This window comes from Nymphalis io, chromosome 23 (assembly GCF_905147045.1).
Source record: "Nymphalis io chromosome 23, ilAglIoxx1.1, whole genome shotgun sequence".
Taxonomy (NCBI): domain Eukaryota; kingdom Metazoa; phylum Arthropoda; class Insecta; order Lepidoptera; family Nymphalidae; genus Nymphalis; species Nymphalis io.
The window spans coordinates 10,027,975-10,098,393 of record NC_065910.1 but is presented as its reverse complement, the minus strand read 5'-3'; the positions used below and the strand labels follow the sequence as shown (position 1 = coordinate 10,098,393).

Here is a 70,419-nt window from a genome sequence, read left to right as displayed (position 1 = left end):
ATATATTATATACTATATTAATATACGTCGTAGTTCTCTTTCGCTTATATTAGAATTTAGGTCTGCTATGTGTGTGTACTTAAAAAAATATTTTTTTAAATAAAAAATAAAACACGTTTTATCTGTGTTATATGTCTCGGTCGATCTATATCTCAGTCAACCTCTTCAGTTGGCTTCGTTTCTAAAACGACTTAACAGCAGACGCGATCCTCGATATTTCTTATTATATAACGATTTATAATATGGTTTGCCACATGAGGGAATCACATAGAAAATTCAGCTCCGTAGCCATGTCGGTTCATTTGCACACTTCGTTAAATACATACGAACAGTGACGTAGCTATTGTGCAGGTGCCAGGGCCAGGTGGTGCAGTGCACCAGGGGCCCGGAGCTCAGGGGGTCCTTTAACCTCAGCTTTTAAAAGAGAGAGCATAAAAAATTTTTTTTTCAGAAAGAGGTTCTATCCCTCGTAGGGACGACGTGTGGATTGAGCCTACTAGGGATAAGTTGAAATCACTGTTTCCTAATCTTGTTCCTATCTATAATTTTGAAGGTCAATATAAGTTCAAGCTACGCGGAAAAAGGGGATGAGGGCCCGATTTTTACCTTATGCACCGGGGCCCTTGTCCACCTAGCTACGCCACTGCATACGAATAGTATGTATTTAATTTGTATTTCGGTCGACACAGCGTGTTCGCCTCCGAAAGTAAATAATAAACACGTCGTCCTGAACACGACAACACCAATGATAGTTTATCTCACTATAAAGTTTTGTTATTGATACGATAATATGAACGTCCTTTGATCACACTCACCGACGCTTAAGAGAACACCTGTAAACTAATGCCCGTCTTTGTTTTAATGCAGTCGTGACATCGGTTCCCGGTATTTTTGATGTCGGGGGACATTTACCTCGTACATTTTGATCCAGAATATTTACGAAAGCTTTAAAACCCGGGTTGCCTACATTTTCCAATTTAAGGATGCAATGATAAAATGAGATTATACGCAAAAAAAAAAACAATTACTAGAAGCAATGACGGAGTGACTCGTGAAAATTTGTGGCTCGACCTCTCCTTGAGTTTTGCTTTTATTTAAGTATATAATTAGTATAATATATAAGCCGGGATGGCCCAGTGGTAAGAATGCGTGAATCTTAACCGATGATCGTGGGTTCAAACCCAGGCAAGCATCACTGAATTTTCATGTGCTTAAATTGTGATTATAATTCATCTCGTGCTCTCTGCCGCACTGGAGCAGCGTAGCTAATAAGCTCTTCCTCAAAAAAACGGGAGAGGAGGCTTTAGCCCAGCAGTGGGACATTCACAGGCTGTTATGGATATCATTAGTAATGTATTATACTATAGCGATGTCGTGTCGCGTGTTGCAGCGATGCCGCCGACGTACGACCAGGCCGTGTGCGCGCGGCGCGCGGCGCAGTAGGCGGCGGCGCCCGGGCGGGTTGCTTTCTGCTTAACAGGGGAGTAGTTCACGTTTTAGTGCGATTATATTTCACTGTCTTCAAATAATATTGATTTTGATTGAAATATTGACGTAACCCAATAAAGAAAGGTTTATAACTGGCAATGGTATCTCACGCGTACACTATTCGCAATTTTTTTTTGCCCCCCTTTCAGTTTTGAATAATATTCACAATAAACACCATTTTGAATTGTAACTACTTCACGTTAATCGGGTATCGTGATGGTTAAAATATAAAGGGCGTAATTGACTTGCGACTCGTTAAGCGACCTCACATAAAACGTGACGAAACAATACCAGTTCAATGATACGACTACTTTGAAGATTAGACAAAAAGTTGTCGGTGGCAAGGCGCGTCCGCCCCGTGCATACACTATTTTATAACTGTGATGTCGTTCAGTTGTATCGTTGAAAACGCCTGTATTGGTATATGACACTGTGCTTCTATTATCGTATTGTTTTGTTATTAATCTTGTATATATGCCGATGGTGTTTCTCATATAAATAAATAAATAAAATAATAATGAAGTCGTAAACGTAATTACTGTCCATACTGCCATAAGAAGTTTCCTCCATTTATAAATCTTTCCTATTGAGACGTGATATACCATTATTGTAAGATATATGAATATGTCTCAAGTTTTATTTGTATGTACTTCGAAGCCGTTGTATTTCTTGTTATTCAATTACCGAAGAATTATTAGACTAAATTGTCTTTTAATTGTATGTATAATATTATATTATTGATATTATTGTAAAAAACATGAGTTTTTATGATTTTGTCTCTTTCGTATAACTGTATAAAATAAATAATTCCTAGAAAGAGACAAATGCATAGATCATAAGTACTAAAAATATTGAATAATAACATAAGGTTAAGTACACTTTATTATTTAATAAGTTCACTTAGCGACGACGCTATTTTTACAGCCTCGAAATTATAATTTATATTTTTTTTTCTAAAGCGAATGGAAAAAGCAGGGTTATTTTGATTTTGCTTTATTTTTTGACTATTTTTCTGTAAAGCTCGAAGCGGTTTTGTGCTCATTTTATAAATGTTTGATTCCTTGAACAATTGTTTATAATGATAGTTCGTAAGACTGAAATGTTTTTTATATCTTAATAATATTGTAGATAATGATTAAAACGTCGCAGTTCAATATCCGAGTCGACGTTCATGGTGCGCTTTATTTCCTAATATACTAAGAAAATGTAATATATTGAGCGCTCACAACATTGCTCTTGTCCCATAGATAGAATTATATAAAATAGTTTAGTTAGGAGCAACCGCATCTTCCTCAGCTTCTCATGAAGAGACACACACAAACACAAACACACACACACACGCACGTACCGCTACAAGCGAACATCATAACTGAGTGTGACGTCACTGTCAGTGTGTCTTGTCGTGACGAAGACGATGAAGTGTTACCTGGTCAGCTGTTTGCTACCCTCGCGGTCACTCTCGCTAAATATGTACCATCCTTATTTACTATAAATAATGCGTTATTTGTTATTCATTTAAAGATATGTTATCAGAATAAATGTTTGATATATTGTATTTTATATCATTTAATGCGAGTCGACATGTGTTTTTCTTACATTCAAAAATCTATAAAATTTATATTTTGTTACGCATCTAAGTACAATAAAACATTTATATTTCTTAGACATTTTAAATAATATAAGTAAAACAGATACATTATTATGAAATAGACGTTGATATTTACGTAATTATTCTACAAGTCCACATTTGCCAAAATATATAAAATTTAAAATAAAACATAAATATGTCAGGCCGAGAACGACGGCGCTCAAAGTATTGGCAAACCGTAGCATAACAACGGTGCGCTACAAATCGGCTCTCGGCTTGTCTGAATCATATCATAGTTCGTTATCAACGCTTCTCATTTCTTGGGATTGTTTACCAACTTAATACTTTTGTATTTTTAACTAATATCACTGAACGTTCTCTACATTTAACGGTCACCTTGCACCAGCGGTGACGTAATAACAGGACCGCATTGCCAGTGCGTGGAGTGTGTCCCTTGGTGCCGGTGTGTCGGTGACCGGCGTCTACGGCCGCTGGTGAGCACTTACCACATAGATGACCTGATTGCTCGTCTGTCATCCTAAAAATAATACAATTTACCGAAACTGGAAATTGCAATATATGATAAATATTATTTATTTATGTAGTATAAGGAAAACATTTAGCAAAATGAAAACCACAAGTAACGAATATTTTTTCCTTACCTGTTATTATTATTTAATGTTACCAGTTGCCGACATCAAAGTCGTTGGATTGTTATATGATTAATGTTGGTGTAACAGGCAGTACCGTATTCACCGTCATTTTAACCTGACAAGTCGCTCCACGTCTCCGTGTCTACACACTTGTTGGGCGACTTTGGTGCGTATCACGTGTATCATACAACGTGTAGTAGATTGGTGCATTTCTGTAATTCACTTCAACGACTGAGAGTTTATTTTGTATGTAAATTAAACCAATTTCTCTTAAGCGTAAGACTTTTATTTCGCAGCCATTGTACAACACCCTTCAACTTGGAGTTGAAGGGTGTTGGTTGGAAACCTACCTCCCTCCCTATGTTTTTAGTTCCTTCCTAGTGCTGTGTAACGCGCTCCTCACATTTCTTTAAATATACCACGCCTCCAGCCTTCAATACAGATTGGGAGACTCAATATTTTTCATAATCGGCAAGTTGCATCCTTTTTTTAATAATAATTTCATCTAGTGGCACTTAACTTTCTGTATGCGATAATTACGGGTTCAAATTCGGGTAAGCACACTAAATTTTGATGTGCTTAATTTGAGCTTAATTTGAGTTTAATTCATTCATGCTCGGCGGTAAACGTAAACATCGTGAGGATATTTGTATGAGTCGGATAAAGATCAATTACATGTTTGTCCATCAACCCGGAAAGGAGCAGCGTGGTGGAATATGCACAAAACCTCGAGGAGGGGATGACTACCATTTCGTACCATTGAGTAGATACAATATATAGAAACGGAGAGGTAATAATGATAACAATATTTCAATAATCGAAAGTATATTTATATCTTGATAATTTTCCAATTCACACAGTTATTTTCCGTTGTCATGGCCACATCATCTCATCCGTTATTTTGGTTGCCATAGCAACATTTTTGTACAAAAACGAATGACTGTCCGAGTACACTCCGCGATTACAAATTTCGTGAATGCGTCAGTTATAGCCAACATATATTGTAATAATAAATTTATTAAACAATTCCGTTCGTTTTCATTTAACCTTTCTTTACTGATTTCGGCTACAGCTACCCGCCTATACTATTATTAGTTGTCATTCGTGACTTAAAATGTAGGCAGACGGAATTAGGAAGATGTAAATTAAAATAAATATTATTTTTTTGTACTAAAATAATCTTTACACGATTATAATAACATCTGAAAAAATTATGATTATATCATGTAAACTTTTTTTTTCCGAGTTTTGACTGTGACGTCACATCGCCGGTTCGTTATTGCGGGCGACTCTTGCGATACGCGCGTTGATAATTTTGTATTTACTTTATCCTTCTTTGTGATTTGACGCCCCACATATGTTCTTTTACTTTATTATTATAATAATAACGATTATTAATATATTGTTTTATGCTAAAATAAGAGCAGCATTTTCACGGAGACTAACAAATAATCTATCGAAAGTCGATCTTATGATTGCGGATTCTTCCACAAATCACTCGAAATATATTAGTGAGCTTATTATTATTGTTTATTTTAATATTTTGTTAATGCAGTTGATCATAACTGTGATCGGCAATAAGTCCGCACGTACTCTTCTTGTAGAGATACGAGTGCTTTCCGCTTTCGATAGAAGATAATATCGATATAGAATATAATATACATTTCTTACGTTTTAATTTTACGTACACAGTTCGGGGCGCGATAGTTACGATATAGAGCCACGGCATATTATTGTAAATTTTCCTCTAATAAAAAGTGCAAATAAAATTAACAATCTCGAATGTGAAGGATGCAAACTTACTATGTCATTGGTCACAACAGGCAGGAGGCTTTCCTGATGGAAAGTGATTACCACTGTCCAAGGACAGCAACACCGGAGTGCTTGCAGGTGCGTTGTAGGCCTTAAAGGAATGAGGAAGCTTAGGCTTTTCTTGAAGGTTTCTATGTCATAACGGTTCGGAAAAGTCGCCGGGTAATATGGTTCCGCAGAAATGGCAGGAAATGCTTTAAAAATTGAGCTGTAATAGTGGATTTTCAGACATCGAGATGGTATGGATGGAATTTAGAATATAGACGCGATGTCCGGTGGTAAAATTCAGCGCATGGGATCAATCTAAACAGTTCCTCAGAGCATTCTCCGTAAAAGATGCGATAGAAGACGCAGAGTGATATCATCTCTCCCGCCCAGAGATGAGAGCAGTATTCCATTTGGGGCTGAGTTTTCGCCTTGTAGAATTTTAGGCGAGGAGCTGACGTGAAGTACTGACTTATCTTGTTGAGCACACAAAGCTTTTAGGCTAATTTGGCTTCACCTTCCAATAGACGGCGGAACCTAACGTCCTGATACTGGATTTGGTAGCGAGGCGGTATTCTCGAAATGGGGATATGACAAAAGGTGTCATTCTAGAAGTCATAGCTCAAACTTGTATCGTATTGGGGTTGAGTTGTACCAAGTTTGGTTGGCCCCAATCTCAAGCTTTGGTTAATAAAAAATTGTTATTTCAGACACATTTTATACTCATCGACGTGTTCCCGACTAATATTAGTGGTATATAAGGCGGTATTTAAGGCGTCTACAGTGCTGTCGTCTGCCAACATTGAATGATGCTAATTTGCACATGTCATTAAAATACAGAAGAAGAAGAGTAGATGGCAGCTTTACGTTTAATTATATAGTGTAACATGGCGATTCAAAAGTCCCCTTATAAGTCTATTTAAATGACACTTGTATCATATGAACTATAGTAGACTACGTATTTGACTTTCAAAGAAACATAATTTGGTAAAAATCAATTTCAATGGGTCACAGTCATTAATGATTTTTCCAAAATATATCATTGCCGATACGGCGTTGTTCACAAATCATCTTCAAGATTAACAATAAACCTAAGATTAACATTGAAATGCAATTTTCATCGATACAAACTCTTATGACAATATTGTGGGTAATCAACGTAACAAGGCCGTATTAAGAACATTCTGAATTATGTTTATATTAAACGAATACTTATAACTAGCCTGTAAAAATTAAATGTTTGATCCTCAAACTAAAAACTTGTAAATACGACAAATTTCACTACTAAGGTACTCGTATTAAAATGCTCATCACGAAAATATCTACTTGTTTTTGTTGATAATATATGTAGAAAAAGTATTTTTCCTGAGTTCTATTTGTTAAATTAGTATGCTATGGTACTGTATAATAAATATATGAAAGATTTTTTATACTAACCGAAATAGAAATAAAATCAAGAATAACGCGAAAATTTAGGCGAAATTGTATGGGCGAGCAACGTTCGGCGATGTGACGTCACGCGTCGATCGTTCGCTCCAGAAAAGAATTTAAGAACTCGTAACTTTAAAAATTTGTAATAAATTCATTTTTTTGAAGATTTTTTGAGATCATAAAAAAATAAGAATTATAAGACCACATAAATTTGAAACTCTAGTCACTAAAGAGTTTGGTTTGGTTTACGTTTCTGCAAGATTTTAGACAAGAATGGCTTGGCTGGATTCACCTGACTTGGCTGGTTGGCTGATTCGTCACAGCTGTCTGCTCACCGGCTTTCCAATTGACATCTTTGCTTCCAGTATTAATAACCTTCATGTAGCCTTCACCACCTCGAATCAATGTAGCTGGTAACGAGTAGGAAACTCCTTGCGATTCATAATGATGTGGCGCTGTGCAGACATTGTTTCCATCGCCATTGGCCACCACTTGTACTCCGATGATTGAAGCGCCAGGTAAGGTAAGGATTAGGTTATTTTTCGTTGTCATGGCACATCATCTCATTCGTTATTTTGTTTACCATAGCAACATTTTTGTACAAAAACGAATGCCGTTCCGAAATGAGCCGATCGGGTATTATTTTCTGTTGTCACTCCAATGTGACGCCAGTAATGGTTACAGGCGGGCTTGGTGGACAGTACCGGCTTTAACTGTCGTGGCATGGCATGGCTGGGCTTGGCTTGGGCTTGGGTTGGTTTGTCTGGTCTCGTGTGGCGTGGCGATATATAGCGTATCATTATATAGCGTGGCGTTATGTGCCATGACGATATAAAAAATAAGTACGTTTTTAGCTAATATGGACAAACTATGGTGATAAATTCTAAACTCGGTGTTAACGTTATTTATTCAGTATCGAACGTCGTTATTTATTCAGTATCATATGGCCCGTATCTTGTAAGCTGGGTATTTATTACTTTAGCTCGACAACTCTCAGACCATTATTGTTGACCCAATTTATAACTATAGCCTACAAACAAGACATGACTACTGTTTTACTTATACAGCCAGATCGTGTGAGTCATCCGTTAAATCTGCGAAATATGCCAAACTTTGCATTCATATTTATTTATATTGGCCTTAAGAGCTACAATTGTAGATTAATTCTATGTCATCTATTTTTATGAGATTCGCTGGAATTTATATTTCAATGTTACATCAACACAGGTCGTTACTATAAACTTGTGTCATAATGGGACACCTCGTCCAGTCAATTCAAATCACCACCACCTGCACCACCGGTGCAGAAAGACGCATATTTTTTTATGTTATATTATATTTTTGACCCGTTTTTGTTAGATTATTTAGTTCATACTTTACTATTTTGACCTCAATAAAGTTTTTGTCTTTCCTTTCTTTCTATCATTACCTCAGAATAATCAGCTATAGAAAACATCTGTATTATTATCACAAAAGTTTTTAGTCTTGTTTATCGCTAACTGCACGTTATACGTACTAATCGCAGACATAAACCCAACACATGCATAGCCGTCTAGCTTACCAAAGTAATCAAGTAAGCGACTTGAGACCTCTCTTTGTTTTGTTGCAGAAGAGCTAAAAATATTCTAGGGATTAATAGTATATCAGTGTCTTAAATAATTCAGGAAACAATTACATAATTACATGTAGACGTCGCTGATTCAATTTTTGAGTTCTTTGTCCCCTGTTAGTGCTTTCAGCGACGTTTTCCTCAGCTGGCTGATGATCCATGGTGCGCGCTGCGCATGCGTCCGTCGCCGGCGACTTCTTGACGCCGTATCCTCTTAACCACATGTAGGGGTTGGGGTACAACTACATATTACAATGTTAAAAATAAAAAATATATATAATACTCGCTATTTGCGCAGTTCCATATACCATCCACGGGGATCCTCATTTTCGCTGCACGGTTCAACGCGTGCCAAATGTTCGCAGGGTTAGTGATTTGCAATTTGAGCATGTAGTCGTGTATGTATATTGTATGTATTACGTTTGATCTCGCTAAACGCATCCCAATGGTGGCGAATGTGAATTCAAATGTTCGTACAAAAAAACCAAAAAGACAATTTTATTAACGCCGTCGAGTTTATTCATAATTGTACCGACAAAATGTTAAAGTCTGTGTTGAGTGTTTCGAATTTAAGGGAGAATATAACTACATGCACATGTATATTTATGTACATCTCACATTCCATTGTAGAGAGCGCAAAGAAAGTGTACATGGGCGAATGTACCATGAACCACCACTTACCAGGAGCTACTTTCACTTCCGTTTGCTCGATTCCTAAAAGTAATAAGAAAAAAACAGTGAAAATTTATATTCAAATTCGAAATTTCTGTTTTGTAATTTTTCAATATAAATTAAATTCGGAAATATTCTGATTTATGCTAATCTGCCAACCCTGATCGCAAGGCGTCGCGGCGCCGGAGCGTCGCTGACAATTGTTGCGCGTCTCGCCGAACCCACACGCACTGCCCCCATCACTTGACACTAAGTCACTCAGCTCTATAGGAGAACACAAATATCTAGCGAGACGTGTAGCTTGCCTCACAGTACATTCGATATTTTAATAAATTATGTATATTTTTGATGATTTGGCATACATTTGCTGACTTAGTTTTGTATTTTAAGATTAAAAATAATCTTAAATAAAAAAATGAATTTTCGAAGTGCCTATATCTGTGAATAGCTTGATGAGATGTGAGACAAGGTATGAGAACGAAATAGTTATGAAAAAACGGAGACAAATGTGCTAGCCGACACGAGGAGCGCACTCGCGGCACTTGTAAGTTGCTATTGAAGTAAACAGTTTAATAAACTAGAAAATAAATTACAACCACCTAAAAACAAGACGGACCAGATTATTAAATCATTGATCAGTTTGTTCAAAAACATTTGCGTTTTAAAAGATAACAAGTATGAGTAACTACTTACACTAAAACAAGTGTCAACAACCCAATATATATATTTTTTATAAATAGAATAGGAAGGCGGACGAGCATATGGGCCACCTGATAGTAAGTGGTCACCAACGCCCATAGACATTGGCATTGTAAGAAATGTTAACCATCGCTTACATCACCAATGCGCCACCAACCTTGGGAACTAAGATGTTATGTCCCTTGTGCCTGTAATTACACTGGCTCACTCACCCTTCAAACCGAAACACAACAATACCAAGTACTGCTGTTTTGCGGTAGAATATCTGATGAGTGGGTGGTACCTACCCAGACGAGCTTGCACAAAGCTCTATCACCAGTAAAATATAATAAAATAACGACATATTGCTGTTTAGCGGTAAAATATCTAGCTAGTCGCTAGGTACCTATAATTGTACTTACAGTAGTTCAACTCGAAGTACCGCCCAGCGGAGTGATGGGGTCGGTGCGCGGCGCGCGTCCGCCCTCCCACACCGCCTACTACGTGGCGCTGGCCGGCGTGCTCACCTTACTGCTGTTGCTGTGCTGCTACTTTATATATTTCTGCATTCGTAGAGTTAAAGGTAAGGAAACTTAAACTAATAAATAAATTTAACTAAAACTTACAATAATTGGATTTGTTTTTACTCAGTACATATTTCGTTCCACAGAGTTGGCGCAGCAGCCGCTCCCGGAGCCGGTAAAATCGGTGCGACCACCGCCACCCCTGCCGAAGCCTGTCGCTTATCCAGTGCAGCCAGGTCGGTAACGTACAGAGGTAGACTGCTGAACATCTTTCATTTTGTAAGTTAAGTCTGTCTGTAAAAGTGTGTTCGGTTCGAACACACTGGTAACGCGTGAGAGGCTTTGCCTACGAATTTGTTTTAACGAATTATGCTCGCGCATCAAAATAAAGAGAACTGTACTTTGAAACTTTCACAACAAAAGTATGGTATAGAATTAAAATGCCTCAGTCAAAACGAGTTTGGGCCTAGGTGTTCGAGAGAGCGCCACGGCGATGGCGCGCTTGTGCCAGCTGCCGCCCGCGCACACGGACACCGTGTTCCCGCGCGCCGGCTCGCTGCCCGCGCCGCGCCTCGTGCCGCGGGGCGCCCAGTGAGCGCGACCCGCGCGCCGGACGCCGTCAGTGTTGTAATTTAGATAGAACTTAATGTCATTTTTATAAAAAGAAGAATTATTTAAAGCGAAGACTTTAAGTTTTGAAATAATTGTTTGTTGTGGATAAAAATATTTATATTGTGAAGTTATATTCACCTTTACTTTCGAACGGATTTTATATTATTTTATATGATAGGAATATTACAAATATTATATATTTAGCACATACTTTATCCGCGGTATATCCCCAGAAGTATTTATGTCTATATGCCTCAGAAGAGGGACCATGGTATAATGGACGGTGTTACGAAAACTATTTATTAATGTTAAAGAATATTTGAAATGACAAAGCTTAGTGCTTCGCATTGCTCCGGCAGATGATTTGTTAAATACAAAAGTATTGAAATTTATTTCGTGTTCTTTTGTTAATGAAAAATTTGAATGCGTTTTGGAGTATCCAACTATTTTAAACCTCCCGCTGTAGCATCAGAACACATTCCCAGGTGTGTTAACGATTCAAATATCGAAAATGCATTGAAAACCATCCACCACCAATATGTTGAAATCTTTGAATAATCTTGTTTATTTTTGTAAATTAAACTGAGAATGAATTGACAGACTGTATGTAGGATAGTGGTAGCTTTTGCAGGAATATTTTTAATGTCGGTGATAGTACATTTAGCTTTCTTAATAAATGTTAGTCATACGTACGCGTGAAGATGATTAAATGAACGAAAGAAGAGGAATTATACAAACGGCGACGTCCATTAAATTCTGTCCAAGAATTTGCTTTATTTGTCGTAAAATTGCTACCAAAGAACTATATAAGCTGAACATTACTGTTATGTTTCAAATATTAATTACATATTAGATATTATTATACTATATTTGACATAACGCATTACATATAACTGTTTTAAATTATATGGAAATGCAGTAGACTCTCCGTCTAGCGTCTTAAGGATCGCTTTTGTGTGGGGCTTTCACATAGCTTCGTCTTTGTCTAGTGACCTGTGATAAACTATGTATTCACTATGTACTAAGCGTTGTTTTTGTAGAAGTCTATATGAAATATTTACCGCTACGATACCTCTATATATACCGTCTAGATCGTAAATACTTTGCTATGAATCAATGTATTAGTAAAATGTCTCATGTGCCAAAATATTTACTCTAATTTATTTATTTTTAAATAAAATCTTTTCAAATATACGTTTTTTCTTCGATCTTTTTAATTCTTTCATGCAAAATTATAATACGTCTCATTGTGTCTTCATATCAATACTGCAGTCACAAGTGACATACATAAAACAATGTTATACACCCGTTGACCCCATTTAACAGAAATAGTTATGGACCAACTGATGAATAAATTATTTTCCAACAGATTTTAATAACATTAAACTTTACTAACGCTAAAAAAACGAGATGATCTAGTGGTTAGAAGGCGTGAATCTTAAGCGATGATCGTGGGTTTAAATGGTGCTTGCCCTGGAAGCACCACTGAATTTTCATGTGCTAAATTTGTGTTTATAATTCATCTCGTGCTTAACGGTGAAGGAAAACGTCGTGAGCAAACCTGCATGTGTCTAATTTCATTGAAATGAAACCAAAAACCCGCATTGGAGCAGCGTGGTGGAATAAGCTCCAAAATCTTCTCCTCAAAAAAAAAAGGGAGAGGGCGCCTTAGCCCAGCAGTGGGACATTAACAGGCTGTTATTGTTGTTGTTGTTATTAACACAAACTTTCTATTACATCAAAGAGTATTAATTTCCTACTTTTTTTTAAATCCATAATACAAAATTTCATCCACTTAAAAGTTAGGATGCTCTAAATGAAAACACAGAAATCACGTTGTGAACATTCAACTTTATTACATCATAATACAACGTCGACAAAGCAATAATCGTAATACAATCACAAGAAAAAGAACGACAAAATTCTCTGATACAAACAAATATTGTCTAATGTAAAAAAAAAAAACATCAATCAATGTATCTTATAGTTTTATCAAAAAAGTAAAAGCATTCACTATATATTTAAAAAAAATACATGCATTCAGTACGATAGTAAATAAAGTCGAACAATTGTATACGCCTAAACAATTTGCGAAATACGTACTTCCATCCAATAATTTAAATAAGTATAAAAAGTTTAATTAAAACCGAAAGCAATGGTAATGTTCCTCATATATTTATATTTGGTAATTGACTAGAATCAGAGGTGCATTAAGCTCACAAGAAACCACAGCTTTAGAAATTAACAGAAAGTAATCTCTGGTACTCGGAGACGAACGAGCGTGATATCATTAATAGACTATTAATAGCACCCGGTAAATTATAAAAATAATCTTATTTCAAAAATACTCTCATTTCTCATTAATATTATTCGCATACATTTATTATAATAATAGTGACTGTACTTAAAGTACTTAGTACCAAACTATCTTTTATCAGTTACAAATCCGTTAGTTATAAGCTTTTTATGTTACGTTTTCTGTTTATTTAAAACTATTCGAGATATTGAACATTTAACGAACTTTTATATATATCCTTAACAACAAGTGAACGTGTACTCCATCTTTTAAATGACTAGAGTTTAGATATTACACAATTATCATACGTTGGGCATATTATATTTCAATACTGTTTTTTAAAAGCTAAATAAAATTCACGATATTAGGCTTACAGTCTTCTAATTGATGTCCGAGATGAAAAATAGTAAATAAATACTTATTTTGGAAATTTATTCCTTATGTGAAAAAAAGTTAAATTAATTAAAAAACTAGTAAAAGAAACTTAACTGAAAACAATTCAAAGTACCGAATTTAGTGAAACTTTAAATTAATTCATTTACTACAATTGGTTCCAATTTTTACAATTTAATCAAACCAGGGACACCCGATGACTACTAAAGACATGTACAAGCCAAGTATGAGACGTCTATATAGCCGTCTCCTTCCTATCCAAGGAAGCCAACAGTTCGACCTCGTCGTAGGCGGGTGGGGGATCGTCACAGCCTTCCAGCTCGAAGTCTAGATCACTCTCTAGAACATTGAATTAAATTAGGAAAAATATTTCTTAAGGTTGACTAAGCATACAAATTATACTATTTAACGGTTCCGGCGGAATGGAATCCAGCATTAAATACACCTGGATGTAGTAAAAGCCACTTGTGGACTTTGTTAAGTGCATATGTGTGCATTTTACTAGTGGTAGAGCTTTGTGCAAGCTCGTCTGGGTAGATACCATCCACTCATCAGATATTCTACCGCAAAACAGCAGTACTTTGGTATTGTTGTGTTCCGGTTTGAAGGGTGAGTGAGCCAGTACATTTACAGGCACAAGGGACATAACATCTTAGTTCCGAAGGTTGGTGGCGCATTGGTGATGTAAACGATAGTAAACATTTCTTACATTGCCAATGTCTATGGGCGTTGGTGACCACTTACCATCAGGTGGCTCATACGCTCGTCCGCCTTCCTATTCTATAGAAAAATATATATGTTATATCAATCGAGTATGCAAGCGTCTTAACTATCCTCAGGAACCAACGCACCAGCAAAATAACTCTTAGAGAAGGTTGATATTAGGCGGCTACCAACAACAGCTTGTCACCGACTCCAAAATATTTGGGATATAAGTACAAGTAAGTAATTATGTAATTATTTTTAAAATATCTTCTTCATAATGCTTAATAGCCACAACATTGGATTGCGACTACTTTGGGCACGACTTCTTGCTTTCGTCTTATTAACTGAGCAAACTTTTTTATAATTTTTTAGGAAGGCTCATCACTGGCACTGCAAAAAATAGAAACCGTTCCAACGCCGCCGTTCACGGGATACAAGATGTTATACTAATTATATCTGTAATTACACTGATCACTCACACTACAAGCCGGAACACATCAATCAATACGAGTATTGAATTTTTTTTAATATTAGGTATTTCAAGGATGTGGCACGTCCGCTCACCGGAGAGCGCGCCGGACTGCGGGCGGCGCGCGGGCGCGAGCACGTCGCCGGCGCTGGCGTGCCGCGCGCGCGCCCAGCCCGCGCCCGGCGCGCGCCACACGCCCGCCGCGCCGCTCTCCTCCATGTACGACGCCTCCCACTCGTACCCCACCGCCTCTGTGCCGATAGATCGATAGATCGATAGCTGATTATTAACACCATCAAATAAATAATTAAAAACTGGATAATATTTAACTTTATTTAAAGATAGAATAAGATATTTTAAATTTTGATACGAATTATACCTTCGACGCTAGGCATTAATTTAAATTTAATTTTTAATTCAATTTAATTAGGTCAATTTTATTTAATACGATTTTATGTTATTAGCTTTAATTTAGTTTTAATTTTATTTAATTTCAATTCATTTTATCTGTATCTACTTACATAATGTAAGAAATTTGTAACTAACAAGTGTATTGATTTTTAATCTGAAATAAATGATTATTATTATTAAGGCGACCTTATTTAATTTCGTTATATTTTCCAGCGAGTAAGTATTTTATATAAACTTACCTACGGAAGGCGGTGGCGCCGGTATGGTATGAGTGTTGTATGAACTGGAACGAGATTCAACAGTGTGATGCATTGCGCCAGATCGGTCCAGCTCCACATCATCGATGTCATGTAGTTCAAAGCCAGCCACTTGGAACTCCGTCAAAGGCACCAGTGGCTGTCTGTTCCGGCCTATATCTTTGCTCCTAATAGATTCGTTCAGACATTGTTTAGCTTCCTTTGCTTTATACGGTTTCTTAACTTTATCGTCCGCTTTTATTTCGTTAGTGTTCTCGTTTGGGCTCGTGGTGTCCGTCGCATCACCGATATAAAAGTTAGTCACACTCTCAGTGGCGTCCTGGTCTTTGATGTCATCGTTCAGTGATTCTTTGTTGAGATCTTTTTTACGGGAAGATTTAATGTTCTTGTAATGTTTCTTGCAGGTTCTAACGACTACTTTATCCGTGGTCTCTTCCAGGGATTCCTCTTTATCTGATATATCGGAGACGTCGCTCGCGTTGGAGAATTCATTGTCCGACTTTAGGGGTATGTAGAGATCTTTGGTAGATCGTTCCCAGTCTCTTCTGTGTATGACTTCGTCAATGACGCTGGGCGCGGAATGGTAGCGGGCGTCTGGATCAGCTGGCTCCAAATGCGATTTTCGTCTGCACCGAATCTCCTCGTGACTCCTGTGAGAAGACAGTGGCTGTTTCGTGTGACCTAGAAATAAAAATTAGTTTTTTAATTTATGTGATAAATAGAAACGAATGTAGTTGTTAGGTGAATTTAAAAAAAGTTTTAAATTCCTGAAATTTGCTTAAAATTAGGTATCTTAAATAGAATACCTCACAGTCATACAAAAGAGTGTATATAGTAAAATATAAGGATTTGATGAGTAACCGAACAGGAGTACTTAGTATTGTTATGTTCCGGTTTGAATGGTAAGCCAGTGTTACTACACGCGCAATTGATATAACATTTTAGTTCGCAATGTTGATGGCTCATTGGTGATGTTGGGAATGGTTAATATTTCTATCAGCGCCGAAATCTATGGGTGGTCGTGATCACTCACCACTAAGTGACCCATCTGCCCGCTTACCTTCATTATAAAGCTAGCGGTCCCGATGGAATACCAGCCATAGTGCTGAAGAAGTGCGCAGCGGAGCTATCTCCTGTGTTAACGCGCCTGTTCCAACTTTCTCTCTCTTCGGGATGTGTGCCGGAGGCTTGGAGAAGAGCTAATGTGCAAGCGGTTTCCAAAGAAAGAGGATCGGTCTGACCCGGCAAATTATCGGCCAATAGCTATCACCTCAGTACTTTGTAAGGTGATGGAACGGATTTTAAACAACCAACTGATCCATTACCTAGAAGATCACTGTCTAATTAATGATCGTCAGTACGGGTTTCGACCAAAACGGTCCACAGGTGATCTTCTAGCGTACGTAACACACCTCTGGGGTGAAGCTATCGACAAGCACGGAGAATCGTTGGCTGTCAGCCTCGATATGTCCAAGGCTTTCGACAGGGTCTGGCACAGAAGTCTTCTCTCCAAGCTGCCGGCATATGGTCTGCCTGCTCAGCTATGCACCTGGATTGCCAGCTTCCTACACAAGCGTAGCCTTCGTGTTTTAGTTGATGGTTGCGCTTCGCAATTCTATGTAGTGAATGCTGGGGTCCCCCAGGGATCTGTGCTATCTCCCACACTCTTTCTTTTGCATATCAATGACATGCTCTCTCTTGGGAACATACATTGCTATGCAGACGATAGTACAGTGCATGGTGGATACCACGGACGCGCAGTGGCTAGGCGAGCGGAAATTGAGGAGAGGCGGGAGAATCTTGTCATTGAACTCGATAGGTCGTTAGAGCTCATCGCCAAATGGGGTTCTGATAATTTTGTTGAGCCAAGAAAACACAGGGATGCGCTCTCACAGCGAAAAAGTCAGCATTTTTCCCTCTTCCCTCCCTCTGTGGTACTCCGCTGGTGATACAAAGCAAAATCACCATGCTGGGGATTGATGTTCGCTGCGACCTTAGTCCAAGGGATTATAACAAGGCTGTTATAAAAATAGCTTCACGGAAACTCGGAGTTCTGAACAAGGTGCGGCGTTTTTTCACGCCACAACAACTGTGCCTGCTGTACAAAACACAGGTACGGTCTTGCGTGGAATATTGCTCGCACCTTTGGGATGGCTCCGCTAAGTACCTACTGGAGGCCTTGGACCGGTTGCAGCGACGTGCCGTACGCATTATTGGAGACATAAAAGTCACAAACACCCTTGAACCTCTCCTATCCGCTGCTATCTCGCGACGCAATTGTAAAAATTGCGTCGCGAGATAGCAGCACTGAGCGCTTTCTATCGAATGTATCACGGCGAGTGCTCTGAGGAATTATTCTCTCTAATTCCTGCTTTCCCCATCCTTCTTAAGTCCACGCGAGCTGGTTCTCGATGTTACCGCCTAACTGTGACATCAATTCCATCGCGAACAAAGAAATTTGGCAACTCCTTTCTTTGTCGCACTTCCAAAAAATGGAATTCCTTACCAGCTCACGTGTTCCCCTCCTCTTACAACCCGGGTTCCTTCAAACGAGGCGTGAAGAGGCATCTTGCGGGCCGGCAAGGCGAAGGCGGCTAGTGCAGAACGGTATTCCCGTCTGTACTGGCCGTCGTCGCGTTTGGACTCGACTACCACTTACCATCAGGTGGAGTAGAGCCATTTGCCCTCCCGGCGAATATAAAAAAAAATTTAAAAAAGTAGCACTAAACTGAAGGTAATAAATAGTAAAGTGGTAATGATTTAGTTACCAGAGGTGCTGGGCGTGTGTAAGGACACCGCGCTACTTCCAAAGCGTCTCGCGAACAATTCGTTCGAGCGTTGTCGTGAATTTGACTCTGCAATGTACAAAAGATTCTATGAATGAAAAAATTAAAAAAGTCAATTGTGTAAATTTCCTTTCTTTAAGTCAAAGCTTAGAGTTTATTCCACCACGCTGCTCCACTATGTTGAAACTTGGACACACATGTGGCTGATAAATACAGCTTACATATGTATAACTAATCTTTCGATGTGATGTTTTTCTTTACCGCGAATATAAATTTTATTTTACATAAAAATTAATACCATATATTTTTTATTAAAAATATTTAAAATCTGTTACCGCGACACGTTTGCCATGTCGTCCATTAAAATTCACCCAGTCGTTATTAACTAACAAAAAAAGACACAAATCGCATTACTAGAAAGACACCCATATAGATAAACTCAAAAATCAAAACCTTATCTAAATACAAAAGTGGAGCCAAACCGTTAGGCCGTTTCAAATAAACACGAAATAAATTTATTAGACAGATGAAAAATAAAAATCTAAAAATAAAAGCGGAAAAATATTGACAGTTCGACAGATTAAATGCACTCTTTATTCATTCTTAGACGATGACACGAACTCCAAAATTAATAATTATTAAATAGATTGTTTTACGCAGTAATTATTTTATGAGTTATCAAAAACTTAAAGTTTAATAGACAATAATATAAAATAATATCATTTTACAAACTCATACACCTCTACTATATAAGCAATTAACTATATTATTTACCGTTAGATATAACAGGCTTTTGAGGATACTTTTCAGAGCTAGAATCTGTAAAAAATAATATATTTTCTGGTATATTTGCATAAATACAATATTACATATATACATATAAAACATGCATTATACATATTTAAATATTAGTTACCATGACAAAGAATACGTATTCTATAATATCATAAAATAATCAGCAAAGCAATACTAGTAGCTTACTTGATAAACAGATTTAAAAAAGATAGATAAGATAATAAGTGTAGAATTTTATTTTATTGGTACAGTGAAAGTTACGCATTCAGTTTGTGCGGGTTAACAAGCAGGACGCAGAGCATGTTCATGTTACCAGAACGGTCGTCGTCGGGCCAGCAACATAACCAGCACAGCAGCAGCAGCGGTGCGCACACCTCCGCCGCGAGCACGCCACCCGCGCCGCCCAGCGCGCCCACCCCGATGCCGCCCATGCTGCCCTGAAACATGTACATGTTCTCCTATTTTAACGATTTTTAAACAGGACGTATTCGTAATTATTCGTATTCATTCGTTTATTTGGTGACAGCACTAATAATAGACTCGTTGTTCGCTATCAATAACTATTATTTTTATATAATTTTGATGTAAATTTTATTGAAGTTATTCGATTTATTTGAAAAAAAAAATACTTACCTCAAATTTCAAAAAAATGAACTTCGAAATATAATTATTTATTAATAATTATTTTTACTAACTCAAACATAACATTCAACTGTAGCACGAGGATATATTAGTTAAACGAAATACTGTCACTTTTGCGCGCACTATCGATTGCAAAGTTGTGAATTTTTTTCAAATAATTAAGATTACGCTGTGAGTGCTGATTGCGCGCTATAGTGTGAAGTGTGGTGTGCGTGAGACTGGCGGAGGTTGTGCCATCGGTCCAGCTCGTCTGAGATTCAAGACGGTGAGGCCAGTGACACACACAGCACTAACTATTTAGAAAAACCAATTCCTAGTATGGTATAATAATAATGTTTATAGCTATAGCTAAACGAATGTTTTCAAGTACTTTTCAGCTTCTGTTTTTGTTACTTGTAACAAGTTTCATGAACAACATGGAATATTTCCGAAAGTACCAAATTGGGTACCATACCAATTAGGTATTGCAGTGTAGAAAGATCTACACTGCAATACCTAAGTACATAAACGTTATTTTTTATTTGCAGAAACGTGTAAAATTAATAGATATTAATTTTGGTAATTATATTGTGCGTCAAATAATACGAACTAAAGTTAACTTGGAGGGTTGAAACGTCTAAAGGCGATTTACTGATATAAATAAGAAAGTACCGAACAGAAATCGATAGAAAAACTACTTGATTTGTCTATTTTAATAAATCTAATGCAATTTTAATAATTGAAATCGCATGTTATGTTATTGAAAAATAAAACAAAATTTCGGACATATAAGCTCCACCATTTTTGAACCTCGATAAAAAAAAATGTATAAAAATAGACTTAAGTATATACTTATTGTTATACTTATTTTATTCAAGGTTGTAAATTCGTTTTAAAAATAAAGCTATCACCACCACTATAACAAGAATCTCATTGGTTTGGACCGTGTATTGTACTTGTATTGTACAGTAATTAATAGGCTACTATTTACTATGTAAAATAAATTAAAACTTTGTAGGTTCTCATTTTCAATATTAGTGGTTTCGCTCGGTGTACCGCCGGCGGAGGCTGTAGGCGCCGGAGTGTCGCACTCACATCGATCCTCGTCCCGACATCTGCCATCTCTGTCCCTCGTCACATCACATTTTCTTCTTGTTCCACTATCTCCATCTCTCTCGCCAGCATCTCAATGTCTCGTCATCGTCGTACTCTTATGTAATTAGACTCATAATATTACTATTCCTACTCGTAAAACTTCTGACTAATGACATATTTATAACAGTATATTATATGGCATATAATATTCAATATAAAAAAATTAAAATTAACGTTTTTTTTCAATTATTCGTCAATAAATATATTAAAGATTTTAATGACTTATTTTAATACGATTCTATTGAAATCTAAAAAAAATATATTTAACCAATTTCACAATCTTTTAGACGGCGTGTTATTTCTATAAATTTGTAATGCATATTTTGTTTTTTTTATTTTTATTTTATATATTATAAAAATGACTGCACAATGTATGATATTAAGCAATTGAAAATGTGGAAAAGAAATGCCTAGGTTTTCGACTAAGAAAGATGATTGAACCTAGAGTGAAAGCATAATATCTACTTATAAAAAAATATAGAAAAATATGTTATTTGACCACGATCTAAATTAATAAAACATACACGCTATAGTATTGCCACCCCCACTTAAAAGTGTGTGCAAATTTGAGCCCGTAAAGGTCCCATTGCTGTTCCACGCCACTTCATTCGAGTGGATGGATACGGATGTGGCTGAATTTCATCCGACACATGTAGAAAACCTCACGACGTTTTCCTTCACCGCCGAGCACGTGATGAAGTATAAATACAAATTAAGAACTGAACTGTGCTTTGCCCGGCTTGAACACATTGTAATGTCATTATTTTGACTTGTTTATTGTGTTACATTACTATATATTGTGTTACCTACTTTACCTAACGAAAAAGAAACGTAAATTTGCATAGCATATACAAATTATGTATTTATTTAGTTGACTGATAAATATATTAAAAACTATTTCGATGTGGCCGGTGAGTGTGAAATTAATGACCTGCAGTTGAAATTCGCTCGCTAAACCTTTAATGGATATGGATTTCCTGCGAGGCTATAGAGTTAGATGCGACGTAAGACATGAGGCCAATGTCGGGATCGAAACTTAAGCTGACCTACAATGTGCAACCGACTGATGACCGGTTATAACACTCAAAAAATGTTTGAATAAGACTTTAACGGTTCGTAACTCTAAAACAATCCGTTAAATATAATTCGGGTATATAATACTGACTGGTAATTTATAATAATAATAATGACTGATGGAATGTAGAGCCTCAAAATGTGATTGTGGACTAAAACTGCTAAATTATTATTTGACTACTGATATAGTCGTAAATGTATAAATGCGATTGACCTCGAACATAGCATTAGGGTTTGTTTGCAGGACGTGTCGTCAGTGCGCTTACTTCAGCGAGTTTAACACGAGCGAAGTTAACAACGCTGTTGTGTAAGGATCTGGTTCGGCCGTCGGCGTGAACCGCCACTGCGCCTGCGCGGAACACCTTCCCAACAGTTACTTGAAACCCCGCTTTGCGTTGCACGTATTTTATGCAAAACCTCAACAAAATACACAATAAATATCGTTTTTAACTAATCAGTGTAGTTAACATGTGTCATTAGTGATGTTCTAGTCGCCCGTTGTTAAGTGTTCGCTCGGTGTCGAGTCGCTCTCGGTGAGTTTTGAGAAATCGTTAATTTGTGCAATCAATGTTACGTGCAATGGTTAAATGAATATCGTTATTCAATAGTCAATTTGTAAGTGAATTGTTCTCGATTCTTCTATTATATGTATGTGTGTTTTATCCAGATTTGTTTACAATGCTTAGTGCACTAGCGGCTAGTCACACCACCGTATACCTCTCGTCTTATATGTTAGTATACCTGTGCGACATAATATGGTGATATTATTTTGTATATTTACATATTTATATGCGAAAATGGAAAATTTAATATATTTTGAAATAAATTATCAAAATATTAAAGGAGGAATTAAACATAACTTAACAATATTAGTCAAAATACCTACAAAAAAATGGGTGAATTTCTAACATACGCTATTATTATCAATTCTTGTATATAAAGTATAAATTTTAGCTACGTTACGTCTATATAAATAGTCTTGTTCTGTGGTCAGGTTGTCGTTAATTAGTAGTAATTGTTAGTAACCACTATCCCTGCATTGCAGGGATAGTGTTAAGTTATTCTGTAAGAACAAAGTCTAAACTCAACGCAAACACAATCGTCAAACGTCTGTAAGTGATAACTTATAACATTTAAACAACACACTCGTGAAAATAGCGTATCGTCATAAGCCGTGAGTTTTTACAGAAGAGCACTGCTGAACTCTCCCTATGTAGGGTTGCGTGTGTTTTGTATATAAGTGTTTCCTTTCTGTCCGGTTGTAAATCGCAGGTAAACAGCTAGATTAATTTAATTTAGGGACATACTCGTATTTTTTTCAATTCGGTATACTTTTTTTTTCGGCATACATGTTTTCAGTGCAATCTGATGAAATCCCATTCGATTAAGTTGATTCGGTAATTTGATACTGCTATTCGAACGTGTCGGTTGGAATAAGTCTAGGATTAAGATGTAAAGCCCAACTTAACTCAAAAACAAAATTTCGCACAAACAAGTGACGTTGAGCGCGCTCTTTATCTATATCATAATATATATCGTAATGTAAGAAAGAGGAATGATTTGATTGTTTGTAATCGATAAACTCTAAAATTACTGAGTCGATTTTAATAATTTATTCTAATATTATAAAAAGGTAAAGTTTGTGAGTTTGTAGGGGGTAATCTTTTACCAATAGAAAGTCACATTATTTGTGAGTGTCATATGCTATATATTAACCCGAAAAGTGAAAAGACTTTTTCGTGGTAGTCGGATTTGTCAAAGTAACGAAAACGTTTCTTAAGAACGTTGCCTTAACGATGAGAGATATATGATTGAGTTCTCGAGAAAAGTTGTAGAGCTTGATAATGTCTACAAAAAAGTCAGCGACAGCATATATCTAAGTTTTATGTTTAAGTCATAAAATTAGTTCTTTATATAAAAAAAAAATAATTTAAATCGTTAGGTCATGTTTATTGGTCATATTATCAACAATTATGAATTCTTATTAAAAATAACTACACTTATCGTCTCAAATGTTTAAAATAAAAGACTCTTCCCTTTTACTGCATATAATTTGGACAAATGGTTAAAGAGATAATATATAGTTATGGAACCGCGACCGTGTCGTAATCTATTGAGTGATATTTCTATTAGACGGGTTTTTTCATATGCAACACGTCAATCTATTTAGAAATAAATTGCTTTATCACCAAGTAAATTTTTATTAGATGCAATTATTTTTTACAGTTTGTTTTTTGGTTGCATAGTTTAAGAGATAATTTAAAATATCAAATACGCGAGACAATTTTGTGGTAGGGCTTTGTGCAAGCTCGTCTGGGTAGGTACCACCCACTCATTAGATATTCTACCGCAAAACAGCAGTACTCTGGTATTCCGGTTTGAAGGGTGAGTGAGCCATTGTAATTACAGGCACAAGGGACATAACATCTTAGTTCCCACGGTGGCACATTGACGATGTAAGCGATGGTTAACATTTCTTACAGCGCCAATGTCTAATGTAAAATATGTACTATAAAAAAAAGTTAAACAAAGATACAATGTTAGTACATAATGTCGTGTTGTGATGTATGAGCGGTCAAAACGTCAATACGAAGAGTATACAGCTAAGGGACGTCAACAGTGCGGTCATATCGTACGCGTTGCGGCTAATAACATCAGTTGGTTCGAGAAATGGTATTGAAATTGATATTGTTTTTAACGTATAATAGCATAAAGGACGACAGATTTTGATTTGAAAAAAGCTTACGTTAAAAAAAAAAATAAACATACTAGATTACATTTTTTTTAAATACGTGGAGTAAGCCGTGCCGTGCATACACGGCATATAAACGTTATTGTATATTTGTCGTTTGAGAAAAATAGTAAGTCAGTTTACACGTTACACATATCATATAAGAAACAGCCATAAAGAATACATAAGACACGTCACTGTGACATAACGTCCTTCCTTAAGGTCGGATCAAAATTACAGATAGCTACACTAATTTTTTGTGTTTCTGCCGGATTAATATTACAACGAATAATCTGATTAACACGACACGTATAAACTGAATAAAATTATATTTCCTTTGTGCAAATCGAACAATAATAACTACGGATTTTTATCATCGAAATAAACTTTAAGCTTATAATATGCACCAGGTTGCTACGCGGCTAATGAATAATTGTCTGTATATTTAAATCGAATTGCTCCAAGAAGAGCGTTGAACTTTAAATTTCCGGAAAATAACGATAATATCGGAACACCGAACAAGCTTACAAGACTAAACTATAAAATATAAATGCAGCAGTCATTTTGTCTATAAAGAAAAAATATATACATGAAGGTGAAAAGTATAAATATGTTAATTTTAATTTTAGTTAATTCGTTTAAATTCTAAATTATATTAGTTTGTCAAGGATAGAAACAATACGACAAATATTTCGCTTGTGGTATAGTTAGTTTATCCGATTATTCAGGCGAGATGGCCGGGGATTGATGTTCGGGAAAAAAAAGTGGAGAGAACACATAGATCTTAACGAAACATTCCCGGATTAAGTTCGGATAAGCACCGCTGAGTTTTTAATGTGCTTTTCGGTAAAGGAAACATCGCGAGGTATCTTGCATGTATCCACCGACACAAAGTAGCGTGGTGCAATAAACTCCAAATATTCTTCTTAAAAGGGGAGGAGACCCTAAGAAATTATAAAGTTGAAATACATAATAGAATTTCAAATAAAACCACAGAAAAAAATACCACAGAATCTAAAAAAAAGATTCGCTCTGACTTCAGAAACAAAATAAATTAATTTGACTCATAAACTTACATAAAAAAGCGACGAATTAAAAATGTAAAACTTCGTTTTCACTTTTGATGCACTTTCTATTTCATTAAGAATAATATATTATTTAATATTCTTATACACACAAACCGAAGTTATTTGCAAAACGTCATCATCAGCGGTCCACACAGAAACCAGACGTAGCCCGTTAGTGCAGGTTAGTCATTTCAAAACTATCTTGAGACATAATATTACTCTTACCTTCCGTAGGAGGTACCGGTAGTTTTAATTCCATATTTTAATCAGATCCCGTAATAGTGGAACCGCTTTATAAAATTTAATTTTCATTTGTAATTACTGAGTTATTTTGAAGTTTTCCAATCAAACGTAAAAAGCCAAGCCCTAATATCGAATCACATATTTGTTAAGCTAAATGAAGGAACAAGTATCTTTTACTGGTGGTAGGGCTTTGTGCAAGCTCGTCTGGGTAGGTACCACCCACTAGATTATCTGATTAATCTACCGCAAAACAGCAGTACTTGGTATTGTTGTGGTCCGGTTTGCAGGGTGAATGAGCCAGTGTAACTACAGGCACAAGGGACATAACATCTTAGTTGCCAAGGTTGTAATCCTATCCCAATCCCAGGCGATGTAAGCGATGGTTAACATTTCTTACATTGCCAATGTCTATGGGCGTTGGTGACCACTTACCATCAGGTGGCCCATTTGCTCGTGCACCTACCTATAATATAAAAAAATATAAAAAAATTGAATTTCTGGAGTTAATTTTGGTAATACTTTGTCTGATCATTGTATCCGTAGTTGCAGGTCCAGTATAAAAAAAACAACGTATAAATCAGCTTTCATAAGTTTTGACCTTTGAAAATCAAATCTGTGGGCACTGTATTGATCAGCACTCAAAAAACATGAGACTATAATCGGATGTATGGGCTTGTCGGAACTCTGACCGAAAAAATGCTTGCGTCGTTAAAACCTTTATGTATTTATTTATTCGTATAATGTATATTTAGGATAGCAGCAAAAATAAAATAAATATTAAGGTGAGGTAATTTTAAATGGGTGCTTACGAAAAAGGCCGCGGCTTTGATCAGGCTTTTTATTTAAATTCAATTAAATATATAGCATATGAACCAGCAATCCCAGAGTATTTAATTTACAATCAGATGGTGGTGGTAATGAACACTTACAATACGGCTCTCATTGGCCGTCTGTCTCATCGGTTTACTAATTCGTTAAATAAATGTAAATAACTTCAATAATTTGAATGTACAAGTAACAGTAAAAAAAGTCTCAGCGTGCGTATTTAGTAATATGACATAATTGAGCATTAGGGCATTAAGCGGCGCTACGGGGCTGCGAGGCTGCCCGCGCTACTGCTCGACGCAAACGGTAATTTAACCAACACGCTACTTTAACATAAATAACGTTGATGTAAATCTTAGAAGTAATGTTGTTTCTATTATTAATAATACTGTGCGTTTTGTATGTAATATTTTTATAACACATTGTTTTAAAGTGCGAAAAGGGCGAAATTAAATATTCCTGTAAGCACATTGCGTTCTATAATAAAAATTATTTACCCTTCCTTGCGACCTTTGTAATATGATGTTGATGTTTTGTAATGTGATGATTGTAATGACATGTTTATGATTTAAAGGGAAAAGCTAATAGCATTCCTTCCATCAATCCGTAAGGTCATGATTAGTGTTGTCGATTATATTTAAGTAATATTTACCTTTGATCTGTATATATGCTATGCTACAAATCAGTATTTATTTGTCGAAACAGTCCGTTGCCAGTCAGAGGATGCAGGCGACCGTGCCGCCGGTATGGTCGGAAATCGAGCGCTACCGGCGCAGGCGCGGACGCGTGACGCTGGCGGAGCTCAGCGAGATCACTGCGCGGGCGCACCAGATGCACATGCAGGTAAACAAGGTTGTACCTCTGAAGTAATATTAGATTGTATATAAAATATTATAATATATATAAGTATATGTAGACCATACTTTTGATAAGTTCAATCAATCGTATAACATTGCCGTGTGATAATAAAGTTAGCTTGATTTTTTTAATGTATACTACGAAGGCAACGTTACGTTACGTCACGTTATTGCAGGAGCTGCGTCGGCTCCGCGAGCTGCATGCGCGGCTCGACTGGCCGCACGTGCATCACCCCGAGATCTTGCTCTACACGCCGAACCAGCTTAGACAACTGATTAGGTTATATTGCATTCTTTCATTTGAATAAATTACATGCATTGTTAGGATTTTTACAATATAATAACCAATTTTAAACGAGGTTTCTATCGACTGTATCACGGCGAGTGCTCTGAGGAATTATTCTCTCTAACTCCTGCTTCCCCCTTCCTTCTTAAGTCCACACGAGCTGGTTCTCGATGTCACCGCCTAACTGTGACATCAATTCCATCGCGCACAAAGAAATTTGGCAACTCCTTTCTTTGTCGCACTTCCAAAATATGGAATTCCTTACCAGCTCACGTGTTCCCCTCCTCTTACAACCCGGGTTCCTTCAAACGAGGCGTGAAGAGGCATCTTGCGGGCCGGCAAGGCGGGGACGGCTAGTACAGAACATTCTTCCCGACTGTACTGGCCGTCTTCGCGTTTGGACTCTATAACATACCATCAGGTGGGTGGTGGATCAAATGACTCTATCATTTGCCATCCCGGCGCATATAAAAAAAAAGTTATGTGTCTGCTGGCCTCCTGTACCCTTAACTTCACTACTGGTTATGGCGCGTACCAAAACTGAAACGATTACATTCAGAAAAATGGTAAACAAATGTTGTTCTGTACTGCAATGGTGTACAATTAAGATTATTTGTATTTTCTTGCAGACTTGGTAACTCAGCTGATCCGGCGGCGCAACCCACGTCGGGCAGCTCGTGGCGCCCGGGCCCGCTGGGCGCGCCCTGGCACTTGCCGGACCACGAGGCCTCGGTATTATCACTCCTCTAATAATCAATTATTCAGATTATTTAGAAGAATGTAATTGTAAGCATTTAATATATAGTAAAATTTAATAATGATATTACAGTAAGAATGAAACATTTTTATTAATAAAAAACAAAAAAATGCTGGGTTCCTTTTACTTTAAGGAGAAGGAAGAGGAGAGGAAGTTTTCAACAGATAAATTATGTTAAATCTTGATTAAACAATCGAATTACAGGAAATTTCTAAAGAATTGTATAAAATATATAATTAATTTATAAATCAAAATTCATTTTAATTTATATATAGGAATAAAAGTGGAAACAAAAAGGGTGCTCTACGATACGTAGAGTCCTCACCCAAGAACTAACAAATGAAACTAACGAAACCAAGCTAAGCTCGAGATAGTAATGGTGTGGCGCCGTGTCCCACGCAGACGGCTGGCGGTGGCGGGCCGGAGCACACGAGCGAGTGGTGGTCGTGGCGCGGCTGGGGCGCCGGCGCGCTGCTGCTCATGGCGGCGCTGCTGCTCGTGCGCGCCACCGACCGCTGCTTCACGCGCAGCTACACGCGCTGTACGAGCTGTACGGGTCGCTCGCCTCTCGCTATACTTACATTTTAGTTTGACCGCCTCCTTGGTATAATGGCCATATGACTGCAAATCATCAGGTCCCGGGTTCGAATCCCAGATCATACCAATAAAAGTTATTGGGCTTTTCTGTCAAGATGTTGTTAAAAAAGATGCCGAGCGGTTTGTTAAGTTAGCACAACAATCGTGCACTGAAACGTCCCCTACGCAGTTGGCCAGTCTTCATTGAGAACGACTTTCGTGATCGAAAATCTGTCAAGAGGATAGAATATCTTTATCTAACTATATCGGCTAGAGCTGATGACTGTTTATCGTCGGTAACTACAAAAATATAATTTGATAGCATCAATATAAATGCAACGAAAAGCTTGGAAGGTAATAAATACAGGCGTATCTATAATAAACATATCTCTGAAATGAATACTCTCCTGTCTCGCAGCTCGCAGAAGACGCTCCGAAGAGTGGCCGACGCCCAACGTGCTCGCTACGAGTAGTAAGTATCTTCGTGTTTGAGATTCGGGACGTGTTGTTACTATGTATGGTACTGAAAACTCTTAATTTTCCGTAGTACTCACACACATGCTTTCAGACCGTCACCCTCTCAGTGTAGACGCGGAGACGTCTCCGAATGAATTCGATGCTTATCCTTCCGAATCAAGCGACTCCGGCAACGACGTCATATTCAATGCTGATCTCCCTCCGCCATACTCCGAATGCGCAACCGACGGCAGCAAACTCATCACCAGAGAGGAGCCGCCTCCTCCGTACTCTGCCTGCTATGTCGCGTTCTCAAACCCCAAGGACGGGACGCCGTCCGTTAGGTTCTTCAACGGCCAACGGCAGAGCATGTTCGAGAGCGATGACTCGCCGACCTCGACGCGTTTCATAAACGTTCAGACATCGACCGAAGAACTGACTGAAATAGCGCATTCCAGCAATGGATTCAACCACTTCGATACCGGCCAGCTTCCGAACAATCCGATCGGTAATCGAATATACAAGTTACCGTACTTCGATAATACGAGTACAAATATCGAAACAGACGACTCCGACGAATGCAACGGTGAGTGCATCGCCAACTCAGTCGAATGTATCAACATCGGACCAGCCCCACTGGCGACTCAGGACATGACCATCGACATTTCAGAAGCCAGCGTCACCATAAACATCGAAGATCGTAACGAGGCGACTGAATCCTGTTAATTCAAGAATGTATGTAGATGGCTGATCGAGTGCTGTGAATTTTATTAAAACGCTTATACTCTTTAAGATTGATATTCTTATGAAAGTAACATTCTAATTAATTGTGTTTCATTAGAAGCAGTCGAGTAGATAAAATAAATTGTAATAGTATTATTTTACTAATCCTCAAATGTCTACCTGTCAGGACAACAGAATAATATTTAAATGAAAAATAATATATCAATACGTCAATGGAATATTCAGGTTGTGTAGAGATAAAGTTTCATAAAATATATTATACTTTTGTAGACTCTCGTTCGTCGCTGTACACATACTCGTAGTAGATCACGATGTTATACCCCCAGGTAGCTAACTTTGGATATAAATTATGAACAAATAAATAATTTCTTAAAATATCCTAATGTATATATTTTAACAACCATTGTTTCCATTCCTTTGTATTTTATTTTGTATTACTAAAAGTAGTTAGGTAAATGTTATATATAATAAAATCATTATTATTTACAAAATGAAAGAATCAATTCGTTAAGTGCTTTATTTAATAAGTACATTTAAATACTAAAATACATTTTAATTGAACTATCTTAAATATAATTATTTATAAATACAATAAATGCACATTGAGCTGAGTAATTTATTACAAAATTGTTATGAAAAATACGTAAGCAACATAGAGCTTTATTTAAAAAAGAAATTATTTATGATCTTAAAATATTGTTCTTATACCATTTTGAGAAAATTTAATGTAATGAAATAAATAAAACTTATGTTTAAAAGCAATGGTATCGACTGATATTAAATTAATAATATAATTACGGAGATCTCACCGCGCCTTTATACTTTTATCTAAAGCTTTATTTACACTATCAACACGAAAATGCATGTTTTCGTAAATATATTATTATTTTAAACCTATTTTAGAGAACTTCGGCGTATGAATACATGCGTCTAATACGCTTTAAAACCTTATATAAAATACTTTTCATATGAATTAACACAGTCTTAACGTCACAAAGTCTTAGCACCAAACAGTTAGTTCATTTATTTAATTTAAAAAAGGTTTAATTAATATTATTAGAGTATTATTGGAATCAAAGGCGGTAAAATACGTAAATTATTATGAGCAATAAACTAAAACCGACACTAGTTCCAGTAAATAATTACTTCTATTATTTATGAACCTTTTTGTCAGAAAAGATAACGAATTTTTGAATTTCGAAGATATAACGAGGAACAGCCTTATTATAATTAATTTGATTTTCATAATTTCTTAAAAAAAATTGTATCCCGACACTACAATTCATCTTTAAATCTGTAATCATTATTTCAAAAAATATTTTTATAAATAATAATTGTTTATTAGTAACTTCGTAATGCTGTATAATGATGACTCGTCGTCTACATTAGAATGCGGTTCTGTGTGTGTGTGTTTGTCGCTCACAGCTCGTGGTGGTTGCGTCGCACGTAACGCGCGAAGTAGTCTGGCCGCCAACACTTGCACGAGCCTGGCACGAGGAACCAGTCGTAGTACAGACGGACCTGTTAAGAAATTATAATAGTTCATCATAATCAGCCCACATTAATCCACTGCTGGACATAGGCCTCCTCACAGGCGCGCCAATTCTCCCGGTCCTGTGCTAGCCGCATCCATTGAGCACCATTTTCCAAAAATCGTCTGACCATCGGGCGGGTGGCCTGCCCACTAGCCTGGCTTCTCTATGCCACCATTCCGTGACGACTTTAGTCCACCTTTCGTCTTCCCGTCTAGCCAAGTGTCCAGCCCATCTCCACTTTAACCTCGTGATACGTTTCCCAATATCTTCGACTTTCGTCTTTCGTCTGATTTCCGCGTTTGGTACACGATCAACGACGGAGATGCCTAGCATAGCACGCCCCATCGCCCTTTGTGCCACTTTTATTTTATGCGTGCTATGCTTAGTAGATGTCCATGTTTCGGCACCGTAGGTGAGTATAGGCAAGACACATTGGTTAAACACCTTGGTCTTGTGGCATTGTGTTAACAAATCAAATATTTTGATAATTTAATTAAAAATTTAATTTTAATAACAATTAATTGAAAATTAGACTGTCTTTTACCTTAAAATCGTAAAAAATCACATGAAAATAATCAAAATCGCCGACTTAAAAGAACATATCAGATTTAATAAATTCCGTCATTGATGTAAGTTGATATAATATTCATACAAAGTGAAAGTTAAATGATGCTTGTTTGCCAATCACTTGTAGAACGATAATATCATGTGTAGATTCTTAGCAATGAAAGTGTTATGCTCGTTTTCGTCATCACTCAATACCTGATAGCAGCCGAGTTCATCGTGTCCGTCACAGTGCGGCGGCTTCTCCGTGCTGCTGTCCGTTTCACCCAGACGCTTCTGCGCGAACTGTTGGTAATCCTGTTTTAAAAAAGTATGTATTACATAAATCATAGTCTGTATACTGAAACAATAGAATCAAATAAGAAAAAGCCAACTCTAAATTATACACAGATATATGTGTGTTACGGGTGTGAACGTACAGAGTGCGCGGGCGCGGCGGGCGGCGGCGGGTAGTGCAGCTCGGCCACGAGCAACGACAGCCAACGCGGCGAGCTCAGGCAGCCGCCCTCTAGGTAGTGGCAGCGGGATTGCATACATCTGGAGGCATCAGATCAATACACAGTTTTATACAAACGGTCCTTTAATTTAACTTATATTTAAATTATGTAGGGACTTTTGGTATTCTTTAAACGATTAATTTTATATACTTATTAACCATCCGTTATTGATCCGATTTATCAAAGAAGGAAATACCTTGTGACTTCGACGGTCTGTGTGAAGTATCCTTCGTAGGGTATCTGTACGACATAGCGCCATACTCCTTGGTAGTTGCGAGCGAACACGGGAGTCGCATACTCTACGCGGGCAGGACAGGGAGTAGGAGGACCCTAGACGATGGAAAAAAATAAATTTAAATGATAATGTAAATCTATAAAATACGAACCAACAACTCTCTAACTAGAAGATACCAATGTTAGTAAATTATAATAGTGGGTACAGTACAGTAACAGCCTGTTAATATCCCACTGCTGGGCTAAGGCCTCCTCTCCCTTTTTGAGGAGAAGGCTTAGAGCTTATTCCACCACGCTGCTCCAATGCGGGTTGGTAGAACACACATATATAGATACACATGTGACAAAATTTCAATGAAATTAGACACATGCAGGTTTCCTCACGATGTTTAGTAGTAGTAATAGTGGGTAGTAGCCTTATTATTGCCTATGAGAATTTTCTTAATTCAGCACTATTAATTAGTAGTACCTAAATCTTCTCTGTAAGATAATTTACATCAAATTAATCGTGACGTAATAAGCCATAACTTAAAATAACATAAGTATTTTTTTAATCTGTGAATAATATTAGTAAAGACTTTATTTAAGTATTACATTAAAATATTGTGCCAAAATGTATTATATGCTATTGACACTTTTAAGCACATTTTTATAATATAAATTTATTACTTCATATTTGTGCGGTGGCGAATGGGGTGTATGTGTGTGAGTACCAACTCCAGGGTCTTCTCGGCGTTCTGGTCCCGAACTTTCACCATTAATAGCTCGGTACAGCATACAAAATCTATAATATAAAAGCAATAATTATTGTTACATCTCATCATTCTTTGGCAAGCAGTGCGTGATCATGACCTTGATATTAAATAATAATCGGAGTTTGTTTTTTAATATACATAAAACTGCAAATTAATAAATGCATCAAAGAGACATAAATCTCATATTTGGATGTCTTGCCTAAGATTGAAATTGTCAATTATAAAAAAGTTATTGTTGGGCTGAAAATATAGCTCTTTAGCCGATCTATTCATCGGAGAGCTTATTTTAAAAAATGTTGTCATTGTCATTTTTGTCAGTTGTCAAATGTCAGATGGACACATTTTCAATTTAGTAGATTTAGAGGTTAGAAAGAATAAATATTATTAAAAATTGTTATGTTTTTATCAGTGTTAATGATTTAAAATGTCTTCGGCGTTAGTACGTCAGGCCCTTGCTTTAGTGGATCCTGAAGGTAATAAATATGTCATACTTTTGTGCTTGATTATTTAAACTCAAGAATTAATTGAATTCTTCTTTTCTAGAAAACAAAATTAAAGGAAAAAAGCGTCGTGCAAACCCAACTCGGCATCAGAGCGTAGGTCAAGGTTTGTACAGTAGTAAGACATTGCATCATTCGCATGTTACACAATATAAACTTATCATAAAGTACTTTATATTTATAATTCTTCGACGTAAGCCGTTTTGCGTAAATTTTGCTTCTATTTATAATTATATCAATCCACATGATTATTATGTTTATCAATTGACTTATAAATATATTAAGAAATATTATTGAAACATTAACTGATAAATTAAATTTTAAAATATTTTATTAAAAAATTAGTTATTACTTTATAGATTTATTTATTTACTTCTATACCAATAGTTCTCAATTTTAGTTTTCAGTCATCCATACAAGCAAAATAGTAAAAACCAGAAGCAGGCAATAATCAAATCAAAAGAAAAAATAGTAGAAGAAAACATAAAAAAGCTTCTAGCATTGTCAACACCCACAGCTGATAGTGCCGTGGCTGAAAAGGTAAGAACTCTTTAAATTATTTATTTTATTAAAAGAAACAGTGGAGCAAATGTGCCACTTGGTAATTCGCCTTTGCTATATATTGAAGATGCAATGTCATTGTACTTTTAATTACTTACACACCCTTGAGATTAGGATACAGCAATACTATTATACTACTAAGATTACTGATTCACAGGAAAAGTAATGAATAGTGGGTTGTACCGAGGTAGGTAGGAGGGCTAGTTATCATACTAAGTGTCTTTATTATTTAATTTTTATGAATGCGTAAAAAAAGAGAACTAACAGTCAGAACAACAGATATTCGAATATTTCTTTGTTATTATTGTCACAAAACTTATACTGCAGGTAAGCAATATGTTTTCTAGTTTTATGTTTAATATAATTTTACTGTGTGTTAATTTCAACTTGTATCATCATACATCCAGCCTTCACTTTCATAAATACATTCTATAACATGAATTCACTTCAAATAACTTGATAAGATTAATCTTGAATACAATTTTATTGTCATATTGTATTGTTGCAGTCACCGATTAGATATTACACATTGAATCTGAACTAGTCTACAAAGTGTTCATATATATTAAGTTTTACTTTCAAATATTCAATAATAACTATGGCAAGATATACATACTATATAAATTCAATTCAATGTTTGTTCGATTATTTTATAAATTATTTAATAAGTAACTAGCAGCCGGTAAACATTTACTACCTTTGCCTGCTTTCTCTGGGTTAGTTGACATGTGTGTGAATACTAAACATCATTATAATGTTTCTAAATTAGATTTTCATTAATGTTTGAGAATTATAAGCACATCACAATGTATTGATAAGTAACTAGCATTATATATATTGATTTAAACCGAGGTCAACCTGTAATCTTCGGTTATGATCTTCTCTGTACATCTTATTTGTTATAATTTACAATTCAACATTTAACAGATATAATATAAATCATAATAATTGTTTTTTTTACAGATTGTAGAGCGTGCAGTCAAAGGCAAGCCTCTTGCAGAGAAAATTGATGTTAAAGTTGATGAAGTGAAGTCCATTCTTTTTGCAGAAGAGCCTTTTGATGAATTTGAAAAGAGTTATTTTTGTAGTTAAATTATCCTTAGAACTGCTTAAAGAGATAGTTGAATTCCTTTAACAAAAATCATTAATATAAAAATCAATTTATAGTGAACCAGTGTCTTAAAAATATTTACTTTAATTTGGTTGAAAAAGAAATGCCTTTTTATGGACATTCCTGATGCAGTTTTGGGGAAACTGATTTTGGTGACAACGGTTACAGTTTACCTGGTTTTCGTTTTTTGGATTAATTTCTATCCTTTCATAGACGAAGGTAAGACATAGGCTAAACATCGTCATCGTAACAGCCCGTGAATGTCCCACTGCTGGGCTAAAAGCCTCCTCTCTCTTTTTGAGGAGAAGGTTTGGAGCTTATTTAACCACGCTGCTTCAATGTGGGTTGATGGAATACACATGTGGCAGAATTTCAGTGAAATTAGACACATGCAACCTGCATGTTGTATCCTCACGATGTTTTTACGATGTTGTAAAGCATGAGATGAATTATAATCACAAATTAAGCACATGAAAATTCAATGGTGCTTGCCCGGGTTTGAACCCACGATTCACGCGTTCTTACCACTGGGCCATCTCGGCGGTATAAACATAATTGCTACAATTATTTGTGACATTTTAATCAACCATCTACAGTTAAAGTGCTTAATTGACATAGCCAGAATGTAATATGTGAAAATCATGAGTTGTTGGATCAAATTCGATCAAGCATCATTTTCAAGTTTCCATGTGCTTAATTTTTATAAGTCAAGGAAAACATTTACAAATTGCAATGGTGGAATAAGCTCCTAACTTTTCTAAGAGAAGAGGTGCTTATCGAGCTGTGAGTCATATATTATATTATATATTTAACTTTAGTAAAGAAATCCTCTGCGGTTCCAGATCTTGCCGTCTACAAATACATTCCTGATCCACAGTGGGCATTACTAGCTTGTGCCGTTTGGGGCTTCTTCTTCATCGGGGGACTCATGTTGTTCACTCTATACCACATATATCCACATCTCTAAGATATTTACATAGAGCTCAAATCACAATGGCACACGCGAAAATGGACAACTGGATTATCATAGGAGTATCCGGTGTTACATGCGGAGGGAAAACGACTCTAGCCAAAAAGTTAAAAAATTTGCTCACACCGGTGTATGTTTTCCATCAAGATAAGTATTTCTATCCCGATGACAGTCCTCATCATGTTAAATGTGACGGCTTAGAGCACAACAACTACGATATACTGTCATCTCTAGACATGCAAGCCATGTTCAGTGATATTATGAAGACTGTGGAAGGGGAAAATAAAGCGCATTCGTTCAGTGAAGATAGAAGTGGGGGCAAGTTAGAAGTGAGCGGTAAAAAGTTTATCGTGTTGGAAGGGTTTACGGTGATGAACTATAAACCTATCATGGAAATTTGTAATTTAAGGTACGTAACCGTTTTGTGTAATACTCGACACCGAGTTTGATCTTTTTATTTTCATCGCTGATGTATATTGTAGGACTTAATAACATTTTTGTTCATAACTAGTTAGCACAATTACGCCTATAGCACTTTATTCAAATATCAACACAATAATTAGATGAAAATGCGCTATAGTATAACTCGCTTAGCTATAAAATCGTTACGTAAAGGAATATTCTATTTCAGATACTACTTCGTGTTAGAATACGGCGAGTGCCTGTCTCGTCGCTGTTACCGGCTGTACGAGCCGCCCGACGTGGAGGGCTACTTCGACCAGTGCGTGTGGCCCGAACATATCCGATATAGAGCCGAAGTACGTGCCCTCTCTCTCTATCTTAATACCATTATTTCTTTCCATTTCGCTCTCTCCTTGCTTTATCTCTTCCCTACTTCACTCTCAAACCTTAATATTTTTCGCATGTCCTGCGTAAGATGGCTGTTATTAATAGTGCACTTTGTTTAATTTCATGACTATGAAAATAATCTTACGAGGTTTTTTAATATATATATATATTAGTAATAGTGTGAGTGAATTTACGCTCATTATAAAAACCATTCTTTTACAGATAGAGAAGGACGGCCGAGTCAAAATCTTAGACGGAACGAGTCACGACACTCTGGATGTCGTCATCTCAGACCTCAAAACTCTCGGGGCTGTTCAAGTTTAACACATAAAGGAGGTCTATAGTTTAACACAAAAATTAGATAGTGCTGGACTTTTTATAACACAAATATGTTTATAACATTTTAAACGATTAGAATATGATTATAAATCGAGATACATTTATTTATAGTTATATATATTTTGCATACACGTTATATTGGCTAGACCACTGAAGTCACTAACGATTTTCTGGAGATAGTTATTATATAAAACATTTTATACTAAAGGATCAACGTCAATACCGCTTATTGTATTACATGTATGAGACAAAATGTGTTGTATCGTGGGTTAAAATTTATAAACACAGTATTTTTGTATGTTCACACGTTTCTTGTTTATGATGCTACACGTTACATAATAAATATATATATATAGAGAGGTTCTTAATCGTTATTTGTTTTATTTATGTTCTATAATCACGCGTCCTCTGATCGAAGAGAGATTTGAATGAATGGCAGTTTTGTAACTTGTGTGAACTAGAAATAAATGCGGTTTCATTATCGATCCTCGCAGAACAACTTAACCGTATAAAGTGATGTGATAAAAAATTATAAACTCTGGGCACACAATCATAAAAAATAGTCACAATCGTACCGACAGCAGTTTGTACGCGCGCGTGTGTGTGTCTGCAGGTGTACGTATGCGTGTGTGTGTGGCTGCGAGTTTACGTGTGTGGATGTGTGTGGCTGCGTGTTTACGTGTGTGTGTGTGGCTGTGTGTTTACGTGTGTGTATGTGGCTGCGTGTGTACGTGTGCGTGTCGCTCACTCACACTCCGCCGCCGTCGCAAAAGTGTCTGCTGTCGCGCGCGTCGGCCGCGCGGTGCTCCATGCGCAGGTCGCCGGCCGGCGCCTCGTCCGACAGCGACCGCTTGACGCGCTCCTCTAGTCTGCACGAAATAATTGTTCGATTATAATGCGAGAGGTACAGACAAGCTGTTTATGAGGTACAGACAAGCTGTTTATGAGGTACAGACAAGCTGTTTATGAGGTACAGACAAGCTGTTTATGAGGTACAGACAAGCTGTTTATGAGGTACAGACAAGCTGTTTATGAGGTACAGACAAGCTGTTTATGAGGTACAGACAAGCTGTTTATGAGGTACAGACAAGCTGTTTATGAGGTACAGACAAGCTGTTTATGAGGTACAGACAAGCTGTTTATGAGGTACAGACAAGCTGTTTATGAGGTACAGACAAGCTGTTTATGAGGTACAGACAAGCTGTTTATGAGGTACAGACAAGCTGTTTATGAGGTACAGACAAGCTGTTTATGAGGTACAGACAAGCTGTTTATGAGGTACAGACAAGCTGTTTATGAGGTACAGACAAGCTGTTTATGAGGTACAGACAAGCTGTTTATGAGGTACAGACAAGCTGTTTATGAGGTACAGACAAGTTTTAGTTTACAAGAAATCTATATAAATTTATTTCAGAACTACTATTTTGGTTACGTCATCACTTATAAGATCAGTCGCTATTCTCTTCTTTACCTACTCGGAGTATCCAACGCTACAACTGTTTACTTAGTTCAAGATAACAAAACAAAATGTTATATCTTTGTGAGTTGGTATGTACCAGCCAGCTCAGAAATCATACCCCAGCGATCATATAGTACCTGTTGTGCTGCACCTCCGTCAGCGCGTGGTCGGGCGCGTTCGTGTGCGCATCGTGCGCGTCGTGCGCGACGTGCGCCACGCGCGGCAGGGCCTCGTCCGCGCGCAGCACGGGCAGCGTGCGCGATAGGAAGCGCAGCGTGTGGTTGCGTATCAACTCGCTGCAGACATGTATCCAGAATGTCGTACTCTATTCATCTTAAATAGCTCTTGGCAATTTTTTTTAACATAGGAAGGCAATGGACGTACGTATGTGCCACCTGATGGATGCCACCTCATAAATATTAGCTATCTATCTTAGAAATATTACCCACTCCTTATATCTCGCCTTCCATTGCACCACCAACCTTGGAAACTAAAATGTTATATCCCTCGTGCCTGTAGTAACAGTGATTGACTCACCCTTCAAACCGGAACACAAAAATACTTATTGCTGTTTGGCGGTAGAATAATATTAAGAAGTATATATTTAAAGGATTTTATTAGATTTACCTTAAATCTTATTAAACAGGTACTTACAAAGGATAAGGTTCGCCATTAGGGCTCTGTCCCATCGGGTTCCGTGGTATGAGGCCCCTATTGAGATCCCCGCACAGGTTGTTGGCGCTGACGTGAGCGCGGTCGCCGGTCGATGCGCACTCTGACGTCACTTGCCGGTAGGGAGGCGGTCGCACTCTACAACCACACTGAACTGTTAAAAGTTCATCTTGACATGGGTCATCTCACGTTAAGTCACTAGCCTATAGACGTTAGCACTATGAGAAATATTAACTGTGCCTTAGTACGTTAATGCACCGCTATCCGCCACCATAGAAACTTATGTCTTTTGAGCCTTTTTTAACGCTGGAAAAACGCTTTACGCGTTTCCCCTACGGGAACAGTGGGGGGGGGGCTATGTGGGGCTGGCCGGTGTCCAAGGCACCGAGCACGCCCCGAACATCGGAATACCCACTAAAAAACCAGCGGTACCCTTTCCGTCTTAACGTGGAGCACCACGGCATCACCTTCGCATGCTACCGTGATGTCTTTTTTTTTATAGAATAGGAAGGCGGACGAGCTTATGGACAACCTGATGGTAAGTGGTCACCAACGCCCTTAGACATTGCATTGTAAGAAATGTCAACCATCGCTTACAAATCCAATGCGCCACCAACCTTGGGAACTAAGATTTTATGTCCCTTGTGCCTGTAATTACACTGGCTCACTCACCCTTCAAACCGGAACACAACAATACCAAGTACTGCTGTTTTGTTTTGTTTTGTCTTTTGAGCCTGTGCTTACCCTCGTCCAATATCCATTTAAAGTGGAAACCCCCAATATAAAGTACTGTTGTTTGGCCGTAGAACAACCTAAGTGGGCAGTAATTACCAGAGGAAACACTCCGGTTTTACCAAACATTTAATATATAACACATTTTAGTATATAAAGAAATATTACGCGACTTTCTTATAATATATCTTCATAATTAAAATATCTCAATATAATGAATTATCAAGCCGACAGGAGCTATTTAAAAAATTGTAGCCACTTATCATTAATAAACATAATATGATACAGGTCATCTACAAATACAATACGTCCAAAGCATCAGTCATAACTCATTCGATGACAACACCCATTATGCTATATTTGTAATATGCTAGTGAAAGTGGCGCCCTCTTACTGTCAGTGGTCGGTGACCACTGACCACTTGTTACACTCGAAAGTGATAAACAAGTACTCAGTGTTAAAAGAGAGGTGAGAGCTCGCATGTCTGGACGAGAAATCTTTGCATTCAAGCCATGTTTATTGCATTCGGATGGTACTTCATTTGCTAAGTCCGTTAACGTTTTATTGGCGAAATTACATCGAGGGCAGATTTAAGGTTAATTAATACCAAGAACTGTATTTTAATGGATATTGCGTTATTAAGAAGCTATATAGATATTGATAGCGGTTATTTGGCCATTACTCAAAAATTTATTTCTGACGACGAATACTTATTATTTGAAAATGAAATGCATTTGATGTTCAATTCTAGTTCAGTATTAAGCGATGTGTTTTGACGAAGATGATGAGAACTTGCTTAGATTCTAAGAAACAGGCGTTTAATGGAATTTGATAAAGTAAACGAGAATAACCTAGGCGGTGTAGCGTTCGGTGACTCGACGAAGGCGTAGTATCCTTCCGGTGGCTCTTCAGCTTCGCTCTGAGCGTCATCTGTCTTTGGTTCGACAGTCGGTTCCGACATGCACAGCGCTGCTAGTGTCTGTAATCAAATAAAACATTCACTGCGTTACGAAAATAACAAAAAAAACAACAACGAGATGATAAACTTGAATTTTGTTATATCATTTCATAATATAAATTGTATATATTACGTACCTCATCAAAACAAATAAAACATTCATTTTTAACTTTAAACAGTGTATAGTTAAGTAAGCAAGACAACAAAAAAAATATAAAAAAACAACACATTTTGTCATTGAATCGAATACTAATATCTAATGTGTAGAATGGAATGGCGGTTGCAAAAATAATCTTTTGAAGGTAGGCCGGAGCTCCATTGATCGTGGGGCCCGGGTATATAAATTAGGGGTTATTTTTAATGCAGACATTTGTTGACGCTTAATTTAATAAACAATACAGCTATCATTTTCTCTTTTTCCCAATTTGGTAAGTTTGGTTGCATCTATCGACACGAAGCTATACAAATTACAAATCGCCTTATAAGTTTAATGTTGGCGCCAACGTAGCGGCACATGCAAATGACTTCCAATGGCCTAATAGACCTTATATTTATAAACATAAGGCTTGTTTTAAAACAGGGAGTAGGTACGTGTTTATGTGTACCGCAGTACGTTTTAGTAAAGTCCGTTACGCCTTACTAACCTGCATACCTCGAGCGTTTATCGCGGATTCAATGAAGACAGATACTCGTACAATCTACAGTAATCATTTCTGCGCGATTTGATTCACAATCGGCCAGTTCAAATTGTTTTAGAGGAAAATAGTTACAAGTTCAAACCACTTTTTTTTAAGCTACAACGAAGGTAATAATTCATGGAATTCAGAGAAAATAGACTTTATAGGTAGGTAATGACAGATGGAAAGTCTGGTAAACGCTTAATAATGTAATATTTATCAATTGTATTGATTGTTAATATATTATATAATTAAGTATAGTCATTTTTTGCTTTGTTTGGAAAAGTTTTGTATCATGTGTAACTTTATAACGTCTAAACTACTCTAGTCTAGTCTCTAGTCTGGGTCGGGATATGGACAAAGACATAAAAGTTACTGAATTTAGAAGAAAAATAAAATTCACGTGGGTAATTTCGCAGTATAGAATATAAGGTAGTAAGTGGACATAATTACAGGTAATTGAGTCTTACGAGTGTACCGACGACGGCAACTGATGCCGCAAATTATAACTAAGATATTAAAACTACATTCACTCGACCACATTATGTCTCGAGATTTATCATTTTCATAATTTATGCAATGATCGCCGTGTGTGTATTTATTTGTTTTATTTTGGACAACCACAAGTAGATAAATTAGATAGACAGTTAAATAGAGTTTGAAAATGTTTTTTGACAAATGGTCTACTAATTATAGATTATCACAACATTCGTAAAAGCATCACATTATAAATACGACAAGATTGTGAGTTAAGTAAAAAGGATGTAAGTGGCATCGACCACGAACCCACCGTACGAGTAAGCCTATACAGTTATATTTTTTATTTATTTGTTTATTATTTATTTAATAGGGAATAACACAAAATATTGAGGCTCACTAAAAAAAGTTTCCAAATTTTATTGTTTTAACGTTTTGGTCCTCTCCTTTAATTGTCAACTTCGCCCAATCTACTCGTTCAAACGGTCATTTTGTTTAACACACCATGACAAATTAATGTTAGGGTTATACCAAAGCGTTCCATTGAAAACGCACTAATATACTTTTCCAACTTTACGCCAGCCCACAGAAGCTACACTCTATACAGATAAACAATTACTTTATTGTCCCACTCTGCTTACTGATTGCTACTCGTAACGTAATCACATAACTGTCGCGATTCGTGTGACCGACTGTTCGTAAACGCAACGCTGACTGCATTTACCTAATTTAACTCGTAAGATATCTTGTTATGCGACCTTTCATGAGTTGTAAATGGTTTTTTCATTTATTCCTTTATAACTGTATTCCAGAAAGGAAAATGTCGTTGACGACACACCATACATACACTGTCGATGCTTTCATGGGATCTAAGATATTATAACGCTTGAAATTACACAGGTTTACTGATGATAATGGAAACTAGATGAAGAGTTGAGGATGGTGCCGAATGAGAATAGTAAGATCTTTTTGCCTGTGACCAGAAAACTTTTTATTTAAAGAGATGAACAATTCCTTAGGATCCTGAATATATATTTAATAGAATAGATAGGTAAACGGGCAAAGGCCAACTTGTGGTAAGTGGTCACCATCGGCCATAGACATTGTGATTGGTTCCCCCACGTATACTTTGCAAAGTCTCTACCACCAAATAAAAGTTAACTTTCGATGATTTATTGAAGATGAATACCGTATTATACCTAGTATTATACCTAGTACTATATGCTGTAATTATTTGAAACATAGAAACAATTTTAATAGACAGTTTATACGAAGTAGCTTCAAATATATCTACAGACATTTCTCAATAGATAATGTTTTCCTGCTGGACAACGGTCTGAGAAAACGATTATCATCGACTTTGAGTTTACTTGTTCGATCATCATCAATCATTCTTGCATTTCCTGGAAAAATATTATCACGTTTCTAAAACAATTATAATATATTGTGGGTTAAAACGTTAATTAATATTAACTTTCTTCATATTGTTAAGTAGTTGATGAAACAAAAGCTCTAAGTAGGTTTGCTTTAAGATAATTATAGCCTAAGACTTTGTTTAATGAATGTTATAAGTTTATTTAATAAATGAATTGTTTAGCCTTGTTTTAATAGGTTAGGTGATAGGGTTCTTACTACAGATTAAATACCACTAACTATGAATCATTCAATACAGAAGAAAGTTGACAGATGATGACTGAACTACTACGATTTATAATAATAATATCCTGGGTCATTTGCACACGCGGCCATCTGATCACAAATTAAGTTTGTATAAAGCTTGTGCTATGGAAACCAGACAACTGATATACTACATATACTACTTTTCTTTTGTAAATACATACTTATATAGAAAATTACACCCAGACTCAGGACAAACAGACATGTTCATGCACACAAATGTCTGTCCTGGGTGGGAATCGAACCCACAACCTTCGGCGTGAAAAGGCAAGTATCTACCAACCACGCCAACCGGCTCGTCAAAATTTATACGACGAAATATCAAAATATGTAATAGTTTTCTTCCAGGAAAGATAGTGACATGATGAAGAATCAAAGAAAAATGATCCATTTAGTGTTGACGCTTATTATTTATACAAGTTTGTTAAAGTTTGCTATCAAGCTTTTGTACTATTTGTTTGGTACTAAGGGAACAGTAATGGTTTACTCCTAGACAAACTCTATCACGGATATTTATATGTTTACGCGCAATAAATCATACATAGTACACATATATAGGTATAATTAAGCTTATTTTCTTATCCCTGGCAATAAGCTGTATATATATATAGCTACTGTGATGAATTAAAATTGAAATGATAAAGACTCATATATTCAATATATAAATTTATTATTGCATTTTGAAGATCCGCAGTGGCCGGCGCAGGTACAATACTATAGAGCTCGCAAAGCGGGCGCCCTGTCAAGTGACCACTGGGTTTCCACCGTTTGTTATCATTAGAAATGTTTATCATTAGAAATCTAAACGTATCGAGAAGCCACATATGAAGAGAGGGTCAGGTGCTATGACGCGAGGTAAAGCGCCGTCAAGTGCCGTTATACCGACGCGTGCAGGTTCAAACAGAGCGTATCGTTTGCGTCGAAACTTAAATACTGCTACAGACGTATACAGTTCACGTTAGACCTTATTAGATGCTTATCAAGAACCGTGCAATGACAGGGGCGCGTGTAGCATACATTTGTATCAACGATCTAAGCGATTACAGTACTCGTGTTCTATGAATAGCTCTCGGAACTCTTCATATTTCCTATTTATATTTTGTGCTAATTTATCGTTCTCATCATTTTCTTTCATCATTTTCAAAGTTTTTCAATTAATCTTATTTCGATTGGAAAGATGGTTGAGAAAATGGATCACCTTAATCCTACACTTTTTTTTCACGCAGTGGAAACCTTAAAAATTATCTATGATCTCATCTCGATATTATTGACAGTCCGCCTCAAGGTTACTTATGAATAAGATGTCAGTTAACTCGGTGACAATTAATACGTTAATCGTATATAGTTGAATGAACAAAGACTAAAGACTAATAATAACATTTATAGATAAAGGTATATAAAATGTCATGTAATGAATCATCATGCACTTGCCCTAATCCCATTTACTTGTCGTGAGCGCAGTGTATAAAAAGAGAATTGGCATTTGATCGTTTTTCACTGGCGGGTTAGTTCCGGCCAACATAGATATATAACAACATAATTTACAGTATATTGGCGCATATGGCTTATACATTTAATATGGTTGTTTAGACAAGAGATGACTACAAATGACCAAAGTCAACGAAAAAACAAGTTATCCTAAAATGTGTCGGTGTATCTTGTAAGTTGTAAACAAGTGTAGACGTCATGAGGTCCGTTAGGTCGACCTTGCCCCACTGTGCCGGCCACTGACCCCACGCGACTCATCGCTGACCAGTGAACGTGGAATGTATCTTATGTTTTATAGCTACTGGTTCCTCCTTTATCAATTTACATATTAACGGTATTAATCTATTTATAACACGTTTAAGAAAGCGAGCTTGCAAAAAATCGGACCTATATCAAGGGTTTTCAGGCCCTGACCTAATTTAATTTTTTTTTTTAATTTAAATAAGATCGATCTGCAAAATGACAACGTTACCATTGCTTTTAGTCGTTACATCGTGAAAACACCACCAACCTTGGTAATTAAGTAAAACATATTATTCTTAATTCTACCTGTTACCTGTTAAACGGCCTAATTCACTCTCCAAACGTGAACACAAGAATACTAAGTAGGAAGACCTATCCCGACTCAGACCAGAAAAACCGGTGAAAAACTTAGTGGTATGTTTATAGGGTATGTTTTCTTCAATATCTAATTTCATTATTATGAATACAGTACATTAAATTAATGTAAACCAAATGATGGTCCAACCTGGTATGTATATACCGTTTTTTAAGTACACAAGTGACAGTCCCGATTTTACGAAAGGCTTTAGCCGTTCGTTGGTCTTGCGCCTAAACCTCTCTTCCGATCACATTTTGAGAGTGAGGAAATAGAAATATACAAAAACTTGGAATTCTAAAATGTTTAAACTTGTTCGTCCGCGTTCACTTTAGCTGAGATCACGATTTTATTCAAGCATCGTCCGATGACCACAAAAATTGTCTAACATTTCCTCCCGGACAATTTTCAGTACATTTGTTTCTTTTTAAGAATTGCTAAAAAAATAGTACAAGTATTATATTACTCCTATATATTATGATATAAAACTGAATGGTTTTTTATGTTTAATTATATAGCTCCACGCTTCGACCCTCGGGCGGAGTACCTAACGTGTAACGCGGGTAGAACCGTGTTATTTACATAAGTACAATTCGCTATCGGTAAATGAAATGCTTGGTTACTTTTGAAACACGAGAAATAATCAATTTCTTAACAAGTTAAAGTTTTGTCCAGATTCTCCTCATTTATCTCGCGATACCTAATCATGGTTCACTTGGCAATTTGTTCACTACACAAACTCGGTCGAATGACTTGGTTTAGTTAGTTAAGAGTCCGCGGTTAATTATTTAAGCTAAAATGTGACTGTACTACGTGATGATGACAACAATTGTTCTTAGCCGACTTCGGCCACGGTGGCCATTCGCAATGCAGATTAGCCAGCCAGCCAGGATATTATAATGCATAGGTAAGTATGCACATTAGGTGCACTCTCTGTTCTCGCAATCTCTATTCCCAACCTTTTGTTATGGTCCTGATAGTGACAAAAATCTCCCACGACTAGAGAACGATTAGGCACAGGGTTACCGGCCACAAGCATTTTGTTTCTACTTGTTTTGTGCAGACTCGTCTGCGTAAGTGCCATTCAATCATCTTCTTCTATCCTCAAAGAATATTACTTAGTACTATTATGTTCCGGTTTGAAGGGTGAGTGAGACAGTGTAATAACAGGCACGAGGAACAAACATCTTAGTTCCCAAGGGTGGTGGCATATTTGCGATGAAAGAAAGTGGCGACAATGTCTATGGGCGGTGGGGACCACTTCCTATCAGATGGCCCAATTGCACGTCTGGCTATCTGTTCTATCACAAATAGCATTATAAACATAAAAAGTGTCAGTTATTTTAAAATAACAGACATATACTTCAATTTTATTTAATGACTTTGATATAGATAAAAACTGATATGTTGGTAGAGTCAATTATATACAATTCTCCATTAAACGGATAAAAATAGCATGACAGTTATATATTATAAGTCCACATTCTAACCTAAGTCGGCATAGTAGCCAATACTTGTCTTGTTCTTAATTTAAAAACAATGAGGGGATTATTTCACCTTAAATTATTTATGTTTGTTTTGTCGTGTTCGGGCTGATTGAAAGGGATCTGAGCACTGGTTTTAATGCATACAAAATAATATTTTCTTAGGATATAAACCAAATATTAATTAAGTGAAACAAAAATATGAAGGCGAAAGTATTTTTTTATATTACAATGAAAGTGATTATTACCCAAATCATTTCAAAACTCGAGAAAGTGTAACGGCGCCACACATTTCCCTCGAGTTCCGACCTCTTAGTGTTCGCGATTATCTGTTTTTATATTTATGACCGCTATCTTGCGGTTGCTTACGAAAACACCAATTTGTGATAAAAACAAAAATTAAAGTCAATTGACAATTTCAGAGTCAATGTCAAAATCTCCATTCAATACTAACTGAACGTCCCGACCACATACAGGTAAAATGAGAATAGTATTTTTTTTAAACAATCCTGAAACTCGATAGCACCAACACAAAACAATTTTATTTATCAAAATCGGTCCAGCCGCTTAGGAGGATAGTTCTTTGCTATACATACGTACAGAAGAATTATATACATTATATATATATATATATATATTAGCATATACATACAGCTGACTAACTTACTGCCATATCAACGCACAGCTTAAACTACTGGGGCTAGCACCATGAAAATTTGCATACTTACATCCTTACATAGTAGGGGAACACTACACTACACAACACTAAGGAGGCATTTTTGAATTTATTGTGAAAATTAAGGCTACGCAACCAAGTCAAAGGATTGTTCGTGGAAGCACGAGGCGCAGTTCGTGTGTTTGAAATATTTGAATAAATTTGTTGCTCTAGCATTCATCATGAGCACATAAGTGACTATAGAGTGTGTGCTTAACTCCGAAAATAAAAGATTATTTCACTTGATAACTATCATTGTAAATAGTCTGTAGAAATAAATAAAGTTGAATACACTTCAACTTTGTCTGTAATTTCAAAATAATTGCCTTTTTAGAAGTTACTATGGCTATGAGTTATCAAAACCGAAATATAAAATTCAAAGACGTTAAAATGGCAGTTTTTGAAGGACTATCGTTGCCAATTGAATTCCACTCTGGCGAAGCCGCGGGTTTTGCTAGTATATATATTGTTAGGAGATTCCTTGATCCATAAAACAGCGTTCTTAAAAAATAAAAAAAGTCGCTTGCTAATTTAAAGCCGCCAAATAACTATATTGAATCTCCTTTCTTACTTAGTAATTTTTGTTTTTTTTCATCAGATGTCCTCGCATGCAAACACGAAATAAATTTTTGTTCGATGTTCCTAAATGCGTATGCCATGCATAAACCATAATAATAAATTCAATGACCTTGATTTATTTTTTTCGACATTGAAGGAATTGAAATGTAAAATAAATTTTCAGCTAAATTGTCACTTTGAATAGAATTTGAATTTGTATATTTATTATTTTTTACTAAATTATAAATTAATTAATTAATTTTTAATACTCCATAGAATTTTAAATAATCTTTAATTTTAATTTTTATTTGTTATTATTCTGCTATGTATTTTTATTTAATTATTTGTGAAGACTTAATTGGTATATGATGTTTTCTTAATGGCATTCACATCATAATTAGCAATATAAAATAATCTTGTGCTTATTGTATATATTTGTACAAGTGAAGAAGAGAAATCGTCAAAGAAGACGCTTGTGGGGTACACAAGACCCGTAAGATAGATCCCGTTTAGACGATTAACCCTCTGAATTCGATTGCTTAGGTACGAAATTGAGCTAATTCCGTAGCGTCATAGCTTCCTGACCTGACTGAAATGCAACAATACTAAGTATTGCGGTTTAGCGGTAGAATATTTGATGAGCGGGTGGTACCTACACAGACGGGCGTGCACATAGTGCTACCACCTATTAATATGATTATTAATTATTATAAATAATTATCTTACAAATCGTGACCGGGTTAAACGGTTTTCTTTTAATTTGGATTTATATATATAAAGATAAATTTAAATCCTCCAACTCCAGATTTTTCTACAGTACCATCTCATACACTATTCAGTGATAACGGACCTGCGCCTGCGCCGGAACGAACGAAACGGTACAAACCGTCCCACTGCCTTTACTGCGCCTGCGCCTGTAGTCTTTCTAAGAAGACTAAATGGATAAGTATATTGTAAATATCTAGTTCAAGTTGTCAGCACTTTCTTTATGTTATACAGGCACTTACTCTACTTTCATCTTACTCAAATAAATATGTTTTAGATAAAAGGTCGAGTTTGTATCTTATAACACCGTCCATTCGTTCGAATTTCAAACACAAGAAGGAATTTATCGAATGGTGTATAGGAATTAAACATTCAGCGAATAAATGAAGAATATTATGAAATACGGCAATGCAAATTGTAAATACAATCAAATAATTATGATCCTTGTCGAGATACTACAAGTCTACTAGGTCTAGTTACGTTACATATCTGTTAACACATTCAATATAAAGAGTACATTAATTTATCTTCACAAACTGCCTGACTGACTTCTTTAGTCTTTGTACTCTGTTATCAACACGCAAAATTGGGTGTTTTTAATGAATGTCATTATGGTATCCATATGATAAGTTTAAACCCTAAGCCAATCACAAAGATTTAAATTTGACTTTCCTTTGATAGTACATAATAGGAGCCAAATGACAACAATTGAAAGCACATTATCTCCGCCGTCATTGTATAAAGTAAAAATGAGAACAATTCAACGCATTACTCGTTTTGGAATACATTCCTACAATTTCGCAGCGCGCCCGCCGCAGCTTTCTCTAATACTGTGGTAAGTTGTAACGGACTTCAAGCAAATGTCGCACCTAAAGCGATACATTGAGCGACTATCGCTTTAAAACGAACTAGATTTAAATAGTAAGAATTGAGAGAAATACTCGTCTACCGAGGCATGAATGTGCTGTACAGAGTGCCATTAATTATGCAGTCTATGGATATCTACTTACACAAATAATTATAAATATAAATATTTATGAACACGATTTTATCCAATGCAGCCTATTTATTTATTTTTAATTTCTGTACTTATGCATTAAGTAGAGCTGTACCACAGGGCAATAAGTCGTAATAAAAAACATCGAACATATGACCGTAAAAAGCTACAACTTTTATGTTACTTGGACAAAAAGGTATAAAATTATTATTATTATTAAAAATATAAATATTATCATAAAAGGCAATGGATATATAATAGAAACTGTGCTACAAAATTGCTTTTTAAAATAATTAGAAAAGTCGAAATTTACATAAAACGGTAATTATTTTAATAGTTAACGATTATCTTTTACTTGAAATAAAAAAATATAATTAAAAAGTTTATTTAAAAAAAACTTACCAAGTAAACTAAATACCGCATCATTATAGACATAGTTTTTGGTCACTAAAACAATTCACTCCTTGGACACTAAACACTAAGACTATAAATTATATTTATATTTGTATCGATATTGTAACGTATTCTTTTATTTCGCGCGTCGACCGTATTCTTTATTAAGCTGCACTGGTCGCGTCCTGCCCTGCTTGTAAGTTAGACGGTGACTGTTCTACGGGCTCTAGCGTGTAGAGGTGCCATACGCAGCACGGTGGGAGAAAGGATTACCGTTTTGTCAAAAATATTGTTTTCTTCATGAAACAAAGGTGTAAATGTAATGTTGTGATGATATAGGCTTAGTTTTAGGATTCTGTATTCAATTTGTGGAAGTTTGAACTCCTAAGCTTACTAGTAGTAGCTAGCTAGAAGTACAAACCATCATTTTTTTATACGTATTATTAAATAATAATAAAATATAATACATTTTCAAAATTTAAACTTCGCCTAATTGTACTTATTTTAAAACAAATTTGAAAAGCGAGTACATTATAAATAGTTTCGTAAAAATTAGTAACACGATATAATGCGTCAGTTTGATTTTCTTTACAGTGGCTGCCGGCTGCCCATAACATTAATATATCTTAGACAAGAAAATACAGGGACTATAAAATCGATGTCTTTTTCATTCCTGTCCTACATCGGACCACAAAGTTGAAATTTCTGTGAATGACGTGGATCGAGATGAATGTTTGCTTGCGACACAAACTTCTTACTAGATTTTAATTCGGTAGGTTGCAATTGTTTCGAGTGATTACGATTGATTGTAATATATGATAAATTTTCCATAAAATACAACCAAATACACACATCGAAAAAGTCTAAGCAACATGTACTAATATTAATTTTAATTGATCATGTTTGTATTATATTATTTACATAATAAATTTAATGTCTTATTGATGTAAAAAAATGTTTTTTTTTAATTGTTCTTTTAATAATATAAATGCACAATATTATGTGTACTGTATCATACTTACTACAAACTAAGGTACCTAAGCAACTGAACTTTTTTAAAATAAAATTAAGTTGCTAAACAAAAATAATTTATTGTAAAAAAGGAGTTAATTCAAAGTGTGGCCTCCTCTGTTGTTAAAAACTTGTCGGCGCCGATTATTCATAGAATCGATGAGTCTGTACATGTTATCCAGCGGCAAACGCTCCCTGTTGGGTTGTTGTCACCCTGTCCAAGTCCTCTAAAACACGTCTCTGGAGCATGTATCGTCCCTTGTGCATGTATAATTACAGACACAAGGAACATAACATCTTAGTCCCCAAGGCTGGTGGCGCATTGGCAATGTAAGCGATGGTCAACATTTCTTAAAATGCCAATGTCTAAGAGCGTTGGTGATCACTTACCATCAGGTGGCTTATTAGCTCGTCTGTATAAGAAATGAATTTTATGGATGCACATTGCAGCCGATAGCTTGGCCTATTTAGCGATAATATTTGCGTGACAATCAATGCTTTGTTTTTTTTTATAGAATTACAAGATGAGAGAAGCGATAATTAAGATAATTAAAACATTATCTAATTACTTAAAACCACAAAGAAGTGTATGTAATGGCAACTTGCGCATGCGCCCAAATACTTAACCCATAAAAACTACAAGTACAGTAGTGATGTACCTATTAAACTGTGACATATCATAAAAAATATCATTATAATGATATGACATTATGATAAATGTACTATAATGTAGCAGTATACATAGACTACCCACGACTTGCAATTGGATTTTAGACACCATTAATAATAATCAACAAAATTCCTACTTAATTTATTAACGTGTACATAAACAGCGCTGGATCTAGGCTAGAGGCACTCTTGACTAGTACCAAGAGTGAAAAAAATTCTTGGACCGTAAAATTCAGTGCTTTAGCCACTCTACATCGAATCAGATATAGGTAGATACCTCATCGATTATATTATGAAGATTTAACTGACCAATTTGCAAATCATAATGTTGCAATTTATGAGTAAACATAATTTTTAATACAAAAAAAATGTTTTTTTTTTTAATGTAATTAACCGATTTGCAAATAAAATTCTGCTATAAATTATTTTATTTATTTAACTATTGTATATTTTTACAGTGCCCAGGAACGGCGCTACGATTGAATCCAGCATTGCGTACACCGTTTTATTTTGCATTTTTTTTCAACTTTCAATATTTAGTTAACAAATTTTCATAAAATGTTAATGTGATATTTAATCTAAGAAAGCGTCATATAGCACATACTTATCCATAACATTTTATATATTTAAAAGTATATAATTTCATTCTGCTATTTTCTAGTACCTCAGACATCACTAGGACTACCCATCACCTTCGCACCTAGGTACCTCGCAGGCGAGGCTCGCCTACTCGTTCCCGCCCGCACCCTCGCGCCATGACACTCGCGCTCGCCCTAAATCGCTAACTCGATAACTCGTTCGAGTTGTTCGTGACGTTCGAAAATACCACACTACATCATCATAACCTTAAACGAATCTATCATTGGATATTTTTCTGTAAGTTCTTCTAACAATTCGTTATTTACGTTTGTTCGAAATTCAATTAACTATTTAAAGCTATCACTTAATATAAGGTAGTATTAATGTTTTGTACAAGCTCCAAAATGATAAGTTAACAAATAGTAGTATATAGTAGGTTATTAGAATAAAGATTATTCCTTATAATGATATACGATGTGATTAAGCGCTCGCGAGTGACCGAGATTAATGTCATTCTTCCAGGTGGGGTTGGAGTAATTAGTTGAAAATGGCGATTAACAATTGGTGGAGAGAACCTGATATGGGAGGTGATAATTTCGTTGTATGTCATAATTATCTGCCTACCAATATAAAAAATGTATATATTTATTTGTGTCCAACTATTTAGTTGCATGGTAAAAACACTTCAGATATATGTTTATAAGTATATATTTTATACATTATTCACATATATATATAAACAAAATCTGAGACATAATAATTTGTATATTAAAAGTATATAATCTACAATCATCTTATAACAGCATCAATGTAGATTTTTTATATATTTTTTAAATTAATGTTAAAACCTATGAAATGCACACACAAATATTTATAAAAACAATACAAGTCAAGTAAGTTGAAATTATATATGTATGTTTTATTAACTTAGGAAGTATATAGTTAAGTAAACATTGTAGAAAAACAAGTTATCACTTATAAATATTATTGAATGGCCAATTTTAATTAAAATTGATTGATAGGACTTGGTGGTAGGGCTTTGTACATCCATTTCCGGGTAGACACCACCGTAGAGTATGTGGTGAGTGAGTCTCAACAGCAATAGTTAGTATTATTGTGTTGCAATCTGAAAGGTTAACGAGCCAGTTTAACTATTGGTACAGCTTAGTTAAGAAACTTCTCATAATCTTAGGTTGGTGATAATGTAAGGGATCCTTAATATTTTTTACAATTGCGCCAATATATGTGGGCAGTGATGACCACTCACCACCAGGTGGCCCATTGGTAGGTCTGTCTACATAAATTAAAAAATAATGATAAAAGAGAGGAACCAGTTTTTATACTAGTCTGGATCCCTATGTATTAGGATAATTTAGTTTACATAATATAATTCTTATAATGGTTAAGTGTAAAGGCAAAAGAACAAATAAAAGAATGAGGTAAAGTCAGAGATATAATGCTCTCAGACGGTATAGTTTTTGATTATTAAATTATACTAAATTATATTTTTTTTAAAAACAAAGTATTCCCTTATAATAAATAAACAATACCTCACCAATACAAGAATATTCAGTAACAATAATATTGAATCAAATTATTATTTATTCAAGTAGGCTTTTAAGGGCAGTTTTGAATCGTCATATAACAGTATTGAATTAAATGTAAAGCTACCATTATATATTGAGAGAGCTTTTTTGCTACTTTTTCTTCTTTATTTATTTTTTTATTTATTTGTAACTTTCGAAGAAGAGTTAATTCTGTATTCTGTGCTTTAAATATAAATTCATTGAATATACTTATATACCTTAAATATATTTTATTGAAAAATCACTAGTTATACAACTTTTTATTTATATTTATTTTCATGTATTTGGTTCCTTTTTTTCTTTAATCCACATGCAAATAATTGTCATGTAAGGCTGACGGTGTGTGTGTGTGCGCAGGGGAGCGCGAGGGCTGCGCGGCGTCGCGCATGTGGCGCAACGCGTGCGGCACGCTCGTGGCGCCGGCCGCCGACCAGGCCTGGCAGGAGATCGTGGACGCAGCCCCGCCCGACTCCGTCTGGCACTCCTTAAGAAATTGTATCGCTTACCAGGTACAATATTTACTTATTCATTGTTTAATGAATTTACAAAATCAATCACAGCAGAGAAAGGTCGATAGAAGCGAAATGGTGTAAAACTGTAAGCTTTTTAACTCTTGGCGCTACTATGAATTCCTTAAAGGAATTCTTTTAACTCGGGATGTCTGTCCAATAACCACTGAGTGACATTTATGCATAGAAGTGGAACATTTATAGACTCATTGAAACAACAGTTGGTTGTATGTGCAATTACAAGATATAATTTACATTAAGTATATTATAAAAATTTAAGCATCATATTTTGCAGTACAAAATAGTTATACAAAATATTAAAGTATATCTTTTAAATTATTGTTGATTGTATTTACAGGCAGGAGTGTGGCAAAATCTGTTGCTGAAGGGCATCCCGGATGTCATGCAACCGGCCGCATTCAAACTGGCAATAGTTCTGCGTCACACACCTTCCGAGCTTACTGTGAAGCTGCTAGCTGACTTGTTGCATTTGCATCCACAATCTGTATGTAACGACTTCACAATTTTAAATGCTTACGTTAATTTAAACCTTTATCTAGAGAATAGGGACCTTTAAGGAGTAGTTATTACAGACGATCACATCATTTTTTTAAGTTATGTTACTAATGATATAAATCTTTTATTTTCCAGCAAGATTTGACAGCATATGTCTTGGCCCTTTTAACTGACGACGAGGCGTGGTGCGGCAGCTGCGGGTCCAGCGCGGGTCTACCCGGTACATAAACAATATTCATACCACAAAAACCACCCACACATAATTTAAAAAAAACAGTAATGATTGAATAACTCACACGTTTTCTCTCTATCTGTCTTATCGTAAATGTATGAGTTGCTTCGGTGTGTTACATATCAAAATAAGTGCAATAATTGTTAATGCAATATTAAAATTTGTCGAGCCGGTTGGCGTGGTTGGTGGATACTTGCCTTTCACGCCGAAGGTTGTGGGTTCGATTCCCACCGAGGACAGATATTTGTGTGCATGAACATGTATGTTTGTCCTGAGTGTGGATGTAATTATCTATATAAGTATGTATTTACAAAAGAAAAATAGTATATGTAGCATATCAGTTGTCTGGTTTCCATAGTACAAGCTTTGCTTAGTTTGGGATCGGATGGCCGTGTGTGAATAATGTCCCACGATATTATTATTAAATGAATAATTTAGTTGGAGTCCGTCTGGTTAGATACAAGCTTAATTCCAGTGGCGTGCTCGGCGTCGGGGCTGGCGGGCGCGAGCGGCGGCTGCGCGGCGGGCGGCGCGCCCATGCGCGACCTGCAGCTGTTCGGCGACTGCGAGCTGGCCGTCATGGCGGCCTCGCGCGAGGAGTACGACGCGCACGCCAAGCTCGTGCGCGCCGAGTACGCCAACCTCACGCAGGAGAACTACGTCGAGCTCAGGATCAAGGTCACCCCGTGGTTGCCGATTGCTCTGCTAGATCATAATAGTGCATACACTACAAACAGTTTTTAAGATAGAGATATACAAATCAATACTTTTCCATTTTACTCATGATGTGTGGTACACACTCATATCCACTTATTCACCTTTTTATGTACTGCCAGAGATTTGATAACAATGTCTTTGACATACAAAACGCAAACACATTTTTTAGGAATCCATGAATATCATGTTATATGATGTCAATTTAACGTAGAACTTGTTTATTTATCTTTGCTTCTCCTGCCATTGGAATAAGCTATTGACGATTTTGCACTAATTGATCTTTGAAGATGAAGTTTGTATATTAATCTAACTACTTAAGTACCTTACAAAATGTATATAATATTATTCTTTCTAATGCAGATATTAAACCAATTCGTCCAAATCCCCAAACTCTACAACACTTTTGAGTTCGAGAGCTTCGAGGCGGCTGCGAGGGAGAACATCGAACGTGAGATTTGCACCCTGCGGGAACACTTGCTGACGGGAAGGCACGAATAGCGCCGGCTTTTCACTTATGACTCAGATGATTCGCTCAGTTGAATTGTAGAGTCATAGTGAAACGCTGACTGTACCTGCATTATTTGGATTTCAATGTGTTTTATTGAAACAAGAGAATTAGTGACTCTCATTATTATAGTTTGTTTTTAGTGTGTAAAGACAGATTAACTGTAGATTTAGTTTACATTTTTTTTTCGTTATTATGAGTTGTGTACTCTTTTGTATGTATGATATTTTATAGTTGATAAGGATTTAGTTATTATTAGCTAATGCCCGGCATGCATTACAATAACTCTTATAATAGTTGTGCAAACAGTTATCCAATATAATTCTCGGGTCACTTTATGTTTGTCGATGGCCATACATTAGGAATCTACTCATTAATGTCAACAACTGAACAAAGTTTCAACTGCTTCACTGGTGACACATGATCATCTTACAAAAAATGTTTCAAACATGTCGTCTTTTAAAAGATCATTTGACATAATTCAGTTTCCAAAATTCACTGAATGATGGAGGATGTTCTATAATTTAATTTATAACAAAAATTGTTTTCGCCCACAGCTTCGCCCGAGTGTGAGGGGGTTGTTAGCTGTTACGTCCTTTTCTGTATCCCTGATGATTATTTGAACAGTTAAGACAAACAAATAAACTAATATACTAAATTTCGCATTTATAATATTAGTAAGGATTATAAAATTCTAACCTAACCAATATAATTTATTGAATTGTTCATCAAATGATATTTTATTAATTGAAAAGTCTTTTGGTAATCGTTTGTCAAATAAATGATTTATGGTACCATTTCTATGTATAATGTTGAAAACATATTCATAATATTTGTCAAAAAGTTTTTGTAAAATTCAATTTGTCATATATTTATAATCAAAAAACAAGAGGCCATTATTGTTCAATGATATGATTGGTATTGGAATGCCTATGGGACAAATAAAGTATTCATTTTTATATATGTAGATAAAATATGCTTATAGTTGAACATTGAAATTAATATTTCAGAATATAATGGAGATTTTAAATGTAATTAAAAATAATATAACATTAGTTAGTATTGTAGTGGTTGCTACTCGCTAGTTGGTAATTTTAACTACCATAAACTGCTTCTGATAATTAATACGTAAAATAATTAAAAAACAGTGAAATAAAAGTAAAAAGTATATAAAACTAAAGTTTGACTCCAATTAATAAATAACTCAAAGAAGTATTTCATATGCTAAAAATAAGCATTTTGGATATTTATAAAAATAGATTTATAAAAGCTGTGTGCTAATTATCAGCTAAACTTATATATTTAAAAACCACTTAACCTTCAATTGAAATCATTTTTACATTCAATGAATTTTTCAAATGTATTATAAGTGTTGCATTTATTCTAGTGTTGCTAGACTATCTATAATAAAATTTTAAATATATATCTATTTGTGTAAATAGTTTAGTTTTAGCATATTATATTATTATTTGTATCTTTTCAAATGAATTTTAGAAACCATATTGTTCAACTTTGTCGAGTGAGTTTATCGTGATAGTGTTGCTAGATATTTTATTATAAGTAGATTTAAATTTTTTTGGATTATAAATACATTTAAAGGATGAATTTTCAATCGCCAGTTAACTTTTATTTTATGACTTCTTTATTGTGACAGTATTTTTACAGAACATGTGTCAGTGTCAACGTTTTTATTTTTACAAAAGTTAAATGGCAGTTGAGAAATCGCCTTTGTCTTAAATGGATTTGAATAATAATAAAGTAATGGCTAGTATCTATAAACGTTGTTTAGCTTGTGATACTTTCTCTCTCTCTGTCATTATTGACTTGACATTCAAAAGAAAAAGAAAGATATTTATTTATAATCACACTACAACATTTATAAACGTGTCGACTAAAATTAAAGAAAGCTATTAGAAAAGTAAGTAATTTTTTTCTGTATTTAATCATAGAAATTGAATTGATATGAGCTGTGATTTTGCTGTCAAGTAATATTTTTATGTTACTCTGCTTACTTTTAAGTAGAATAGTTAAGATAGGCATGTAAAATATTCAAAATAACATGTTACACTTGTATCTGCTGTGTCTTTTATTAATATTTTTTTCTCATTCCTATCACTTTACCTTTAATTTATTTATTGAGATTGATCAACATTACATAAATTCAAAATGAATAGTTGAAATTATAAAACGATAATAAACAACTAAAACTAGTACATCTATATAAAGCTTTTTTTTATTATAATGAATGAAAATACATTTATATAATATTGAATACCCGTTACATATGATTAAGTGATTTAAGTGGCGATTTACAAGTGACGTTATGTAACCTACTCGTACTACTAAAGGTAGGAAAATCTATACCAATAAATGAGACTTGTAATATCTGGTGGTAGGGCTTTGTGCAAGCTCGTCTGGATAGGTACTACCCACTCATCAGATATTCTACCGCAAAACAGCAATACTTGATATTGTTGTGTTCCGGTTTGAAGGGTGAGTGAGCCAGTGTAATTACAGGCACAAGGGACATAAAATCTTTGTTCCCAAGGTTGGTGGCGCATTGGCTATAAGCGATGGTTGACATTTCTTAGAATGCCAATGTCTAAGGGCGTTTGGTGACCACTTACCATCAGGTGGCCCATATGCTCGTCCACCTTCCTATTCTATAAAAAAAAAAAAATCCAATTGAAAAAACTATTAAACCATAACATCAAATTATGTACCTTATATAAAAGTTATACCAGAAGATGCTCTGCATTTTTTAGAAATTTTAGCAAATGCTGTGCGTCACGGTTTCATCCACCTAAAATTTAGATTATTGCCGAAACAAGCGTGAATTTCATGTTATTGTAAACATACATACCTGTGTTCTGTAAATAGTTTCCTTTTACTTCCCAAAGTTTAAATAGAGTATTTGTTGAAATTATTTGTTAAATTTACTACAATTAAAAGTATATCATACATGAAAAAAATGTTTTTTTTAACAGCAAACTTTGTCACAAAATATTCGTCAATAATTATATTTTTTACATCAAAAAAACAAATGAACCTAAAATATGTTGATAGTGTGACCGTACCCTATTTATTTTCATGATTAACTTTTTTTAAATAATATTTTAATGAAATTGATTATTGTTTGTAATTAAATTATATTAAATTAATCCCGATATTAATTTCTTGTTAGATATTATATCAATTTTAATCCTTGGAGTATAGAATTCATGTGTTTAGGCAAGTACGTGCATTTTGCGAAAACTATTCTTAGTTATTCCATTCTCTTATCTCTATGGATCGTCCGTTATCTATGATAAATGAAAAAATATTAAATATGGCGATCATTGCATTAATACAGTTCAATTAAATAGTATTTTTTTGTCTTGACTCGTGATTAATTGATTTTAAAAGTATTAGTGTTTTAGGTGTTCTAAGGATTAACTGTTGTACAGGAAAGTCTCAGCAGGTAAAAATATATAACGTGAGAGAAAGGTTTTCGCCGTTGTTATTCGTAGGGCTCATCGATGATCGAAACTTGGGATCAACGTCAAAGGGTTTGTAAGTACTCTTGTTTCATTATGTGTGATGTTCGCAGGCCATTGCGATGTCGTGGAGAGATCGAGACGAGCGTACATCCCGCTGGGGTGAGAACAGGCCCCGTTCTCCCGTGTGGGAGAACCGTCGCAGCGCTAGTCCCGACAGAAGTAGGCAGTTGTCACCGAGGGATCGGCAAAGAGATCGACGCGAACGTCACGAGAGATACGACCGTGATCGGGAACGTCGTGATCGTGACCGTGATCGCGAAACAGATCGCTATAATCGCCGTGATCGTTACGACAAAACGCGTGACCGTGAGCGCGATAGGCGCCGATCACCTCGTCGCTACGATGATAAAGACGTGCCCAATCCACCTTCACCCCCCACTATTAGTGGTGATTTTGAAAAATGTACCGAATCTCTTTCTAGCAGCCGCTCCGGTAGTCGTGAGCGTCAAGACAATTTAGAAAGCTTTGATAACAAATATGATAGAGATAAGCATGACGATCAAGCAGCAAACGCTTCCCCTGGCGATTGGTTTTGTAAATGTGGCTCATATAACTTTAAAAGACGACAAGTATGTTACAGACGGAACTGTCAGGGTAAAAGATCAGAAGGTGTAGTGTATGGAGGTGATTCAGAAAGGGGGAGTGCTCCTGATGCAAACTCAGGAATAACAAAGAGATTGTTATTTAGAAGACTTGATGCTCTTACAACAGAGGAGAAAATTTTAGAAGCTATAAAAGACTGGTGTTCAAAATCTATTTTAGATTCCATTGCTGGTATAACTATTGGACGGGAAACCTTAACCGGTGCATCAAAGTGCCTTGCTTACATTAATTTCAATTCAATTGCTGATTCAACAGCTGCATATTCCGAACTCATTTCATTAGATCCCCCTTTGAAAATAGATGGCAGAGAAGTACTAATAACATTTTACAATGAACCACAAAAAGTACAAAAACCAGTCAATTGTAATTCAGAATACTCTAATTATTATGGACAAATGGGTAGTTTTAACTCTACACAAGCAATGTCTGAAGCTGACAGAGTAAATGCAGCTGCAGCGGTTGCTCAATCTGCCATCTCAGCTGCTCAAGCCAGACAGATGGCTTGGACACCTGTTTCTGTGCCAGTATTTGTTGCCTCCTCCGCACAAGCTACTCCTGTTGCTAACATTCCTACCGGTGATGGTAAAACTATATACAGTGCTCCAGATGTACGGACATTCATGTATGATGAGACATCCGGTTACTATTATGATCCAGCAACTGGGTTATACTATGATGGCAATACTCAATACTTTTTCAATAGTCAGACCAATCAATACATGTATTGGGATTCTACTAGCTCGACATATATTGTTGCATCACAAAGTTCAACAAATTCAGATCAGCCAAAGTTGCAAAACCCTCCACAACCAAATGCAGACAATACCATCACAAAAGAGCCAGAGGAAAAGAAAAAGAAAGACAAAGAAGATAAAGTAAAAGTTGCTAAAAAGATAGCCAAAGACATGGAAAGATGGGCTCGTACTTTAAATCAGAAGAAAGAGAATGCCAAGAGTAATATTGTTATGGAACAACCACTCGATATGGGAGCTAGCAAAGGGTCTGCCGATATAGGATTTTCTGTGCTGGGTGCTGGACCATCTCCCACACTTACGCATGTCAGGGAACTGTCTCCTCCTCCTATCTCCACTGATGATTTCCTTATGAAAAAGTCTGAAATAAACATATTTGATAGTGATGAAGGAATAATAGATTGGTCAAAACTCACTTGTTTGATTTGTAAAAGAAAGTTTCCTTCAACTGAAGTATTGACAAAGCATAAAACATTATCAGATCTTCATAAGCAAAACCTAGCAGATTTTAGAAAAAAGAGTGAGTTGATGCCTCAGACAAATGGATACAGAGACAGGGCAGCAGAAAGGCGAATGAAGTTTGGGGAAGATGATCCACCTCCAATCAGAAAACGATATGAGCCACCTGAGGTCCATGCACCTGTAATGTCACACCCACCCCCTTCAGTTGTAGATACTATAGGTGGAAAAATGTTACAAAAGATGGGATGGTCAGAGGGTCGTGGTCTTGGTAAAGAGGAGCAAGGCAGGATAGCCCCTATCGAAGCAGAACAAAGACCAAGCTTGGCTGGATTGGGACAGAAAAGAGGCATATACACGCCTACCCCTGGGCTTACATATCGAGACACGGTGAAGAAGCTCATGATAGCTAGATACAAGGAGGTTGTGGGGCAGGAGGAAGGAAATAAATAGGTGGGTTCATTTTTAATTTTTCCTACTAAAACTTCTTTGTTGCAGGTTCACTGGCTCGAGGTCAGTATTGTATATCATAAAGCAGTTTAAAACTTTAATAATAAATTACATGTTTGTTATTTTGAGTTAAATATATTACAATACATATTACTAGGTTATTTTACAAACCTTTGTTCTAAAAATGATAATATAAAATGTCATAATTAAACCAACAGCTTATAAATATCATTTGGTTATTAATTTGTTATTGTTTACTTCTAAGCATATGAACAAATTATTTATACACGAGAAAAATGTTTTCTAAAGCAAAGAAGAACCGTTCTAAATTTTAACTGCAACACTTTCTGGACCTAAAACGCCTAGAAGTGGCTTTATGGGGTAATTTGGTTTTGGTCGGTCATTGCGGCGAATACACGCACTGTCTAATCCTTTGATTCTGTGTTCACTACACTAGATGTGGCGCCGCAAAGCTTCAAAGGGCCAGCGCTAAAGATATGCCCGGCTAACATCTGGTGAGTTTTATATGAAGATGTCATTTACTATTATTATATAGGTACGTAAACTTTCCCTACAGGGGCGACAGAGGTAAATATGAATAGCTGAAATGGCCGTCGACGGAACTAATATTCAATATGTTTTTTACAGCATTTCATTATTTTTTTTACAGAATGCGCTACATGCCTCTTTACGAGATTGTTTTGGTTTACATATATATTTGTTGTAAATAAAGAAGCGGCTAAACTCGTAAACAGACTTGTAGCTTGTGCGAATGCACTCGATGTGAATATTGATTTTCATCAATAATTGCGTTATACTTTGAACATTACAAAATGATCCCAATAAAGTTGAAGTGTAGCGCATAATTTAGTTCATCCAGCAAAAACAGCAGCTTCGGACATTGTACGGACTATTTGAGACTTAGTTGGACATTATTGCCATAGAACAAAACTGTGATACGTCCTGTGATATTTTGTGTGTGACATTACGAAGAAACGGTGATTGTGAACTTGGCGTACAGCTTACTGACGAATGTGACCATTTATATTACAGAACCAGCCGGCGGCGAGTCTGCGTGCCAAAACAAAGTTCAATTGTTTTTGTATGAATTATCAATGAGCGATAACCATTTTTTTTTTTTGTAGATTATGATTTTTTTTTAAACATAGCGTTAGGTATATCGTTAAAATGTATTTTTACCTAAAGATTATTAGAGCAACACGGTGTTGTAATTGACATCTCTTGTGAGCGTTCAAATAAAAAAATAATTTAATAATGTATAATGTAAATTTTTATGAATTTATTACGCACATAAACAAGAAAGTTTTTTTTTTAAATTTTATTTTAAAACCATTTTTTTTGTTGACGACTCTGATGTAATTTAATTTCTCTTTATATTTTTTGGTTATAAGAAAAAAATAACATTTTTTACTTTCCTTATTAATTACTTAATATATAAAAATATTCGAGCGTCTTTAGCGAGGCTTTCGCGTGAGTTTATCTTTAAGAAAAAATATTATTTTATTTCATTATGCATTTAAATATATAAGCAATATTTAAATACATGCCTTCTGTAGGATAGTGAGTATAAACATAAACTTTAAATGGCAGAGATTTAAATAAATTTAGCTTTTTACAAGTTATGTGTATACGAAATAGGAATTAGGTTTTATGTAAATATAGATCTATAGAATAGTTTGATATATTTAGAATTATATCATTTGTACTGTCACCATAATTAAACTGTTGATTGTTTTTTTGTCTTTTATTTATAATTCGAATGTTGCCTAAGGTTGTACCAATTATAATTGGTTTGTTCTAAGTAAAATGAAACGAAGTCTTGAGTATTAGCATATTTTCGTTTTACTAATTTAAATAAACGTTAATTTGTTAAAAATGACCGCCATTGCGGCAACACTATTTTTGAGTTAATTTATAATATTTATTGTGGTTGATGAATTAACTTTTTTTTCTTATTTTCTGAACTTTTAATATCTACTCAGTATAAAGTACAAAAAAAAAAAATACACTGACATTTGAAATTAATTTACTGCAAGTAACTACGAGTCTCGCTTTATTTCAAATAAACAGTAGGTACTCCGTACTATTGGTTGATGAATTTGCAAAGGCAAGGAAAGCAATCCTCCGTGCTCTTAATATGTTAAACCTATAATTTTAATTTAAAAATAATATTTAGGTAATAAATATTTTTAAATATACAATATCTTTATTTGAATGTACTTGATAAAAATAATCTTAAATGATGTAAAAATATTTTTATTCTAAACATTAAATGCTTAACTCCCCCTGTAGGTAGAGTAGCCGTACGGACTGAGCAGTAACGGTACGTGGTAGTGTTCGTCTTCCTTCGTTTTGAAAACAATCTGAAATAAAAAAAAAATCATTAGGATAACGTGTGGCTCATACATTTTAATATAAAGAGTTCATTAAATATTAGTGTTATATACTTCGTTGAAAGGCTCAAAAATAAACATATTTTTAAAAATAAAAAAGTAATTTTTCACCATTTGCTTACTTCTAAGCTACGATAGATTTTGATGGAATTTTTCACGATAATCGTTCATATTGAATTTAATATTTTAATGTAGTACCGGATTAAGTTCTCGACAACACAATCTGCCGGTTATAAATTTATAAACCGCAGTAACCACTTACACGTTTGAAAATTGAGAAAAATGTTAATAAATTACTTTCAATTTACTTTTCATATATCTGAAACAACAATACTGAGTATTGCTATTCGGCGGTAGAACTTGTGAAAATGTATGTTATATTGCCAAATTTTACGTAATGATTTTGCGAAGTTGTGAATAAATAAATATGTAAAATTGTTGTAGTGATATAGTCGATGTTTGATTTTGGGTTTCTATTGAATGTAGGTTAGGTTAAGTTAGTAAACAAGCTCTCACGTCGCGGAGATACTTACTTCCACATATGGGTACAAAGTTTCCTGACTGCTTCTCTTGTAATGATCCTCGACGTTGAATTTTAGTTTGTACGTTCCTTCTGACATAGAATCCCTTGAGAACGGAAACTGTATCCTTCCATCGCTAGATGTCACTGTATTATGCCATAACGTCCAACTGTTGTCTTTCTTCTTGTATAACTCCACGAACATTCCCGCAGCGGGCCTGCCTGTGGATATATCAAGCACGTGAGTGGACAGTACGGGCCGAGACATTGTCACAGTATACGTATTGTCACTACTCGAGTGCGACATAAGAGAGATATGGAAGTTCAGGAAGGTCGAGCGGCACTGCGTTAAGTTACGTCTGCGCTGTGTATTTACTTACTACTCGCTACTTTAACTTATGTTCATAATGGATTATTACGGTAAACGAAACAGTTGTTAGGACTAATTTGTTCTCAATTAGTAAGAAAAAAACATTGACACTTGTTTTATTATTGTAAACAAAATTAGATAAATTTTTATTGTAGTTGTAAGTGTAGTTATTACATAATTATGTATGACAAACACTTATAATTTATGAAACAAAAGTAATAAAGTACATTATCAATATATATATATATATATATTTCTTAATTCAATCGTGGTAGGGCTTTGTGCAGACCCACCTGAGTGGGTACACCTATTCCGATTTGAAAAGTGAATTGAGCACGGAACGAATATAAACATATACTAATACATGTTAATATATGACAAATGAGTCGTCTTTTCTGGATTCGATTATGTGCTCCACGTTACATTCCACGTTGCTAAGCAACTAGGCAATCTTGGCCTAACATAAAATGTAATATATTATTTTGTAATATCGCTAATGTGCCTACGCCCTTACTTACCAGTATGCGGCTTTGAATGATAGCACAATCGCATGAGAATATTTTTTATAAATATTCAATGTTTAATGTATTTTTACATAATTGTAGTTTTATCAAAAAAAATTGTTTTAATAACTTTATCAAAATAGAACTTGCATTATTTAAAAGTTAAATTAAGTTTTATTTTAATAACGTTATCATATCGTTATCATTGTGTGCATAACGCATCAATAGAACTAAATCGGTTAAAATATTATTATTTTACAATTACGTTCTTTGTTTTATCTCTCTCTCTTATATTATATATACACCGAAATGCATATTTATTAAAGTTTAGATAAAGAAAAAAACTAATTTAGGCGATGTACCTAAATGTCAGTCCTATGTAAATTTACATATAATAATTTGGTTTTAAACGCTAACAAAATAAAATGTGTTTACACTGCCTAATGTAAAGTAACAGCGCCTAAGTTGATGTTAGACAATTTCTTAATATGTATTTGTATGGATTTAATATTATGTTGGGGTAACTATTAATTTATATAAAAGAGCTGTTATGGCTATTAATTTAAAATTAATCTCTCGATACATTAAAATTGGAATACTTCACAACCCAGTGGCAGATTATTTTAATAGAAATAGTGGCAGATATTGTACAAACATTCACATGTCCCCGCTATGTTCCTATTCGTCCTTGGCGAGGTGTTCGCTTCCCTAATATTTTTTATTACTAATTAATAAATTTAAATCTCATGCTAAAACCGTGATAAGAACCTAAGACTTATTGCTCAATAACAGATTACACTCGTATAGATAACATCTTTGGAGTATGTAAGTAATTCGAGTATGATATATGCGTGGTGTTGGTACTTAATTATTTTCTTGCAGGATAAATATAAAATGAATTGTATTTAATTAAAATACCATAAATACATACGCCGTTGAATTGGTGGGCAAGAGTAACTAGGTACCTACTGAGTTTCTTGTCGGTTATTATCGATTCGGAAAATAGTATATTCCAATTATTAACTTAAAATTTAATTTCGTCTTGTAAAATAATTATATCAATAAAGATTGTTTCATTACAAGACACGAATTTTGCATTGTGTCGATCCTCTTCTACTATCTGGCAAAAGGAGGATTTATGTTGAAAGACAGGTTATGAGTAAAATCCAATTTTTGTGCTCAAATTTTTATTAAAATATTTAATCAGCAGCAACCGATCTCGAATCTACGTTTTTTCTTATATAATTATTCTTTATATATACGTCCGGGTGGAGAACATCCTTCCGCGTGTCGACGTTACCGTCTATAATGACGTTCGGTCCCGTTTTCATAAAGCCGTGAAACCCGTCATTTTGACCAAACATGTTGACGCTTGGCTCACCGTGTTTCAAGTAGTCTATTCTCCAAACCGGTGGGTCGGCTGGTTCCATCTTGTACGAGAAGTGTTGGTGCTTCCTCGTCAGGGTCATGTCCGGTATTTCGACTGACATGGATAGCTTTTCTTCGGAGTTTTCAGCGAAATCCTCTTTAGTATTTCTGTTGGTTTTATCCCTGTATTTCACTTTGTGTGGGTAAAACTTGCGGAGTTTCTTTCTGTTATAAACCGCTGTGGGAGTCTTGGTTTTGATTTTCTTTCTTTTCTCGCGCGTGTCTTTTCTATAATCTTTTTTAACGAAGTAAAAATTCTGCGCTTGTTGGTTCAGAAAATCGTTGTTCACAATGGGGAAGAGTGTCAGATATCCGGGAAAGGGCGTCGTCTTCTCAAAAGAAAGTTTCTTGTAGTTAATTTGTTGTATCGATTTCTCTATTAATTTTTTGAGCGCTTTGTCTTTGAGGATCATGTTACAAGGTATCGTGGGGAAGTTTTTACATAGAACGTTCTGCATTTTGCTAATTATAAGTTGACTTTCTTCCTTCTCCTCGGAGTAGTCGTTGACTTTGCGGAAGTTTGATACCATTTTGGTCATAAGTGCATTGTTTCTCATTACTTTGGCATCGTTCGTTGCTAGGAATATTATTGCAGTTATAAATAATACTTGCATGTAAGACCGCATCGTTGTGTGATATCTGCAAACAATATGTTATTCTATGGACAAAATCTGAATACACTTTGATAGTAAAGATTTGATAGAAAGTTTGATGCTTCAAAGCCGGTTGGATCGTCATGTGGCAGAATATCATTTACATTTCCCAAGCAAATTCGCTTATGATGTTTTCCTTCACCGCCGAGCACTAGATTGATTATAAACACAAATTAAGTACATTAAAATTCAGTGGTGCCCTCCTGGTCTTACAACTTACACTATGTGTTTAATATTCAAGTATCCTAACTATTGAGAACCCGGTTTGCCTGATAGTACAGACCAACCAAAATCAAATCAATCTCAACCAAAACCTAAACTAAACCAGTTACTGAATAGATTT

At 35.6% G+C, this 70,419-nt stretch overlaps 9 protein-coding genes across 20 annotated transcripts in view; 6 read left to right on the top strand and 3 right to left on the bottom strand.

The window, feature by feature from the left end:
* LOC126777589 (galectin-3-like) overlaps positions 1-4,004 on the top strand; it is an 11,561-nt gene extending 7,557 nt beyond the window's left edge. For all 4 annotated transcript variants that reach the window (XM_050500661.1, XM_050500658.1, XM_050500660.1 and 1 more), the window contains one exon: positions 1,391-4,004. In XM_050500661.1, the coding sequence (XP_050356618.1) occupies positions 1,391-1,443 (53 nt within the window). In that variant the 3' untranslated portion in view covers positions 1,444-4,004. The remainder of the gene's footprint in view (positions 1-1,390) is intronic.
* A 5,682-nt stretch (positions 4,005-9,686) lies between these two features.
* Positions 9,687-11,135, top strand: LOC126777603 (uncharacterized). Its single transcript, XM_050500677.1, has 4 exons — positions 9,687-9,798; positions 10,371-10,499; positions 10,587-10,676; positions 10,911-11,135. Coding segments are annotated over exons 1-4 (345 nt in total). The 5' UTR covers positions 9,687-9,797; the 3' UTR covers positions 11,036-11,135.
* A 2,841-nt stretch (positions 11,136-13,976) lies between these two features.
* On the bottom strand, positions 13,977-19,616 carry LOC126777489 (uncharacterized). Its single transcript, XM_050500497.1, has 6 exons — positions 19,478-19,616; positions 19,144-19,188; positions 18,352-18,438; positions 15,566-16,264; positions 15,011-15,166; positions 13,977-14,080 (listed from the first exon to the last, which is right to left on the bottom strand). The coding sequence occupies exons 1-6, from the start codon at positions 19,614-19,616 to the stop codon at positions 13,977-13,979; spliced, it is 1,230 nt and encodes a 409-aa protein (XP_050356454.1).
* Positions 19,617-22,404: 2,788 nt separating this feature from the next.
* Positions 22,405-30,933, top strand: LOC126777555 (uncharacterized). 2 transcript variants are annotated; one of them, XM_050500614.1, is made up of 7 exons: positions 22,405-22,547; positions 27,586-27,723; positions 27,914-28,017; positions 28,653-28,755; positions 29,183-29,330; positions 29,775-29,828; positions 29,925-30,933. In XM_050500614.1, the coding sequence occupies exons 2-7, from the start codon at positions 27,604-27,606 to the stop codon at positions 30,536-30,538; spliced, it is 1,143 nt and encodes a 380-aa protein (XP_050356571.1). In that variant the 5' UTR covers positions 22,405-22,547; positions 27,586-27,603; the 3' UTR covers positions 30,539-30,933. The 2 variants fall into 2 exon arrangements, with proteins under 2 accessions (XP_050356571.1, XP_050356570.1); XM_050500613.1 differs by having other exon boundaries at positions 29,904-30,933.
* A 992-nt stretch (positions 30,934-31,925) lies between these two features.
* Positions 31,926-52,104, bottom strand: LOC126777558 (uncharacterized). Its single transcript, XM_050500616.1, has 10 exons — positions 52,071-52,104; positions 42,126-42,253; positions 40,525-40,680; positions 40,008-40,166; positions 39,164-39,280; positions 34,056-34,170; positions 33,349-33,482; positions 33,075-33,192; positions 32,854-32,952; positions 31,926-32,077 (listed from the first exon to the last, which is right to left on the bottom strand). The coding sequence occupies exons 1-10, from the start codon at positions 52,101-52,103 to the stop codon at positions 31,976-31,978; spliced, it is 1,161 nt and encodes a 386-aa protein (XP_050356573.1). The 5' UTR covers position 52,104; the 3' UTR covers positions 31,926-31,975.
* On the top strand, positions 35,831-38,781 carry LOC126777588 (nicotinamide riboside kinase 1). The gene is made up of 5 exons (XM_050500657.1): positions 35,831-35,918; positions 36,166-36,532; positions 37,156-37,692; positions 37,915-38,041; positions 38,295-38,781. The coding sequence occupies exons 3-5, from the start codon at positions 37,307-37,309 to the stop codon at positions 38,394-38,396; spliced, it is 615 nt and encodes a 204-aa protein (XP_050356614.1). The 5' UTR covers positions 35,831-35,918; positions 36,166-36,532; positions 37,156-37,306; the 3' UTR covers positions 38,397-38,781.
* A 2,406-nt stretch (positions 52,105-54,510) lies between the features above and the next one.
* Positions 54,511-60,458, top strand: LOC126777580 (uncharacterized). 5 transcript variants are annotated; one of them, XR_007670065.1, is made up of 8 exons: positions 54,511-54,617; positions 54,843-54,907; positions 56,264-56,415; positions 56,774-56,920; positions 57,067-57,151; positions 57,639-57,841; positions 58,241-59,220; positions 59,276-60,458. XR_007670065.1 is itself a non-coding variant. In XM_050500646.1 (7 exons), exons 2-7 carry the CDS (start codon positions 54,868-54,870, stop codon positions 58,376-58,378), a joined length of 765 nt encoding a protein of 254 aa, XP_050356603.1. In that variant the 5' UTR covers positions 54,511-54,617; positions 54,843-54,867; the 3' UTR covers positions 58,379-60,458. The 5 variants fall into 5 exon arrangements, 4 of the variants coding, with proteins under 4 accessions (XP_050356603.1, XP_050356605.1, XP_050356606.1 ...); XM_050500646.1 differs by having other exon boundaries at positions 58,241-60,458; XM_050500648.1 differs by having other exon boundaries at positions 54,517-54,617; positions 54,843-54,921; positions 58,241-60,458.
* Positions 60,459-61,680: 1,222 nt separating this feature from the next.
* On the top strand, positions 61,681-65,945 carry LOC126777508 (RNA-binding protein 5-A-like). Of its 3 annotated transcripts, XR_007670062.1 has the most exons (4): positions 61,681-61,845; positions 61,975-64,191; positions 64,646-64,703; positions 65,242-65,945. XR_007670062.1 is itself a non-coding variant. In XM_050500532.1 (3 exons), the coding sequence occupies exon 2, from the start codon at positions 61,984-61,986 to the stop codon at positions 64,189-64,191; it is 2,208 nt and encodes a 735-aa protein (XP_050356489.1). In that variant the 5' UTR covers positions 61,681-61,845; positions 61,975-61,983; the 3' UTR covers positions 64,646-65,945. The 3 variants fall into 3 exon arrangements, 2 of the variants coding, with proteins under 2 accessions (XP_050356489.1, XP_050356488.1); XM_050500532.1 differs by having other exon boundaries at positions 64,646-65,945; XM_050500531.1 differs by having other exon boundaries at positions 61,975-65,945.
* A 448-nt stretch (positions 65,946-66,393) lies between these two features.
* Positions 66,394-70,419, bottom strand: part of LOC126777576 (uncharacterized) — a 4,207-nt gene continuing 181 nt past the window's right edge. Inside the window, exons 1-4 of one of the 2 annotated variants that reach the window (XM_050500642.1) lie at positions 70,297-70,419; positions 69,296-70,062; positions 67,136-67,344; positions 66,394-66,572 (exon numbers count right to left, since the gene is read on the bottom strand). The exon at positions 70,297-70,419 is cut by the window's right edge and continues 59 nt beyond it. In XM_050500642.1, coding sequence (XP_050356599.1) covers positions 66,486-66,572; positions 67,136-67,344; positions 69,296-70,049 — 1,050 coding nt within the window. In that variant the 5' untranslated portion in view covers positions 70,050-70,062; positions 70,297-70,419 and the 3' untranslated portion in view covers positions 66,394-66,485. Of the gene's footprint in view, positions 66,573-67,135; positions 67,345-69,176; positions 70,063-70,296 lie in introns of those variants that run through there. The other variant, XM_050500641.1, reaches the window with a different exon arrangement.

What these genes read in the sequence shown, in the direction of transcription:
- LOC126777603 (XM_050500677.1), top strand. An exon ending in CTGCATTCGTAGAGTTAAAG is followed by an intron (nt 10,500 to 10,586) that starts GTAAGGAAACTT and finishes TTCGTTCCACAG; the next exon opens with AGTTGGCGCAGCAGCCGCTC. An exon ending in CGCTTATCCAGTGCAGCCAG is followed by an intron (nt 10,677 to 10,910) that starts GTCGGTAACGTA and finishes GTTTGGGCCTAG; the next exon opens with GTGTTCGAGAGAGCGCCACG.
- LOC126777489 (XM_050500497.1), bottom strand. Translation starts at nt 19,616, where the DNA reads ATGTACATGTTTCAGGGCAGCATGGGCGGCATCGGGGTGGGCGCGCTG. An exon ending in GCCCGACGACGACCGTTCTG is followed by an intron (nt 19,189 to 19,477) that starts GTAACATGAACA and finishes TATTTTTTACAG; the next exon opens with ATTCTAGCTCTGAAAAGTAT. An exon ending in AAAGCCTGTTATATCTAACG is followed by an intron (nt 18,439 to 19,143) that starts GTAAATAATATA and finishes TGTACATTGCAG; the next exon opens with AGTCAAATTCACGACAACGC.
- LOC126777555 (XM_050500613.1), top strand. Translation starts at nt 27,604, where the DNA reads ATGCAGGCGACCGTGCCGCCGGTATGGTCGGAAATCGAGCGCTACCGG. An exon ending in CGCACCAGATGCACATGCAG is followed by an intron (nt 27,724 to 27,913) that starts GTAAACAAGGTT and finishes ACGTTATTGCAG; the next exon opens with GAGCTGCGTCGGCTCCGCGA. An exon ending in CAGCTTAGACAACTGATTAG is followed by an intron (nt 28,018 to 28,652) that starts GTTATATTGCAT and finishes ATTTTCTTGCAG; the next exon opens with ACTTGGTAACTCAGCTGATC.
- LOC126777588 (XM_050500657.1), top strand. Translation starts at nt 37,307, where the DNA reads ATGGCACACGCGAAAATGGACAACTGGATTATCATAGGAGTATCCGGT. An exon ending in ATGGAAATTTGTAATTTAAG is followed by an intron (nt 37,693 to 37,914) that starts GTACGTAACCGT and finishes ATTCTATTTCAG; the next exon opens with ATACTACTTCGTGTTAGAAT. An exon ending in ATATCCGATATAGAGCCGAA is followed by an intron (nt 38,042 to 38,294) that starts GTACGTGCCCTC and finishes ATTCTTTTACAG; the next exon opens with ATAGAGAAGGACGGCCGAGT.
- LOC126777558 (XM_050500616.1), bottom strand. Translation starts at nt 52,103, where the DNA reads ATGTCTATAATGATGCGGTATTTAGTTTACTTG. An exon ending in ACGGAGGTGCAGCACAACAG is followed by an intron (nt 39,281 to 40,007) that starts GTACTATATGAT and finishes TATTTCGTGCAG; the next exon opens with ACTAGAGGAGCGCGTCAAGC. An exon ending in TTTTGCGACGGCGGCGGAGT is followed by an intron (nt 34,171 to 39,163) that starts GTGAGTGAGCGA and finishes TTTATATTATAG; the next exon opens with ATTTTGTATGCTGTACCGAG.
- LOC126777580 (XM_050500646.1), top strand. Translation starts at nt 54,868, where the DNA reads ATGGCGATTAACAATTGGTGGAGAGAACCTGATATGGGAG. An exon ending in GAAATTGTATCGCTTACCAG is followed by an intron (nt 56,416 to 56,773) that starts GTACAATATTTA and finishes TTGTATTTACAG; the next exon opens with GCAGGAGTGTGGCAAAATCT. An exon ending in TGCATTTGCATCCACAATCT is followed by an intron (nt 56,921 to 57,066) that starts GTATGTAACGAC and finishes TTTATTTTCCAG; the next exon opens with CAAGATTTGACAGCATATGT.
- LOC126777508 (XM_050500532.1), top strand. Translation starts at nt 61,984, where the DNA reads ATGTCGTGGAGAGATCGAGACGAGCGTACATCCCGCTGGGGTGAGAAC.